Source organism: Carcharodon carcharias, chromosome 1, assembly GCF_017639515.1.
Source record: "Carcharodon carcharias isolate sCarCar2 chromosome 1, sCarCar2.pri, whole genome shotgun sequence".
Classification (NCBI taxonomy): Eukaryota; Metazoa; Chordata; class Chondrichthyes; order Lamniformes; family Lamnidae; genus Carcharodon; species Carcharodon carcharias.
Window position 1 is genome coordinate 4,278,271 of NC_054467.1, and position 72,089 is coordinate 4,350,359.

The 72,089-nt window shown below is 44.4% G+C and overlaps 1 protein-coding gene across 5 annotated transcripts; it reads left to right on the forward strand.

Moving 5' to 3' along the window:
- The first annotated feature begins 16,513 nt into the window (after positions 1-16,513).
- pkd2 (polycystic kidney disease 2) lies at positions 16,514-57,415 on the forward strand. Of its 5 annotated transcripts, XM_041192144.1 has the most exons (16): positions 16,514-17,167; positions 28,715-28,828; positions 36,055-36,188; positions 38,775-39,025; positions 40,087-40,311; positions 41,530-41,758; positions 43,457-43,627; positions 44,454-44,635; positions 46,512-46,632; positions 47,306-47,404; positions 48,849-48,970; positions 49,060-49,177; positions 51,976-52,139; positions 53,683-53,830; positions 55,708-55,921; positions 56,049-57,415. In XM_041192144.1, the coding sequence occupies exons 1-16, from the start codon at positions 16,720-16,722 to the stop codon at positions 56,057-56,059; spliced, it is 2,751 nt and encodes a 916-aa protein (XP_041048078.1). In that variant the 5' UTR covers positions 16,514-16,719; the 3' UTR covers positions 56,060-57,415. The 5 variants fall into 5 exon arrangements, with proteins under 5 accessions (XP_041048078.1, XP_041048068.1, XP_041048088.1 ...); XM_041192134.1 differs by having other exon boundaries at positions 55,708-57,415; XM_041192168.1 differs by having other exon boundaries at positions 16,525-16,650; positions 55,708-57,415.
- The last annotated feature ends 14,674 nt before the right edge of the window (positions 57,416-72,089 follow it).

A 72,089-nucleotide genomic window follows, 5' to 3' on the forward strand; every position in this document is an offset into this window, starting at 1 on the left:
TTAATTTTCCAAAATTCGCTAGATTCTGGAAAGGTTCCATCAGATTGGAAAGTAGCAAATATAACCTCTCTATTCAAGAAGGGAGGGAGGTAGAAAACAGGAAACTATAGGCCAGTTAGCTTGACATCTGTCGTGGGGAAGTTATTAGGATCAATCATTAAGGAGGTTATAGTTGGGCACTTAGAAGAGCTCAAGGCCATCGGAAAGAGTCAGCATGGTTTTGTGAAAGGAAAATCATGTTTAACCAATTTATTGGAGTGTTTTGAAGGAGTAACATACGCAGTGCATAAAGGGCAGCCTGTAGATGTACAGTAATTGGACTTTCAGGAGGCATTTGATAAGGTGCCACATCAAAAGTTATTACGGAAAATAAAAGCACATGGTGTAGGGGGTAACATATTACCATGGATAGAAGATTGGCTGGCTGGCAGAAAGCAGTGAGTGTGCATAAATAGGTCTTTTTCTGATTGGCAGGATGTAATGAGTGGAGTCCCACAGGGGCCTGTACTGGAGCCCCAACTTTTTACAATTTGCATCAATGACTTAGATGAGGGGAGTGAAGACATGGTAGCTAAATTTGCAGATGACACAAAGATAGGTAGGAAAGTATGTTGTGAAGAGGACACGAGGAGTTGCAGATGGATATGGATAGGTTGAGTGAGTGGACAAAGATCTGGCAAATGGAGTTTAATTTGGGAAAATGTGAAGTTGTTCATTTTGGCAGGAAGAACAAAAAAGCAGAGTATTATTTAAATGGAGAACGGCCGCAGAATTCTGAGCTGAAGAGGTGATCTAGGTGTTCTAGTACGTGTTAGTATGCAGGTACAACAAGTTAAGAAGGCTAATGGAATGCTATCCTTTATTACGAGAGGGATTAAACATAAAAGTAAGGATGTTATGCTGTAGTTATACAGGGCACTGGTGAGACCACATCTTGAATACTGTGTGCAGTTTTGGTCTCCTTATTTAAGGAAGGATGTAAATGTGTTGGAGGCGGTTCAGAGGATGTTTACTAGATTGATGCCTGGAATGAGTGGGTTGTCTTATGAGGAAAGGTTGGACAGACTGGGCTTGTCTCCACTGGAGTTTAGAAGAGTGAGGGGTGATCTGATTGAAGTATACAAGATTCTGAACGGCCTTGACAAGGTGAATGTGGAAAGGATGTTTCCTCTTGTGGGAAGTCCAGAACTAGGGGGCACTGTTTTAAAATTAGGGGTCACCCTTTTAGGACAGAGATGAGGAGAGATTTTTTTCTCTCAGAGGATTATGCGATTTTGGAACTCTCTGCCTCAGAAGGCGGTGGAGGAGGGGTCACTGAATATTTTTAAGGCCGAGGTAGATAGATTCTTGTTTGGTAAGGGAACAAAAGTTATGGGGGTTAGACAGGAATGTGGAATGCGAAACATAAGAAGATCAGCCATGATCTTATTCAATGGCGGAGCAGGCACGAGGAACCAAGTGGTCTACTCCTCTTCCTTTTTCTTATGTTCAAGGGAGGAACCAGCAACAAGAAAAGCCTCAACCTCTGGCTCTGACACCCATTGGAGAGCTAAAACCTGAGACCACAGAGCAGATGCTGTAACCTCCAGCCAGGAGGACAGTACCACACATGATGCTGGAACCGAGTAGCAGCCATCCATTGAAGACATCACACCACACAGTCAAACGCAAAGGTGAGTTTACTACCAAGTCACACCCTCATACCAGGAAGAGCCATCTTCCACTCCAGCCAGTCACGGCGAGCTGCATGAAGGAAGAAGAGAAAAAAACATGATAGAGACGAGCTCAGAGTTCATCTGCCCTGTAAAGAACGAGAATAACCAACCGCCACCTATCACTATAATCAGAGAATCAGCAAAGAGCGATTCAATGCCTAAGAATGGAAAGACACCCCAGATGCCAAAATAATCTCTGATTCAACAAAGTTTATCTGTGGTGATAGAGCCCATCACTCCTCCTACAGTCATGAGAACAAGATATGGAAGGGTTATAAGGCCTCCAGACTGCCTGAACCTATGAACTCAGAGACCTGAGGTGGGGTAGATGGGGTAGTAGTAATGATGTAATACATGGGTTAAATTGGGATAACTTGTAAATATATTGGATGAAAACTTGCGGGGGGGGAGGTGTATTATAATGGTCTGGCACAGAAGGGTTTAGGTGGGACTGAGTACAGTACCTCCCACACGGTGATGTAAGTGAACACATGACCCATACCTAGGAGTCAGTGTCGTATTGGACAGAGCCATGTGCACAAGCAAGCATGGAGACAGCTCCTAGTTTGGACATTATATAGTTTCTAGTAGTTAATAAATATTTCCTGTTGAAATAGGGTATGAATACCTTAATAAGACCTACCGAACCACACCCAACACCTTATAAAATGCAGCACTGTCAGAGGTGCAGTGTTGAGGGAGTATGTGCATGCTGCACTGTCAGAGTTGCAGTGTTGAGGGAAGTGTGTGCATGCTGCACTGTCAGAAGTGCAGTGTTGAGGGAGTATGTGCATGCTGCACTGTCAGAGGTGCAGTGTTGAGGAAGTGTGTGCATGCTGCACTGTCAGAGGTGCAGTGTTGAGGGAGTATGTGCATGCTGCACTGTCAGAAGTGCAGTGTTGAGGGAGTATGTGCATGCTGCACTGTCAGAGGTGCAGTGTTGAGGGAGTATGTGCATGCTGCACTGTCAGAAGTGCAGTGTTGAGGGAAGTGCGTGCATGCTGCACTGTCAGAGGTGCAGTGTTGAGGGAAGTGCGTGCATGCTGCACTGTCAGAGGTGCAGTGTTGAGGGAAGTGTGTGCATGCTGCACTGTCAGAAGTGCAGTGTTGAGGGAGTATGTGCATGCTGCACTGTCAGAGGTGCAGTGTTGAGGAAGTGTGTGCATGCTGCACTGTCAGAGGTGCAGTTTTGAGGGAGTATGTGCATGCTGCACTGTCAGAAGTGCAGTGTTGAGGGAGTATGTGCATGCTGCACTGTCAGAGGTGCAGTGTTGAGGGAGTATGTGCATGCTGCACTGTCAGAAGTGCAGTGTTGAGGGAAGTGCGTGCATGCTGCACTGTCAGAGGTGCAGTGTTGAGGGAAGTGCGTGCACGCTGCACTGTCAGAGGTGCAGTGTTGAGGGAAGTGTGTGCATGCTGCACTGTCAGAGGTGCAGTGTTGAGGGAGAATGTGCATGCTGCACTGTCAGAGGTGCAGTGTTGAGGGAGTGTATGCATGCTGCACTGTCAGAGGTGCAGTGTTGAGGGAAGTGTATGCATGCTGCACTGTCAGAGGTGCAGTGTTGAGGGAAGTGTGTGCATGCTGCACTGTCAGAGGTGCAGTGTTGAGGGAAGTGTATGCATGCTGCACTGTCAGAAGTGCAGTGTTGAGGGAAGTGCGTGCATGCTGCACTGTCAGAGGTGCAGTGTTGAGGGAGTATGTGCATGCTGCACTGTCAGAGGTGCAGTGTTGAGGGAAGTGCGTGCATGCTGCACTGTCAGAGGTGCAGTGTTGAGGGAAGTGTGTGCATGCTGCACTGTCAGAAGTGCAGTGTTGAGGGAGTATGTGCATGCTGCACTGTCAGAGGTGCAGTGTTGAGGGAGTATGTGCATGCTGCACTGTCAGAAGTGCAGTGTTGAGGGAGTATGTGCATGCTGCACTGTCAGAGGTGCAGTGTTGAGGGAGTATGTGCATGCTGCACTGTCAGAAGTGCAGTGTTGAGGGAAGTGCGTGCATGCTGCACTGTCAGAGGTGCAGTGTTGAGGGAAGTGCGTGCATGCTGCACTGTCAGAGGTGCAGTGTTGAGGGAAGTGTGTGCATGCTGCACTGTCAGAGGTGCAGTGTTGAGGGAGTATGTGCATGCTGCACTGTCAGAGGTGCAGTGTTGAGGGAAGTGCGTGCATGCTGCACTGTCAGAGGTGCAGTGTTGAGGGAAGTGCATGCATGCTGCACTGTCAGAGGTGCAGTGTTGAGGGAAGTGTGTGCATGCTGCACTGTCAGAAGTGCAGTGTTGAGGGAGTATGTGCATGCTGCACTGTCAGAGGTGCAGTGTTGAGGGAGTATGTGCATGCTGCACTGTCAGAGGTGCAGTGTTGAGGGAAGTGTATGCATGCTGTACTGTCAGAGGTGCAGTGTTGAGGGAAGTGTATGCATGCTGTACTGTCAGAGGTGCAGTGTTGAGGGAAGTGTGTGCATGCTGTACTGTCAGAGGTGCAGTGTTGAGGGAAGTGTGTGCATGCTGTACTGTCAGAGGTGCAGTGTTGAGGAAGTGTGTGCATGCTGCACTGTCAGAGGTGCAGTGTTGAGGGAGTGTATGCATGCTGCATTGTCAGAGGTGCAGTGTTGAGGGAGTGTATGCATGCTGCACTGTCAGAGGTGCAGTGTTGAGGGAGTGTATGCATGCTGCACTGTCAGAGGTGCAGTGTTGAGGGAGCGTATGCATGCTGCACTGTCAGAGGTGCCATCGTTCAGATGAAACATTAAACTGTGAAGTCCCATCTGCCCTCTTGCGTGAATGTAAAAGATTACATGGCACGATTTCGAAGGTAAGCAGGGGAATCCTCCCCGATAACCTGAGATTAATAATTATCCTTCAATCAAGACCACTAAAAACAGATTATCAAATCATTATCACATGTCTGTTGGTGGGATCTTGCTGTGAAAATTAGCTGCTGTGTTTCCTACATGACAACAGTGACTACTCTTCAAAAGTGTGTCATTGACTGTAAAGCACTTTGGAGTATCCTGAGGTCATGACAGGCGCTATAGGAATGCAAGCCTTTCATTTGATAATGTGCCAACCAAAAAAAGCCCGAGCCCAATGTTGTGTTTCTGTTAATAGGAGAACACAATGTCTGTGCAGCTGAAGCAGATACTGACTTGCCAAGTACTGAGTATTCTCTTGTGTTTCTGTGCCATTTGGATTGGGGCTTGTTGAAAGGACTGTTTAATTGCTTGCAGTGAAGTAAAGTGACAGTTCTCAGGCACAAAGTTGAGGTCCTGCTCATTATTACCTCTCAGCTACTTCAAAGATTTTAATACTTGCGGCCTTACACAGCCTCTCATTACTGGTACAAACATGCTCATATGTTAATAACTGAGTGACAGAACAATGGCTGCTTTGTGGATCTAATCAGACTGCGAGACATCAGATGAGAAAATCTATTCACTTCTGCACCATGTCACCACAAGTACTGCAATGCAATTGGAATACGGGTTCCATAAAGAGACTGTAGCGTGTGCAGTTTTCCCATCTGTCTAACTCAAAGATGAATGATCCACACAGATCCGATTCTGTAAGCCTGACAATCTCAGCTGAAATGGTTTCCATCGAACAACACAAGCTAAAGGCAGTTCAAGAGAAACAAAAATGAGAAGGGCTGCAGTGGCTTTAAGTAAAACATGTTTAATATTTCCACCTCAGGTACATGTTACAACTATGCCTCAGTTCATTCATTGCTGAAATTCTCATCCACACCTTTGCTAACTTGACTATTCCAACACTCCCCCATCTTCCATCATCTGTGAATTTAGACAGATTTCTGGTCTATCAGGGAATTAAGGGAGATAGGGAGTAGGCGGGAGAGTGGAGTTGAATCCAAAAGATTAGCCATGATCTTACTGAATGGTGCAGCAGGCTCCAGGGGCTGAATGGCCTACTCCTGCTCCTATTCTTATTACCACGAGCTCATCCAAAGTCTTGCTGCACATATCTTAATCACACCAAATCCCGTTCCCCTGTCACCCCTATGCTCACCGACTTATGTCAGCTCCCAGGCCAACAGTGCCTCAATTTTAAAATTCTCCTCATTTTCAAACCCCTCCATGGTCTCGGCCCCTCCGTCTCTATAATCTCCTCCAGCTCCACAAACTGAGATCTCTGCATTCCTCCAATTCTGGTACCTACACACTCCCCAGTTTTAATCAGTCCACTATTGGTGGCTGTACCTTCAGCTGACTGGGCTCTAAGCTGTGGAATTTACCCCCTAACCTCTCCAACCTCTCTCCTCCTTTAAAACTCTCATTTAAAACCTACCTGATTGACCTGTCCCAATATCCCCTCAGGTTTGGTCTGTCTCAGTGTCAAATTTTGTTTAGTGCTTCTGTAAAGTGATGATTTTTAATTAAATTGAAAGCACTGAATAAATGTAAATTGTTGCTTTTGTTGAAGAAGTAACATGACCGGTCAAATAGATAATGAAATAGGTCGGGTATATAACTGGTGGCTGTCCAACAGACAGGTGTGTGATGGGAAGGTGTGTAACAGGCGAGAGTATAATGGGTGGGTGTTTTAGAGGTGGCTGTGTAAAATACAGGTTTGTAACAGCAGGAGTGTAACAGGGTGTGTGTAATGGGCAGATGTGTAATGGGTGTGTGTGTGTAAGATGTGGGTGTATAAGGAGCATGTGTGTAACAGGTGGATGTATAACGTTATGTGTAATGGACAGGTATGTAACAAGTGGATGTGTAATGGGCAGGTATATAAAACAGGCAGGTGCATAACAGGCAGGTGTGTATCAGATGGGTATGTAACAGGCTGGTGCAGCTTTTACAAAAACTATAATCCTTTTAATGTTTAACTCAGCGTTATTAATATTTATCAGCTGCTCCTGTGTTGAGGCACCTTTGTTACCTCCAGACTTGAGTATTGACGATTCAGGCTGATTCAATTTTGGACTTAACTTCCAATATGTATAAAGCAGTCGTGTTGAGGCACCTTGTTCTATTTAGACTGGACTGTTATTTAGTGATCACGTGAAGGTATCTCAACATCAAATGTAGAACATTATTGCTGTCATATTAAGAGGATGGGGTATTATTCCGATGACTGTAATCAATTGAAGGAAAAGAATTCACTCCTGATTTTTACCAAGTAGTATAGCCATTCCGTTACTATTGCTGCAATTCATCTGTAGCTCAGTGTGAGCAGCCCACTGGCTTCTGAATCTGAAGGTTGCGTGTTCATATCCTGCCCTAAGAGTCTTAAGCACAAAATCTAGGCTGAAGCTCTCAGTACTGAGGGAGTGCTGCACTGTTGGAGATTCTGTCTGTCAGATGAAGCATTAAATCAAGGCTCTATCATTCCCCTCAGGTAGATGTTAAAGATCCAACCATGCTATTTTGATGAAGAGCAGTGGAGGTCTCCCTGGTTCCTGCCAGATGTTTATCCCTCAACCAACATCATATAAAAAAACAGATTAGCTGCAGGGTCACAATCACATTGCTGTTTGTGGGAGCTTTCTGTGTGCAAATTGACTGCCGCATTTCCTAAATTACAGAATGATTACAATTCAACAAGTATTTTATTGGCTGCAAAGCACTTTGGAAGTTTAAAGAAAGGCTTGTATTTATTTAAAGTATTCTGTTTCTTTGCTATACATAACTCCTCTAGTATCAATAGTGCCTGAATGTACTTGTCAAGCAGGCTTTAAAAAACCTGACAAAATGTGACAACTGTTTAGCGTTGACACTGTACAGCAAATCACCTTGACCTTGGGTAAGAATTCAGAGAGTGCAAGACACCTTAAACAAAGATTCTCTGGGTGCTTGCATCAAACTTGTGATCGTCAGGTGAAGGTCAATGAAACGTCTAAAAGATCACTCCTTCTGATATTGAATGGGAATTTACAGAACATAAATATCCAGGTTGGCAGGCAGGGCTGGTGTTTGGAGCTATTGCCTTACTACAGCATACTTCACGTATTTATAGTAACTGCTGGAAGCTGGGGAAACTAATCTCTGTATGAGGAGCAGGCTCGATGGGCCACATGGTCTATTCCTGCTTCTATTTCTTGTGTTCCTTGTGAGTGTGGCGTTTGTTTACTACTTCTACACATCAGAGATATGCAATGATACAGCTGACTTCAGCATGGAAGAAGGATCACAGCACATTGATAAGGACCAGAATAGAGTAGACACACCTCTTGTTTCCATTTTTACAACTGAGGTGGAGGGCATATGAACGATTACGTTTCTCGGCCTGTTTTAATCTTAGCTAATTCTGCAAGTGGCTACCCAAGCTGTAGAAATTGGCATTAAGTGACATTTTAAATTGTGGTAATCATCCAGCTCCTGAAACACTACTTCCAGGAAATAAGCTGAAGCACTGCATATGATTTATTCTAAAACAATATTAGATATTATTTGTGAGAGGGAATTAAGATAGATTAAATTCCTTCTTCTTAGGCAGTCCTTTGGGATCAAGCATGTTCTCAATGAACTGTGGCTCTCAGCATCTGCAAACACTGAGATGGAGCCTGAGGCACAAACATGTTGGTAAATGCTGCAGCCTCCTGGTAAATGTAGGTCATTACTCTTGGGCGCATACACACACATACACACACACACACACACACATATACACACACACATATACATATACACTCACACATACACACACATATACACATACACTCACACATATACACATACACTCACACATACACACATATATATATATACACATACCCACACATATACACTCACACACACATACCCATATACACACACACATACATACACGCACACACACACATAGACACACACAAACACACATCTCTTCTCTCTCACACACACTCTCTCTGTCTCACATACACACACACACCTCTCACACACACACACACACATTCTCCTTCTCTCTCACACACACACTTTTTTGCACACACACACAGCACCTTGGAGTACTGTGCACAGTTTTGGTCCCCATACTTGAGGAAAGATGTAGTTACATTGGAGGCGTTTCAAAGGAGGTTCACTAGATTGATTCCAGAGATGCGGGGCTTGTCTTATGAGGAGCGATTGAGCAGTTTAGGCCTATACTCGCTAGAGTTTAGAAGGATGAGAGGAGATGTAATTGATGCTAAGGGGGATGCAATAAGATGCTAAGGTGGATAGACAAAGTAGATGTGAAGCAGATGTTTCCCCTTGTGCATTCTAGAATGAGAGGCCATAGTTTTAGGCTAAGGGGTGGTAGATTTAAATCAGAGATGAGGAGGAATTACTTTTCTCAAAGGGTCGTGAACCTGTGGAATTCGCTGCCTCAGTGTGCAGTGGATGCTGGGATGCTGAATAAATTTGAGGAGATAGACAGATTTTTAATTAGGTTATGGGGAGAGGGCGGGAAATTGGAATTGAGGCCGAAATGAGCTCAGCCATGATCGTATTAAATGGCGGGGCAGGCTCGAGGGGCTGAATTGCCTACTCCTGCTCCTAATTCTTATGTTTTTATGTTTTTCTCTCTCTCACACAGACACTTTCTCTCAAACACACTGTGGTAAAGTGAGTTACCCTGTCCCTTTAAAAGAATGCAAGTGTACTGATCACGTGACAGCACTGACAAATCACTGTACAGTGCAGGGAACTGGGAACCATAACCTCCTAGTTCTGGAGGTTTCTGAGTGAGCATGTGTGATCTGGTGCTCTGCCCTATGTCTCAATAAACCATCATTATTTATTCTTACATCAGTCTCTCCCCATTATTGATTGCAAGCAGCATTTGAGGAGAACATGGGAAGGTATGCAGTTAAGGAGTTCGGTTGGCCAACGACCTCATTTACCCAAGACGTAAAACACGCAAACCTTCTCTCTCTTTCTTCTTTGTGGAACATCTTTGATCTGTCCACAAGCATTACCCAGACCTCCCTGTCGCTTGCCATTTTAACACTCCATCCTGCTCTCATGCCCACATGTCCATCCTTGGCCTGCTGCAAATGTTTCAGTGAAGCTCAACGCAAACTGGAGGAACAGCACCTCAGCTTCCAATTAGGCACTTTACAGCCTTCTGGACTGAATATTGAGTTCAACAACTTCAGATCATGAGCTCTCCCCTCCATCCCCACCCCCTTTTTTCTAATAATTTATATATTTTTTACATGTATTTTTCTTTTCCCACCTATTTCTAATATTATTTTTAAATGTATTTCCATCCATTGTTTTATCTCCACCTTTTAGCCTATTTCAATCCCTTCCACCCCACCCCACCAGGGCTATCTGCCACTAGCTTGCTTTTTTTTTGCAAAAATATACTTTATTCGTAAATCTTCAAAAACATTTCGAACATTTTAAATCACCATTACAAAAATACAAACAGGTTCAACTTTTACAAACTGAAAACACAAGGTGTATCAGAAAAAAACAATGAAAATTACAATCATTGGCAGACATACATTTTAATCTGTACAGCCTGAGGGGCTCTTTACAGTTCCCAACCCCCCAGTGCACTGTGGCAGAAAAGTCTTAGGCAGCGACCCTTCCCCATTGCGCCTTTGCGGCGGCTGCCCCAAGCTTAACTGTGTCCCTCAGCACGTAGTCCTGGACCTTGGAAAGTGCTAGTCTGCTACACTCGGTCAGGGACAACTCTTTGCGCTGGAAAACCAACAAGTTTCGGACAGACCAAAGAGCGTCTTTCACCGAGTTGATGATCCTCCAGCTGCAGTTGACGTTTGTCTCGGTGTGTGTCCCTGGGAACAGCCCGTAGAGCACAGAGTCCTGTGTCACAGAACTGCTCGGGATGAACCTCGACTGCATCTCTCTCCAGACCTTCTTTGCAAAGACACAATCTACAAGGAGGTGAACAACGGTCTCTTCCCCACCACAGCCACCTTAAGGGCAACGTGCAGAGGGTGTGAGACTCCTGGCGTGTAGCAAGGATCTTACAGGGAGGGCCTTTCTCACCACCAGCCAAGCTACATCTTGGTGTTTGTTGGAAAGTTCTGGCGATGAGGCATTCTGCCAAATTACTTTGTCAGTCTGCTCAGGGAACCATCCCACAGGATCCACCCTCTCCTTTTCCCTCAGGGCCTTTAAGATGTTACGTGCCGACCACTGCCTGACGGACTTGTGGTCGAAGGTGTTTCTCTGCATAAATTTTCCCACGAGGGACAGGTGGTACGGCACGGTCCAACTACTTGGAGCGTTCCGCGGCATCGTGACCAGACCCATCCTTCACAACACCAGGGACAGGTAGAACCTCAGCATGTAGTGACACTTGGTGTTTGCATACTGAGGGTCTACGCACCGCTTGATGCAACCGCACACAAAGGTGGCCATCAGTATGAGGGCGATGTTGGGCACGTTTTTTCCCCCTTTATCTAGAGGCTTGTACATTGTGTCCCTGCGGACACGATCCATTTTCGACCTCCAGATAAAGCGGAAGATGGCTCGGGTGATTGCCACCACACAGGAGTCTGGAATGGGCCAGACCTGCGCCACGTACAGCAACAGCGAGAGTGCCTCACACCTGATGACCAGGTTCTTACCCGCAATGGAGAGGGAGCGTCGCTCCCACATGCCCAGTTTCCGTTTCACCATAGACACTCGCTCCTTCCAGTTTCTAACGCGTGCCCTGGTCCCTCCGAACCATATCCCCAGCACCTTCAGGCCGTCAGCCCTGACAGTGAAGGGGACAAAGGATCTGTCAGCCCAGTTCCCAAAGAACATGGCCTCGCTCTTCCCACGATTTACCTTGGCTCCCGAGGCCAGTTCGAACTGGTCGCAGATGTGGATAAGTCTGTGGACAGCGGATCCGAGCAGAAGACGGCGACATCGTCCATGTACAGGGAGACTTTGATCTGAGTGCCTCCACTACCTGGGATCGTCACTCCTCTTATGCCCGGATCCTTTCTGATGGACTCAGCAAAGGGTTCTATGCAACACACGAAAAGAACAGGCGAGAGAGGGCAGCCCTGCCTGACTCCAGATTTAATAGGAAAGCTATCTGATTCCCACCCATTGATTGAGACTGTACTACTGATGTTAGTGTAGAGCAGTTGGATCCAATTGCGAATTCCCTCCCCAAACCCCATTTTAGAGAGCACATCCACCATGTAGGTGTGTGATATTCTGTCAAAGGCCTTCACCTGATCCAGGCTGATGAGGCAGGTATCCACACCTCTGACCTGTACATAGGCAATCGTATCCCTGAGCAGCACGAGGCTGTCAGAGATCTTCCTGCCCGGCACAGTGCAGGTCTGGTCAGGGTGGATCACCAATTCCAGAGCGGATTTGACCCGATTGGCGATGACCTTGGACAGAATTTTATAGTCCACATTCAACAGTGAAATGGGTCGCCAATTTCTAATTTCCTCCCTTTCCCCCTTGTGCTTGTAGATGAGAGTGATAATGCCTTTCCTCATGGATTCTGACATACTGCCGGCCAGGAGCATACTTTCGTACACTTCTAGCAGGTCTGGGCTGATCCAGTCCCACAGAGCCGAATACAACTCCGCCGGCAAGCCGTCGCTTCCGGGAGTTTTACTCTTCTCGAAGGACTCAAGGGCCTCAGTCAGTTCGTCAGGAGTTAGCGCTTTATCCAGACTCTCCCGTGTACTGTCATCTAAGACCTCCGTGATAGAGGACAGGAAGGACTGGGAGGCTGTGCTGTCTGTGGGCTTTACGTAATACAATCCGGCGTAGAAGGATTTGCTAATCCTCAAAATGTCAGATTGCAATGACTTAACTGAGCCGTCTTCTTCCTTCAGGCTGCTGATCACAGAGCTCTCTCTGTGTACCTTTTGGAAGAAGAAACATGAGCACATCTCATCCTGCTCCATGGAGAGGACTCTGGAACGGAAGATGATCTTGGAGGCCTCCGAGGCAAAGAGTGAGGCTTGTTGGCTCTTCACCTCTTGGAGTTCCTCCTTGATATCGACCCCCATCGACCGCCGCCAGAGCAGATTCTGCATGTTTTTCTGGAGTCGGGACATTTCCCTCTGTTCCTTTCTAGCTTTCTGGGTGCCTTTGAGGACAAAAAACCTCTTGATGTTTCCCTTGATCGCTTCCCACCAGTGTGTCAGGGACTCAAAGTGGGGTTTCATGGTTCTCCAACCTTTGTAATCCCTCTTGAGCTCCTCAACGTTCTCTGGGGTCAGCAGTTGCACGTTTAGCTTCCATACCCCCCTGCCAACCCTCTGGTCCTTCTCTAAGTGGCAGTCAGCCAGTAGGAGGCAGTGGTCAGAGAAGAACACCGGCTTGACGTCGGTGGATCTGACTGCAAATGCGTGGGATACAAACAGGAAATCTATCCTGGAACAGACGGACCCATCAGGCCGCGACCAGGTGTATCTACGCTGCACTCTGTCTGCAGGGTTGCTGAAGACTTCATGCAGCTTGGCATCCTTTACTGATTCCATCAGGGATCTGGATGTAGTGTCCAATCTGCTGTCGGCCCTGCCGGATCGTCCTGCCGCATCGATGATGCAGTTGAAGTCACCGCCCAGAATGACTGGCCTGGAGGTTGCCAGCAGCAGTGGGAGCTGCTGAAAAACCTCCAGCCGCTCAGCCCCTTGTGACGGGGCGTAGTCGTTAATTAACCGGAGTGGAGCATTCTTGTACATTATGTCTGCTACGAGGAGGCGCCCGCCCACCACCTCCTTAACCTGGGAGACGGTGAAGCTGCCTCCCCGCAGCAGAATCCCCAGGCCAGAGGAACAAGAGTAGTTTCCTCCCGACCAGATCAATGGCCCATGGGACCACCATCGTGACCATTGCCTGTAGGAGCTGAGGTGTGGTATCGCACACTCCTGCAGAAACAACAGGTCAGCTTTGACCTTGGCAAGGTAGTCCAAGGTCGCAAAACATCGCGTAGTAGATTTTAATGCTACGCGCATTTATGGATACAATCTTTACACCCATTTTAAAGCAGTTAGTCGCTTACCAAACCTGTTGTCTCTGAGAGTCCCAGACCTTTGGTCTGCTCCTTCATGCCCATGGTGTGCTCAAATTGCTTCACTTTGGATGGGCTGAGGAAAGCGTCCTGAACCTCCCCATTGGAGATGTTCTGCTCGGGTGGCATCTGGGGGTCCGTGCAGAGAGCGGGGTTTGAAATGTCCTCTGTTGGAGAAGCTTCTCCAATCCTCTCCCCCTCTGGGGCGTTGCTGCTCCCGGCTTCCCGGAGCTGGGGTGCGCTGAGCGCCTCACTGCTCCCAGATTGCTGGGGCTGGGGTGCGCTGCCCTCTTTGGGTTGTGGGCCAAGTTGGGGTGCGCAGGTCTCCTCATTGTCTCCAATGTTCTGGAGCTTGGGTGACTCGTCGTCCAACTCCCTAGCGTTTTGCCGCTTCTTCTGTTGGCGCCGCCCTGGTCCTTCTTCGTCCGAAGAGCTGCTGCTCTTGTTATCCGTGTCGGATAGGAGATGCCTCTTGCCTCTTGTCTGGGAAATGGCTTGGTTTCTTTTTAGCCCCTTCTTCCTTTTGGCTCTCTTCACCAGCTGCCACTCCCCCTGCTGCCTCCTCCTGCTCCGTTGATTCGCTCTCCTGAGGAGTGGGAGGTTCAGGGGGCAGTGCTGTTGATTGGCTGTCTGCTGCCTCAATCTTTTCCTCCACCTTGTCTCTCTCTGTGTCCTCCTTTGTCCCGATGTTCTCCCTGGGGGCCTTGGTGGTTGGTGTGACACGAGGCATTTCTTCTGCTTCCCCCTCGTTGGTTTTAGCTGCCTGTGCATAAGTACGGCAACGTTTGGGGCAGGTCTTGTAGAGGTGACTTGCCTCGCCACACAGGTTGCAGCACTTAGCCTGTTTACAATCTTTTGTCTGGTGCCCTTCCTTTTTGCAGTTCTTGCAGAGGACAGCACTGCAATTGGCCGCCACATGACCAGACTTGCCGCATGAGCGACAAAGTTTGGTTTGCCCAGCGTAGACAAGGTAACCACGGCTTCCCCCGAAAGCGAATCTGGAAGGGGGGGTGGAAAACAGCTCCCTTACCGTCGGTCTTGAGCGTTACCTTAACCTGGCGTTTACATGTCCAGATCCCCAAATTATCTTTAACTTCAGTGCAGCTCCCAACCTTATCGAAGTACCTGGTAAGGAAGGTGAGCACGTCAGCGACAGGGACGTGGGGGTTGTACAGATGCACCGTCGCAACCCGTTCACGATGCAACGGTAGAACAAAGAGCGGCTCCGCCGTCAGGATCTTCATTTCTGGCAGGTCTTTCTTTTCCTCAAACACCTTCAGGAGTTTGACACAAGCTGCCACGTGCTTGAAGGTCACATCAAAGAAACCAGCGCTGGGGAAATCCTGGAGGCAGTAGATCTCCGCAGCCTCGAAACCACACAGCTTGAATAGGATCCTCTTGGTGAAGAAGGTCCTATCCATTCCTGTTCCTTGCTCGCTGCGCTTCACCATGACTCGGATGGTGTTAGGTACCCCATGGTAAGGGGTTTGACGGGTTATAGCCATTGCTCTTTCCCTGGCAGAAGCCACTAGCTTGCTAGCATTAATGTCACATATTAGCACATTCCTTAGCTAATATCACCACCTCCAACACCTCTTTGGCCTTTAGTCTGTGACATCTTTTTGGTTAAGTTAACTGGGTCCCTCTCCGCAGATGCTGCCAGACCTGCTGAGTCTTTCCAGGTATTTTTACTTGGATCTCTCTCTCTCTCTCTCTCTCTCACCCCCAGGGGCTCAGAGACCCCAGTGCTAATTGGCTGCACCTGGCATGGGCGCCGCCCACAACCTGCCCATGATTGGCTCGGTCCCCCACCTCCTTTTAAGAGCCAAGCCATGAATGGTTCGGATGGACTGTCAGTCGCCGGCTGGTTGGGCGGATCTTGCCATTCTCCCGCCACCAGCCCCGCCTCCCCCCAAACGGCTCCCAGGAACGGAACGGTGATTGGTCTAAATGACTGTCAGTCACCGGCTGGTTGGGCGGATCTTGCCATTCTCCCGCCCCCCCCACTGGAACGGAACGGTGATTGGTTTAAATGACTGTCAGTCACCGGCTGGTTGGGCGGATCTTGCCATTCTCCCGCCCCCCCCACTGGAACGGAACGGTGATTGGTTTAAATGACTGTCAGTCATCGGCTGGTAGGGCGGATCTTGCCATTCTCCCGCCCCCCCCACTGGAACGGAACGGTGATTGGTTTAAATGACTGTCAGTCACCGGCTGGTTGGGCGGATCTTGCCATTCTCACCCCCCCACCCACCCATCCCTGGAACGGAACGGTGATTGGTTTAAATGCCTGTCCGTCACCGGCTGGTTGGGCGGATCTTGCCATTCTCACCCCCCCCACCCCCTCCCTGGAACGGAACGGTGATTGGTTTAAATGCCTGTCCGTTACCGGCTGGTTGGGCGGATCTTGCCATTCTCACCCCCCCACCCCCTCCCTGGAACGGAACGGTGATTGGTTTAAATGCCTGTCCGTTACCGGCTGGTTGGGCGGATCTTGCCATTCTCACCCCCCCCACCCCCTCCCTGGAACGGAACGGTGATTGGTTTAAATGACTGTCAGTCAGTGGCGGATTGGCAGGATTCCAGATAAAAATCAAAACGGGATGCTGGAAATCTGAAACAAAAACAAAACCAGCTGGAAAAACTCAGCAGGTCTGACGGCCTCTGCGGAGAGGGAGACAGTTAACGTTTCGAGTCTGTAATATAACTCTTGATCAGAACTGACGTGGCAGCCTTGATCCCGCCCACCTCCCCACAGCCGGGTCCTGATTGGTTCAGGCGGCTGTCAGTTACGGGCTGAGCCTGCAGCGGGGCCGTGGCCTGGATTTGACGGGGGTCCCCAGTTTTGTTGTGTTTTCTTTTTTACTTGCCCGGGAATGTGAGGGCGGCCTCCGCCCCGCGGTCTGTCCGTGTGGGGATGGCGGGCGTGGACTGGGAGCCTCTGTGAACGGAAAAGGCAGGCGGGCGAGCGAGCGAGCGAGCGAGAGAGAGAGAGAGAGAGAGAGTGGGAGTAGGTGAAGCCTGCGGCCTGCTCGGTTGCCAAGGTGACGCGCGGCCTGGGACGGTGGGGGGGGGGCCTAACAATGAGCTCCCGGGTGCGGCCTCAGCAGCAGCAACAGCCGGGCCGGTTCACTCCGGCCACCGGGCCCCGGGCCCAGGGAGCCGAGCAGCTGGAGATGAGGCGGATCCGGGTTCCAGGCCGCGGCGGCGGCGGCGGCGGCAGCGGCAGCCCCGCTTCCTCCGCCTCAGCCTCAGCAGCCGCCGCCGCCGCCGCCTCCTCCCGCCAGGCCTGGAGCCGGGAGAACCCGGGGTACGAGGCCGGGGAGGAGGAGGAGGAGGAACTGGACATGGAGCTGGACTGGGCCGGGATCAGCCCCGGATGCCGCTCGGTCTCCAGCAGCGGGGGGGGCGGCGGCGGCGGGGGCGCGGGCGGGGGGAGCCGGGCAAACCCCGGTCTGAGCCCCACTCCCAACCCGGAGAACCAGCAGCTGAGAGCCGGCCTTCCCCGCAGCGTCCTGCAGAAAATCCGAGGTGAGTGTGAGAGCCGCACTGCAAAACATTAAAATAACACAGACCCCGCCAAACAGCCCCCAGCCCCATCCCCCCCTCCCACAGCACAGCCCCCAGCCCCATCCCCCCCCCTCCCACAGCACAGCCCCCAGCCCCATCCCCCCCTCCCACAGCACAGCCCCCAGCCCCATCCCCCCCCCTCCCACAGCCCATCCCCCAGCCCCATCCCCCCCCCTCCCACAGCACAGCCCCCAGCCCCATCCCCCCCCCTCCCACAGCACAGCCCCCTCCCACAGCACAGCCCCCAGCCCCCTCCCCCCCCCTCCCACAGCACAGCCCCCCTCCCACAGCACAGCCCCCAGCCCCCTCCCCCCCCCTCCCACAGCACAGCCCCCTCCCACAGCACAGCCCCCAGCCCCCTCCCCCCCCCCTCCCACAGCACAGCCCCCTCCCACAGCACAGCCCCCAGCCCCCTCCCCCCCCCCTCCCACAGCACAGCCCCCTCCCACAGCACAGCCCCCAGCCCCCTCCCCCCCCCTCCCACAGCACAGCCCCCTCCCACAGCACAGCCCCCAGCCCCATCCCCCCTCCCACAGCACAGCCCCCAGCCCCATCCCCCCTCCCACAGCACAGCCCCCAGCCCCATCCCCCCCCCTCCCACAGCCCATCCCCCAGCCCCATCCCCCCCCCTCCCACAGCACCCCCCCTCCCACAGCACAGCCCCCAGCCCCATCCCCCCCCCTCCCACAGCCCATCCCCCAGCCCCAGCACCCCCCCTCCCACAGCACAGCCCCCTCCCACAGCACCCCCCCTCCCACAGCACAGCCCCCTCCCACAGCACAGCCCCCAGCCCCCTCCCCCCCTCCCACAGCACAGCCCCCTCCCACAGCACAGCCCCCAGCCCCCTCCCCCCCCTCCCACAGCACAGCCCCCTCCCACAGCACAGCCCCCAGCCCCATCCCCCCCCCTCCCACAGCCCATCCCCCAGCCCCATCCCCCCCCCTCCCACAGCACCCCCCCTCCCACAGCACAGCCCCCAGCCCCATCCCCCCCCCTCCCACAGCCCATCCCCCAGCCCCAGCACCCCCCCTCCCACAGCACAGCCCCCTCCCACAGCACCCCCCCTCCCACAGCACAGCCCCCTCCCACAGCACAGCCCCCAGCCCCCTCCCCCCCTCCCACAGCACAGCCCCCTCCCACAGCACAGCCCCCAGCCCCCTCCCCCCCTCCCACAGCACAGCCCCCTCCCACAGCACAGCCCCCAGCCCCATCCCCCCCTCCCACAGCACAGCCCCCAGCCCCATCCCCCCCTCCCACAGCACAGCCCCCAGCCCCCTCCCCACAGCCCAGCCCCAGCGCCCCCCCCCCACAGCCCATCCCCCAGCCACATCCCCCAGCCCCAGCCCCCCCCCACAGCCCATCCCCCAGCCCCCCAGCCCCAGCACATCCCCCAGCCCATCCCCCAGCCCCAGCCCCCCCCCCCCCCCCCACAGCCCATCCCCCAGCCCCCCAGCCCCAGCACATCCCCCAGTCCCAGCCCCCCCCCTCCTCCAGCCCCAGCCCCCCCTTCCCACAGCCCATCCCCCAGCCCATGCCCCTGCCCCAGCCCCCCCCACAGCACATCCCCCTCCCCAAGCCACATCCCCCTCCCACAGCCCAGCCCCAGCCACATCCCCCAGTCCCAGCCCCCCCCCACAGCCCATCCCCCAGCCCCAGCCCCAGCACATCCCCCAGCTCCCCCCTCCCACAGCACATCCCCAAGTCCCAGCCCCCGCCCCTCCCCCTCCCCAGCCCCTCCCCCAGCACAGTGCCCCTCCCCCAGCCACAGCCCCCGCCCCCAGCACAGTCCCCAGCCCATCCCCCAGCCCCCCCCCCCAGCCACAGCCCCAGCCCCAGCAGTAATCCGGCCGGGAGGGGGGAAGGTGTTTTCAATCAGGGTCTGGGATCCGCCTGAGAGGCAAACTCAATCCTACTCTTCAAGAGAGAACTGGGTGATTACTTCCCAAAATTGCAGAGGGGCCGAGCAGACGGAGTTGCATTTACACAGCGCCTTTCACAGTCTCCGGATGGGATGCCCCAAAGGGCTTCCCAGCTAATGAAGTGATTTTTTTTATTTGATGTGTAGTCGCTGTTGCAATGCAGGGGTCGTGACAGACAATTTGTACGCAGCAAGATCCTGCAAACTGTGATGTGATGACCCAGATAATCTTTTTTTTTTGTTGTGTGTGAGAGATTTGTTGAAGGATAAATATTGGTCAGGACACTGGGAAGAACTCCCCTATCCTCCTCCCACAATAGTGCTATAGGATTCTTTTTACATCCACCTGAAAGAGCCCACAGAGCCTTGGTTTAATGTCTCATCTGAAGGATGGTGACTTCGACAGAGCAACGCGCCCTCAGTATCGCACTTGAATTGTGTACTCAAGTGTCTGAAATGGGGCTAAAACCTGCAACTATCTGACTTGGGTGAGAGTTCTACCAGCTGAGCTATGACTGACAGATTAATCGAATAGCCCATTCAAAGAGCTAGCACAGACATGGGCTGAATGGCCTTCTGTGCAGCATGTTTCTATGATTGACATTCTCCAGCCCTTTCCTAGCTGGTCTCCCACCTTCCATTAAATTTCAGCTCATCCAAAACTTTGCTGCCTTTCATGAAGCTGTTGGTGTGTATAATATTATTGGAAAATATTTTTCTTTTAAAATAGAGGCTTAGTCTGTGGGTGTGTCTTAATTGGATGAAAGCCAGCTAGTCTGGGTGCTTTGATGTGCACTAGTTTTGCGATGTAAGAGAGGTAGAGTGTATTTGCATTTTTTGAATAGAGTATTCAAGAAGGCGAGTGAAATCTGGCACCTAGCTAGCAGAGACCAAGCAATATATCTATATTGCTAATAAAATTGGTACTATGAAAGGGGTTTTATTGTTAGAAGAGGCTGGTGATACAATGAAAATTTACATTCAATGAGCTGTGCTAGGTATAAGGATAGTGGTTTGTGTGCGTAGGGCAGAGGCAATGTATGATCAAAGCAGCTGTAAGCCTCCAACTGTCTCCACAGGAACCAAAGTGAAAGGAACCTCATTTTGAATTTATAAGGTGAAAATGCTTTGCCTTTTGTGTGGTTAGGTCTATGGGCTACTGTTGCCTTATAGGAGATTAGTTTGGGAATTTGTTAAAAGTTATGATAGTAATTTGTAGCTATGTGTATGTATTTAACTTGTGTAAGTTAATATAATGTTTCATTTAGTTTCATTTAAAACCTCTCGAGAACTGGTGGTCTGATTCCTGAATTTAGAGTTCCACCTCAAACATACCACTTAAAAATATAGGTTATGACAGTTGTTTAATGTTTCCCTCTGGGATTTTTAAATAACTCAGCTTTACCAAAAGGCTGTCTTATGACAGTGCCCACCTCCACCCTGTCTGTTTTGGGCATTGGCTAAAACGTTCATCAATGTCTTTGGTACTTGATTATTCCAATACCCTGCAGCCCTCCCAAACTCCATAAACTTCAGCTCATTCGGAATTCTGCAGCCCTTTTCCTAACTGAAACCAAATTCCGCTCTCAGTCACCCACTGTGCTGGCTGACCTACATTGGCTCCTGAACTAAAAACTCCTTGGTTTTTAATCTTCTCATCTTTGAATTCAAGTCTACCCACGCCGCTAACCCAAGGCAACCCTCCGATATCTCTGTGCTCCTTCAATTCTAGCCTCTTGTGCATTCCTTCAATGCGCCCTTGTTGGTTTGCCTTCGGCTGTCCTTTTTCCTTCCCTAACCCTCTCCACCTCTATCATCTCCTCTGAGATCCTCCATTGAAACCTGCAGCTTTGATAAAGTTTTTGGTCACCTGCCTTAATATCACCAAAAGTGGCTCAGTCTCTGATTTATATCTGGTAATCCTCCCATAAAGCCCCTTGAGCAATGTTACTGTGTTGTAGGTGCTATATAAATGCAAGTTATTGACATGCATAAAGTCCATCAGCATTTGTAATAGATGTTTGAGTTTTCGGCTATACACCTTATATTAATGAAGCATAGAAATACTTGTATTTGTATAGTGCCTTTCATGACCACTGGACATCTCAAAATGCTTTGGTTTATTGTCTCATCACTTCTTCAGCCCTTCACTGGAGTGTCAGTCTGGATTTTTGTGCTGGAGTCTTGGAGTGGGGTTTGAACTCAGAAACAACTCTGAGCATTTACTTCATGTGCTAACTATCCACTTTGCACATACAACAGTGACTGATGGTAAAAGAACCCCTGGTCCTGGTCCAACCAGTTTGTCGCACATAACTATGAAGACATGTTCATCATAATATAGACGTGGCTTTCAGTTGGCGTGCCAAGTATAAGTTCTCAAGTGAGGTAGAAAAACTTAAAGCCCAGGCCAATTATGGAACAGTCCCTTTAGGCGATGGAAGCTATTCCAGGTAACCACTCTGGCCCTGATTAACAGTAGCAAGGTACCTGCTTTTTATACAAAGTGTTCCTCATGCCAGCAAGAAACAGCTCCAGCTCTTGTCAATATCCACTTCTGGGAGGAAGACCACCTCCTAAAACTTAATCTCGTTCTCGCCTTGCTTAAGTTGATTTAGTTGTAACAAACTCTACACAAACACAATCTGTACCCTTCATTTTATAAACATAATTCAAATCTCCTTTCGTCCACATTTCCCTGAAGTGCAGAACCCCAGATCTTTGAGTCTGTCTTGGTAGATGCTGAGGGACCCACTGTTTGTTTTCAGCTCCTCCCATTAAGTGAATTAGGCACAGATAAGGTTAGAAAGTGTTATATTAATGGGTCGACTTTGCCCTTGTATTTCCCCAAAGCAGAATGAAATCATTTCAGAAACAGCGTGGTTTAATTTGGGAGATTTCAGGATCTTTCTGGATGGATGAAATAAGTTGGCTGATCTGTAAATATCTTGTGATCAATCCTTTGTTCTCAAGATGTCCGCAAGCAGTGTACTGAGACTTTCCAGATGGGATAAAATCCTCTGGCTATTATGTTTTTGACAACATAAACACGTTAAAAATGGGTTTATAATTCCTCTGCACCTAACACTTGGTGGAAATCTCTCCTGGTGTCATTGGGAATTATGACAGTCTGCTTTATAACAGAGCACCTGAATCAAACTGTCCATGTCATGCAGACTGTGAGTTAGAATGGATGTTAGAATGGAACTGAAAGGCAGAATTACCACACTTTGAATTCATGGCCATCCTTTGGTAGCTATCCACATGTGCTTCCTCCATGCTGATACTGAAATGGAAATGAGAATGAGTTGAAGGGACCGTTGACAGGGGAAGCTGACAGCATATTAGCAATGTGGGAGGCAAGGCCACGCCTGAAGGCTTGTTTTCACTTAGTGCATTGGATTGAGTGTACATTAAATATCTAATGATAATGCTAAGAATGAGAAATCCATACACATTTGGGACAAAAGGAAAGCCTGAACTGGGGGGCTGATTTTTTGATCATTTATCCTGAAGCCATCACTTTGACCAAGTCTTACGCAATTGCTGATGAATAGGAAAAGCTTGTAAAATAGTCTGCATCTTTCATTCTCCACCCCCCACCCTCACAACAAAATTCTCAAATAAATTGGTGTGATTAGTGCTGTATTGCAGTGACAGTAAAAGGATTCCAACAGCCTTGAGTGCTGGACAAGCCTCTTATACACGGGGATTACTTGGTAATCTTTTGGCTTTCATGCAATACTGGACATCTTTTATTAAAAGTTTCTTTTAAAGGAAACCATTGCTCATCCAAATTATTCTTATGCATTAGATGGATCAATTTCAGGTCTGGCCTTTTTTAAGCTTTTTAGCTGGTATTAGGCCATGGAAGGAATCAGACGTAACCAAACTCAGACCCAGGAAGGAGGAGGATGCTGGGAAATGCAGCCAATTCTGGCACCAGCATTGCAGAATAAACAGTTCTTGTTGCTCTACCCAACAATGCATCTCAACCGCAACATCAGTGGAATGCACATTAGGTCATTGTGGCCTTTCTTCATTTCATATCCAGTTATTGGTGTGGCCTCAAGTTGCTGAGTTAGTCTATTTTTATGCAGTAGCCCCATGATCATTAGGGAGTTGAGTAGAGGGCACTTGACCTCATGTTACACACAGCCATTGTAGGCAATAAACAGAAGAGCCTGAATTTGTATCAAGAATTTGTGTAATAATGAAGGTAATTTTAACTGTCGGTGATGGTGTAAAATGGTTGATATTGGGTCAGTCATTTGTTATAAGCCACAGAGCACTTTCCTTGGCATTGAAGTCAATAGTTACTCCAAACTATAGATGCTCTAAAGAAGGGTCATATTGACTTGAAACGTTAACTCTATTTCTCGCTCCACAGATGCTGCTAGACCTGAGTTTTTGCAGCATTTTCTGTTTTTGTTTCAGATACTCCCTTTGTTCAAATTCCAATCTTTCATGTGAACCTACATACAGATAGTGAGTGTTAGTGGGCTGTACTGCTGATCCGCTTCTGCTCAGCCCACAAGTCAACCTTACCCAACCCAGGGTCTGATTATAGAATCATAGTGGATATGGCACAAGAGGAGACTATTCAGCCCAGCGCTGCTAGACCTTTGAAGGAGCAATTCATCTAGTCCCACTCCCCTGCCTTTTCCTCTTAGCCCAATTTCTTTTTGAACGCCTTGATTGAATTTGCCTCCACCACACTCTCTGGCAGTGCATTCCAGGTCCTAACCACTTGCTAGGTGAAAACTTGTTTCTTCATAAAACCATAGAAAAGTTATGGCACAGAAAGAGGCCGTTCAGCCCATTGTGTCTGTGCCAGACCTGCTGAGTTTTTCCAGGTAATTCTGTTTTTATACCTAACACTGATGTTTGGGGGAACCCCACTATAAACCTTCCTCCAATCCAAAAAAAACTGTTCACCACTATTCTGTTTCCTGTCACTTGGCCAATTTCGTTTCCATGTTGCTGCTGTGCTTCTATTCCATGAGCTCTAACTTTGCTCACAAGTCAGTTGTGTGGCACTGTACCAAACTTTTTGGAAACCTAAGTTCACCACATCAGCATTATTCTCATCTACCCTCTCTGATACCTCGTCAAAAAACTCAAACCAGTTAAACATGATTTATCCATAACAAATCCCTTGCTGGGTTTCCTTAATTTGCATTTACCCAAGTGACTATTAATTTGGCCCTCAATTACCTAAAAGCTTCCCTACCCCCAAGGTTAAACTGACTGGCCTATAGTTGCTGGGCTTATCGTTACACCCATTTTTGAGTAAGGGTGTAACATTTGCAATTCACCAGTCCTCTGGCACTTGCCCTGATTCTAAGAAAGCTTGGAAAATTGTGGTCTGTGCCTCCACTCTCTCTTCCCTCAGATGGATCTCATCTGGTCCTGGTTTCTTATTAACTTGAAGTACAGACAGCCTAACCGATACTTCCTTGCCAATTTTAAACCCTTCAAGTGTCTAAACAACTACCTCTTTGACTATGACCTGAGGAGGAACTTCTTCCTCAGTAAAGAGAGATGGAAATTATTCATTTAATAATCTCAGCCTGGCCCCAAGTATAAATCAATTTTTTAGCCCCTACACCCCACTACTCCTTTTAACCACTCCTCTACTATTTATATGTACCCTTTTCACTACCCTAGCTAACTCAGCCACATCAGCATTTGAACTTGGGATTTTCCTATTTTCTATCACTCAGTTCCACACTAGGCATTGAAATTCCCAATTGAGTCATTGGTCTGCCTCTTAATGTGAGTGTTTTGTTGAAGTACTTGATTGGAATTAAAACTAGTTATGTAAATTTGTTCAGCAAAATTTTGACTTTTAAACCAAATTGTAATCAAGAGTACTACATTAAAATTCTTCCCTTTATACTTTAGATTTTAGCATATGCACTACTTGTGCAAGAATGCTTCCCCACCCTTCCACATCTTTGAACAAGAACCCAGTTTTGGACCTGAGGGATTTTAAAACGTGGCCAAAGGTGTAATTTGCATAGCATTTTCCCTATTGAATTTGCTTTTTATATAATTGGTCAAACCTGTTGATTAACACAGTACATAAATGTGATCTTAAGTATAAATACATATTAGTACTTTTCAAAATTAAATTGAATGTTGATGTGTTGCATCAATTGGGTTTTAATCTAGAATCAAAATTCACTGTTTGCAGTGTTAACTGTGAAGATTTCCACAAGCATGCACAATAACCTTGTTAAACTTAGAAAATCAAGAAGTGGTTGAAAATCTTATTGTGAATTGGTTTTTGAAAGCTGTGCTGCAGGTTTATGGGATAAAATTCTCCAGTACGTTAAAAGTTCCAAGCAAAGAATCTGGAAATGTGATCATTGTGCCTGGTCATTAATTAAAGGAAGAGTTTTCATGGTTATATTACCTTTTTATGTTTCAGAATGTCCCAAGGAACTTTGTTTACAATGAATTACTTTAACTGCAATCACTCTTTGTTATGTAGCAGAATTTCATAAACAGAAGCAAGACTAATGACCAGTTAATCCATTTTATGTGGTGACTGTTGAGGAAAGAATGTTGGCCAACACACTGGGAAAGCCTGAATGGACAGGCTGGACCTCAGTTTAACTTCGAAATCCAAAGGGCGGCACTTCCTCTGTTACAGGAGATAATGTGTATTCTGAGCAGTCAAAGAGAATGCCCCATGTGTGGATTTGTTAGTAGCCTGGTTTAGGAACTCTTCTGCACAGCGACAGGGTTCTGCACATGTCAGGTGCCTGGATGTTGAATTAGAGATTTTGGTGTTTGGATTAAAAGTTATAGCTTTGAGCTCCCATAATCTGATTACATAATGTAGGCTGCTCCAGTGTAGAGAAGAAAGATTGCTCCATTGTTGAACAAGACCTTGAAGTAGGTACCCACCTGCTTATTCATTGAATTTAGACAGTTAAAGGGTGATTTGATATTAAGGGGAGCAGCTAGAGTAGAGAGAGAGAGAGAAACTGTTTCTGCTATTGGGGTGTCTAGGACTAGCGGTATAGTCTAAGGACAAATGATGGTGAAACAGAAAGAAGAGCTAGGAAACACCTACATCTACTTGGAGCAATGATTTGTTTTACTATCATATACAGAAATGAAAGTACAAACCTCCAAAGCATAATTAAATGTGCCAAGTAGAGGTGAATGTGAGAAACCCATTAATAATTTGCACTTCATGTATGCTCACATTGGTCATGTACAACAGTGCCATCTGTGTTCAGAAATCGTTCAAAATTCTAGCTGCCATTTGTTTCAAAGATTAATGTTCTACATAACATCATAAGAATTATTCTGATTAACTATCAAAGAGACATATACATGGTTATCCAGGCTGACTCTGAGATGACTTGGCAAGTGTTCTGTTGTTCCACAATCTGTTCTTCCAACTCAAGACTCTAATGTTACTTGACCTATGGCAGCAGATGCTGGTTTTGAAACCTGGTTTACAAATTGATTCCAGCCTTTAGTTCTTGAATGTGTTGGTCTTTGCTTGATGAACAATGGGGCACTATTGTAACGTTTGTGTAGGTAGCACTTTTGTTAAAGATGTAGAGATATACTCACCATGATCTGACATCAGTTTATCTATATATGACAAATCATGATGTAATATGGCATTCTGATTCAGCATTGTAAGGATTCTTTTCACTAGTGGTACCTTCTGCAGAAAGTGAGAAAAGCTACACTTGTTCCATTAATTTTTGAGCCAGAAAATCTTACATTCTACCCAAGGAATGATCCTTACAGCTGAACGTTTCAAATATTAGTGCAACAGTGATTTCTGCTGATTTGTTTTCTGGTGTTTACAGTGAGAATAGTTCAAACTTTCACTTGATGTGAATTTCAAGCTTTTGCAATATATTTTCATGAGAGCTGGATGCCTAACTTCTGGAGAAAAGCTTCAGATGCTGAGAGTTATAAAAATGCAATGCAGCAGAAAGAATAACATGGAAAGTGAGGGCCACGAAATGTAGGAAAAAGCATAAATGTGTTCAAAAGGCCAGGCTTAATGCTGGGACAGTCATCTACTGGCCTGACTGCATTTATATGGTAAATGTTGAGACAAGTATTGCAGACAGTTGGATTTTTTGAATGATAATTTATTAAAATTTGAACTAAAACTTCTAACAATCATTGTTAAACTGTTAGGTCGTCAACATGTATTAGAAATGCATTTGGTTCCACAGGAAAGAGTTTATTCTGTCTAGCTGGTGGGATTGAGATCTCTTAATGTAAACTTGTGCTTAAAATTTGTGACGTTGCTTTGTTGCTAAGTCCCTGTCACAGCTGTGTAACTGTACAATTAGATTGGATCTTCATTTTCCCCCTAAATAAAACATGGAACTCTCCCAAAAAGTATCTTCAGTTTGTAACAATGAACTCATTTAAATTTTTAAAAAATCCTCTTGAAAAGCAGTGATTGAGGTGGTTGGCGCATGTCCTGATCCCTTTCTCAGGCCATTTGGTTGGGTTACAAGAGTGGGTCAGGGCTCTTTGTCTGTCAGTTTTATTCCCCTTGTTTTATTATACGGAAGTATGTGGCCTGTGCTCCAAGTGCCCTGCAATCTCCTTCTTGCCTACCCACAAGGTGATGTAAATCCAAATTAGGAATTTGGCTCATACAAATTACAGATGCAACTTAATAGGAATATCAGAACTGCAAAGCTTAATAGTTTTCGTTTTAAACATCTAGCGGTGAATTTCTGTGCCCTGCTGCAATAATCCTAATACTGCTGTATCACTTCCTTGGCCATACAAATTGTGGAATTTTATAAGGGCTTACGCTAATTCAATAAAGTTCCAATTCATTTTTTGGAATATCTTATGAACAACTTGCCTGCACATACATCTATAAATATGCGTGTATATATGTGACAAAGATTATTTTGGCTAACATCGCTGCATTTATGCAGAACTGGTGATTTTTCATTCTGAGGCCTTTTCTGCCAATCCGACCATAGGGCCAGGTTGGGAGATGTGGTCTTCGTATCGTTGTCGTCTGTTTGTAGTGCAATGTAAACTGCAGCTGATGGAACATTGATAGCTATGTGACGCCTTTGAATGGTCTTGCAGTTTCTTGCAATTCTCAAAACAAGAGCAAGTTTGATAGCATTATGTCATGCATTATTTATTTAGTGTTTGAATAGTCACAGAGCCATTCAATAGCCTTGTCAGTGGTTAGATGGAGTTCTTTAAGCCCACTTTCAAACTTAGTCAGCAAACCCTCCTCGACAATGTGATTATTGTTTGGACTGCACCACAGCTGCAGCCTGGATGGTCTTGGTGACCTCACTGATGTTGGGTGGCTACACAGAGGCCCTGGCCAGTCTGGAAACAGTTTAAAAGGCTCAACGCATCGTGCATTGATTGGTTTGGTGCGAAAATTGCTTCTGTAATGATATATGTCAATTAATGGTAGTTGTAGAATTATTTTAAATCTCATGAAATTTGATTTGTAAACTCTATTGGTCTATGAAGCCTATAAATGTTTGATTTTTACTGTTTGATGTTGTTTCAAAAGTCCATGTCATTACCCTCTTTTATTCTTTCTTAAGCTTTATGGGGGACACGTCTGACTGTGGATCAAGCTATTAGTAGAGAAAGATACCTGAAGAACATGCTGCGAGAGTTGGTGACATACATCATTTTCATGGTGATTCTGTGTATCTGTAAGTGCGATCTCCAGCTTCTTAACTAGACCAAGGGAATAGTGGTGTTTATTTTATAACAGGTGCTGTTCTACACAATTTATTAAAATGCAAGTAAGGTGGACCTGCTTTAAAGAGGAGAATGCTCATTGTATTGCATTAATGTGTAATAGATGGGATGATTAATATTTCAAATACAGTATAGTCTTTATCACAATTAGACAGAAGACTGATAGGCTCCTCATACAAGTGACCAAATCACACTGTGTGCAATAACATCACTCCAAGAGTCAGATGTGTTAACTGCTGTTACAAAACATACAGAACTGGATAGTACATTCTTGACTTTGGTCATCTACTTGATTCTCTCAAATCTGTTATGAAGCTTTGCTCAGTCAGTGTCGCCTGCTCGTTATTTGGCCAAGTTGGCTATGGATTGAAGCTATTAGTAAGTTTGTGAATGAAGTAGCAACAATATCGAGCAGCCATTTTAAAATCTTTTTACTATTCAACGGTAATTGTGATTCTTGAGCATGTTCCTCACTTTGCAGAATGCAGTTGTGCTGTTGAAGACAGATGGTAGTTGGTGTATTTGTGAAAAGACTAGTTCTACTAACATTAGCAATGGGGAATCCAATAGAGTTCATATCAGCTGAGATAATTCATCTCAGGCTATGTAAACAGCTCATCAGGTCTTTGCTAGCTCTCAAAGAGTTATCCAATCAGCCCCACTCCCCTGCTTTTTCCCCATAGCCCTGTATTTTTTTGCTTTTAACACTGACATCCAAATTCCTTTTGAAAGTTTTTCTATTGGATCTGCTTCCATCACCCTTTAAGGCAGTGCATTCAAGATCGCAATAACTAGGTGTGTTTTTGAAGAGGAAAAAAATCTTATTTCCTTTCTGGCTTTTTTGTTAGCTATTTTAAATCTGACACCTATGATTACTAACCTACTGCCCACGAAAAGTTTGTACCATCGACTCTATCCAAACCCGCATAATTTTGAACACCTTTATTTGATCTCTCCTTGATTTTTCCCTACTCTAAAGAGAACAATCTTAGCTTCTGCAGTCTCTCCAAATCAACTGAAGTCCCTCATCCTTAGCATTCGATAGCTTTCCTCTGTACCGTCTCCAAGGCCACGACCTTATTAATGTGTAGTGCCCAGAATTGGACACAGTGCTCTGGCTGAGGCCTAACTGCTGACTTTGTAAAAGTTTAGCATACTTTCCTTGCTTTTGTATTCCATTCCTCTATTTATAAAGCCCAGGGTCCCATATGCTTTTTTAATAGACTTCTTAACATGCACTGCCACTTTCAACAATTTGTGTATGTTCACCCCAGGCGTCTGTGCCTTTGCATCCCTTTAAAAGTGTACAGTTTAGTTTATACTGCCTGTTCTGGGCACCACATTATAGGAAGGATGTGAACACATGGACAGAGTGCAGAAGAGGTTTACAAGAATGGTTCCAGAGAAGAGAAGCTTCAGCTATGGGGATAGATTGGAGAGGTTGGACTGTTCTCCTTGAAGAGAAGATGCTAAGAGGAGATTTGATAGAGATGTTCAAAATCATGAGGGAGCTGGACAGAGTAGAGAGGGAGAAGCTGTTCCCACTCATAAAAGGATCAAGAACGAGAGGGCACAGGTTTAAAACGATTTGCAAAAGAAGCAAATGTGATGTGAGAAAAAACTTTCACACGAGTGGTTTGGATCTGGAATGCACTGCTTGGAAGTGTGGTGGAGGCATGTTCAATCGAGGCATTCAAGAGGGCATTAGATGATTGTTTCCATTCAGATAATGTGCAGGGGTATGGGGAAAAGGCGGGCCAATGGCACTAGGTCATAATGCTTATTTGGCGAGCTGGTGCAGACATAATGACCTGAGTGGTCTCCTTCTGTGCCATTAAAATTCTGTGATTCCTCAATCTTCAGACCAGAATGAATTACTTCACACTTCTCTAAATTTCATCTGCCATGTGTCTGCTCATTTCACCAGTCATCCTGAGGTCTTCCTCATTCTTTACCACTTTTTTTTTGGATGTTGATTTCGTTATTTTTGGATTGTCGAAATCTTTTACTGGGGATGAAACTGATGGCTGGCTGTAAATTTTGGTTATATTTCCTGTGGCATTACTCACATTAACTCTGAGGTTTCTGTAAGAAACAGGGGCTGTTATGCCAGTTAACATGAGCAGGGAAACTGACATAACTGGGGGGAGGCCTTTGGGCCAGTGCAAGCACTTGAAAGGGCCCCTGGGTCTGTCGATACTAGGCTTGAGGCCTTGGAATCAGGAGCATAGAAAATGGTAAATGTATCTTTGTGCTCTGCTGGTGAATTTGTTGAGTTTATGTTTACTAATGATTGTATAAATTTCCATAAATTACATGGTGAAACACACAAGGTCATTGTATGTGCAGTTTTCTAAGTTCATATATAAAATTTCCTCAAGCCTGAAAGAGTTCAGGGGAGATTTTTAACTTGACATAAAACCAATATCGAGGTGAATGACCAAAAAATAATAATTCTCAGTCAACAATCTATCTTTCTTCCTATTAATAAAGAAGCCAATGTGACTGCTGTCTGTCTGAACAGTTTATAATAGAAAATAATATTTAGCACTAACTGTAATTCCTTGCTTGAAATAACATTTTGGAATTCAATCCCAAGTTTGTTTATTTTGGAAAGAGCTAAAAAAATTCTTGAATTCTCACAGGGTGCTCATAATTCCTGTTGATACAGACTGCATGCTGCAAACCACACATGCTCTTACAATGGCCAAATATGTCTGAAAGTGCTCTTAACTGTCAAGGTAAAAATAGCTATTTGTCATCTAGGCTTTTGAAATAGGCTTGAAGTTAAAAAAAATAGAAATTAAAGACCATTGAATGGGTAAATTGAATTCTAATATCTAACTCTTTGCATTTTTAATTTTATTTTAAATTTTGTTTGGAATTATAAATTTCAGTTGTTGAGGGAATAAATGCTGAACGAAAATCTTGTGAAAAGCATTGAGTGGTTTAATTGCTTTATCCACAAACCAGAATAATGAAAGTTACAATAGTCGTTTGATAGCGCAGAGCAAGTATTGCTGAAAAAAGAGACATGCTGTTGAAGCTTTTTGGCTTGCACTCATCAGGTCAGATGCAAAGGGAGCAACAGTGTATACTGCATGAGAAGATGGAGCTGATTGGTTGGCAAGTTGACCCTGGTTGCGGGCATGCTGTGGAGAACACACCAGTGAATTATTGTCCCCCAAGCTTTTGCTTAATGTAAAAAAAAAAGGTGCAGTGCAAGATACTAAGGGCAGAAGGGATTTGGGCTTCCAGGAAGGAGGAGAGGTGAATATTAATGATATATATTAATGATCTAGATCTTGGTGTGCTGGGGACAATTTCAAAGTTTGCGGATGTTACGAAGCTTGGGACTGTTGTAAACTGAGGAGAACGGTGTAGAACTTCAAAAGGACATAGACAAGTTGGTGGAGTGGGAAGATAGGTGGCAGATGAAGTTCAATGTGGAGAAGTGCAAAGTGTTGCATTTTGGTAGGAAGAACATAAACAATATAAAATAAGGGGTAAAATTTTGAAGGGGGTACAGGAGCATAAAGACCTGAGCGTACGTGTGCACAGATCATTGAAAGTGACAGGACCATTGGAGAGAGCAGTTAATACAGCATATAGTATCCTGAGCTTCATTAATAGGGGCATACAGTCCAAGAGCAAGGAGGTTATGCTAAATTTATATAAGACGTTCGTTAGACTTCAGCTGGAGTATTGTGTACAGTTCTGGGCGCTACATTATAGGAAGGATGTGAACACATTGGAGCAAGTGAAGAAGAGGTTTACAAGATGTCTACTGCATTCGTTGCTCCCAATGCGGTTTCCTCTACATTGGAGAGACCAAACGCAGGCTGGGTGACCGCTTTGCAGAACACCTTCGGTCTGTCCGCAAGCATGACCCAAACCTCCCTGTCGCTTGCCATTTCAACACTCGACCCTGCTCTCATGCCCACATGTCTGACTTGGCCTGCTGCATTATTCCAGTGAAGCTCAACGCAAACTGGAGGAACAGCACCTCATCTTCTGACTAGGCACTTTATAGCCTTCCGGACTGAATATTGATTCAACAATTTTAGATCATGAACTATCTCCTCCATCCCCACCCCCTTTTTTTTCCAATAATTTATATATATGTTTCTTTTCCTATCTATTTCCATTATTTTTAAATGTATTTCCATCCATTGTTTTATCTCTACCTTTTAGCCTATTTCGATCCCTTCCCTTCACCTCATCCCACCCCCACTAGGGCTATCTGTACCTTGCTTGTCCTGCTTTCTACCCTTAATTAGCACATTCCTTAGATAATCTTTTCTACTTTTACTTAGTTCTGTTGAAGAGTCATGAGGACTCGAAACGTTAACTGTATTCCTCTCTGCAGATGCTGTCAGACCTGCTGAGTTTTTCCAGGTACTTTTATTTTTGTTGGAGGTTTACAAGAATGGTTATAGGGATGAGAAACTTCAATGAGGTTGATTGGAGAGGTTGAGACTGTTCTCCTTGGAGAGAAGGCAGCTGAGAGGAGATTTGAGAGAGATGTTCAAAATCATGAGGGGGCTGGACAGAGTAGATAAGGAGAAGCTGTTCCCACTCGTACAATGATCAAGAACAAGAGGGCACAGATTTAAAATGATATACAAAAGAAGCAATTGTGACGTGAGGAAAAACTTTTTCACACTACGAGTGGTTCGGGTCTGGAATGCGCTGCCTGGAAGTGTGGAGGAGGCAGGTTCAATCGAGGCATTCAAAAGGGCATTAGATGATTATTTGAATAGAAATAATGTGCAGGGGTACGGGGAAAGGGCAATGGCATTAGGTCATGATGCCCATCAGGAGAGCTGGTGTAGCCATGATGGGTGGAATGGCCTCCTGTGCCATTAAAATTCTGTGAATCTGTGAAAATTGGTGGCAAAAGAGGCAGGGAAAAGGAGTGTTTTTACAGAGCTCTCTTCTACATGTGACTCACGTGGCTAATCTGGATTCAAAGTGAAACTAATTATTTTTGAAGCTGTGTTCAAGTCATTGTCAGGGATTCAGTCATCCACAACGGATTAATAATTAACATATTGTGCATCTTTTGCCCTATCCACAGTGCTCCATGATAACCAAACATTGTGGTAGAAATTGAGGTATACAAAGTAGAAACAAGAAGCCATCTCGTACAAGCACCCTGGCAGAATCTGCATTAGAGAGGGTGCAGAAAAGGTTCATGAGAATAGTTCCAGGGATGAGTAACTTAAGTTAAATAGATTGGCCATTCCTTCATTGTTCATGGTTCAAAATCCTGGAACTCCCTCCCTAACACCACATGGACTACAGCGGTTCAAGGTAGCTCACCACCACCTTGCCAAGGGCAACTAGAGATGGGCAATACATGCTGGTCTAGACTGTAATAAAAACAAAAAAACTGCAGCTGCTGGAAATCCAAAACAAAAACAGAATTACCTGGAAAAACTCAGCAGGTCTGGCAGCATCGGCGGAGAAGAAAAGAGTTGACATTTCGAGTCCTCATGACCCTTCAGCAGAACTAGGTGAATCCAAGGAGAGGGGTGAAATATAAGCTGGTTTAAGGTGTCTGTGTGTGTGTCTGTGTGTTTTATCTCTGTCTTTAATTGACTGCCACTGCTCTTCAAGAAATGCCTACCTTGAAGTTCTGTTTGTCTGCGACAAGATTTCCGTATCTATACCTTGAGTGCCCTACCATCCATTCTTAATTAGCACATTCGTTTAGATAATATCACCAACTTCAACACCTCTGTGTTCTTTTGTCTGTGACATCTTTTGATGATCTGCTCCTATCACTGCTTGCTTGTCCCTACAACCACACCATCCCCCTCCACTTCTCTTCTCTCTCTCTCTTTCCCCCCCCCCCCCCCCACGCACACACCTTAACACCTTAAACCAGCTTATATTTCACCCCTCTCCTTGGATTCATCTACTTCTGTTGAAGGGTCAAGAGGACTCGAAACGTCAACTCTTCTCCGCCGATGCTGCCAGACCTGCTGAGTTTTTCCAGGTAATTCTGTTTTTGTTCTGGTCTAGCCTGTGATGCCCCCACACCCTAAATGAATATAAAAATTGGCGAATTTGGGATTATTTTCCTTGGAGAAGAGAAGGGTGAGAGCAGGTTTGATAGAGGTGTTCAAAATCATGACTGGCCTAGACAGAGTAAATAGGGAGAAACTGTTCCCATTGGTGGAAATATTGAAAACAGAAGGCACAGGTTTAAGGCATTTGGCAAAAGTAATGGTGACATGAGGAAAAACCTTTTCATGCCGTGAGTGGTTAGGATCTGGAGCGCACTCCCGGAATGTAGTGAAGGCAGCTTCAATCGAGGCATTCAAGAGGATATTGCATTATTATCTGAAAATGAAGAATGTGCAGTGTTACAGGGTGAAGGTGGAGAAATGGCACTAAGTGAATTGGTTCTTCAGAGAGCTAGCACAGACATGACAGGCTGAATGGCCACCTCCTATCTTGCAACCATTCTGTGATTTTGTGTCTGGCTTGGGATAATTGGTTGAAGTGACACTGGAGTTTGGTGACAGCTGTACAATATTACAGCACCACCTCACGCAGACACAAGGCTGAACTTTGGTCTTGTTGATAGGACAGATGAGACATAGTATGGAAGTCACAAACTCATTATGTTAAGGAAAATATTAGAAAGAGAGGGTTTGAAACTCTGGCCTTTGATTAGATGTTTATATTTCTACTCAGCAGCAAATCCATTTTGAGTGCCTTTAATTTATACAGCGATCCCCTTTCTTCTGCATGCTGAAAGAATGATTGATAGAGGAAATTGAGGAGTTGTCCCCTTGCGCACACCCCCCCCCCCCCCCCCCCCCCCCCGTTCTAGCTGGGACTTGTGATGTAACTGTAGGCAGCTTTTAAATTAGGCCAGGGCCTCTGTAAAACTCCAACCTGGAGTCCAATCAATGAGATCAGCCATGATCTTGATTGGCAGAGCTGGCTTGAGGGAGTGCAAGGTTTAAACCGCATTTATTCTTATGTCCTGATGTTGAGCCTCTAAAATACTACAGTTCAACAGACCTAGTCACTTAACCTTGCTTTCACCTGCAATGTCCGGAGGATCCCACACACTGGTTGAAAATGTCTCATCTAGTTTAAAAACCCAGAATGAGCATTAAAACAAAGTTTCTATTCACTACTTTTATTTCTGTTACAGTGACCTATGGGATGGTCAGCTCCAACATGTACTATTACACCAAAGTCATGGCCAATCTGTTCCTAGATACTCCTTTCTCTGAAAACGAGAAAACCAACTTCAGAAGCGTGTCCAACATGGATGATTTCTGGAAGGTACAGTTGCAGATTAAATACTTTAAAATTAATGAGTAAAATGTAACCACAAAAGGGCAGTGGGCTATATAAATTATTAATCCATATCCTCGTGTGTGTTTATTTATTTAGTACTTATCCTGTGCCCTTAGTTGGATGCATCAAAATCTTCATTTATTGCAAGAAGACTAGCAATAGACACGTTTCGAAGTGCAGTTGTCGATAACCAGGAGAGTTTTTGTTCTTGTAGGAAGTGGGTTTGGAGCAGGTTAGGGAATGTTTGAGGAGAAACATGTAGAGCAGATTTAAAGAATTCAAATAGCAAAGCCCATGGCTATTTGGAGAATAATTTTTATGCAGTATGGGCTAAGGAATTGGGAGATGTAAAACTGAGACACTACAGTGCTGCCACTGCTGGGAGGGTATAGTTGCCTTGTGGCAAATATCAGTTACAAATGTAAACAACATGGAATTTATATTGGAAAATGTTGACACAAATGCTTGATAAATATGACATTAGGAAGACTTGAGTGTGTATTAGGATGTATGGTTTTCATTTTAAATAGAAGGCTTTAATAGAGTCCACGACAGATTAGATTGTACAAGGTCTGTGGAAGGAGTAGACTCTAAGCCAAATGGATCCCATCTCCAGTCTGTGGCTAAAGAAGCAGCTCTCAAATCTGTTCCTGGGTATATTGTCTCATTCAAGGGGGAGAGGGAGAAGAACAAACCCAGTGACTATTGCCCAACCCAATGGGATAGAATGGATAAAAACCTTGTTTAAATTTGTTGGGGGAAGATAGTTCATTTAAAAAGAAACACTCATACAGCTTGCAGAAGGTTGTTTAGATGTTGGCATAAAGGCAGAATACTGTGGATGCTGGAAATCTGAAACAAAAACAAAAAAATGCTGGAAAAACTCAGCAGGTCTGTGGAGAGAAAGACAGTTAACGTTTCGAGTCTGTATGACTCCTTCAGGGCTAAAGAAGTAGAAATATGGTGAAATATATACTGTTTAGGGAGGGCAGAACAGGTAAAGCTGGATAGAAGGCCAGCGATAGGTGGAGGCAAAGGAGAAATTGCGAAAGATATAAACAAAAGGTCAAAGGGTTGTTAATAGTGGTAGTACTGGCTAAAGGAGGTGCTAATGGAGACATTGAGTGGAAAGCAGAATGTGATAATGGCAGATGGCTCTAGTGGGGGTGGAGATGGGGTGAGGGGACGGTGTGGGGAAAAAAGATCGAAAAGGTTAAAAGCTGGGGATAAAACAATGAATAAAAATGGAAATCAATTTTTAAAATAATGAAAATAAGTGGGGAAAAAATTAAATAAAAATTAAGAAAATAAAAATGATTAAGAAAAAAGGGATTAAAAAGGATTGGGGATGGAGGAGAGAGTTCATGGTCTGAAGTTATTGAACTCAGTGTTAAGTCGGGAAGGCTGTAAAGTCCTAGTCAGAAGATGAGGTTCTGTTCTTCCACTTTGCGTTGAGCTTCACTGGAACATTGCAGCAGGCCAAGGACAGACATGTGGGCATGAGAGCAGGGTGGAGTGTTGAAATGGCAAGCGACAGGGAGGTCTGGGTCATGCTTGCGGACAGACCGAAGGTGTTCCACAAAGCGGTCACCCACTCTGCGTTTGGCCTCTCCAATGTAGAGGAGACCACATTGGGAGCAACGAATGCAGTAGACCAAATTGAAAGAGGTGCATGTAAAGTGCTGCTTCATCTGAAAGGAGTGCTTGGGCCCTTGGGTGGTGAGGAGGAGGGAAGTAAAGGGGCAGATGTTGCACCTTCTGCGATTGCATGGGAAGGTGCCGTGGGAGGGGGTTGAGGTATTGGGGGTGATGGAGGAGTGGACCAGGGTATCCCGGAGGGAACGATCCCGGCGGAATGCTGACAGGGATGAAGGGAAGATGTGTTAGGTGGTGACATTATGCTGGAGTTGGCGGAAATGGCGGAGGATGATCCTTTGAATGCGGAGCCTGGTGGGGTGAAAAGTGAGGACAAGGGGGACCCTATCATGGTTCTGGGAGGAGGAGGAAGGTGTGAGGGCAGAGGCGCAGGAGATGGGTCGGACACGGTTGAGGGTCCTATCAACCACCGTGGGCGGAAAACCTCAGTTAAGGAAGAAGGGAGACATGTCAGAAGCACTGTTTTGGAAAGTGGCATCATCGGAACAGATGTGACAGAAGCGAAGGAATTGAGAGAATGGGATGGAGTCCTTACAGGAAGCGGGGTGTGAGGAGCTGTAGTCGAGGTAGCTTTGGGAATCGGTAGGCTTGTAATGGATATTGGTGGACAGTCTTTCACCAGAAATTGAGACAGAGAGGTCAAGAAAGGGAAGGGAGGTGTAGGAGATGGACCATGTGAAAGTGATGGAGGGGTCGAAATTGGAAGCAAAATTGTTAAATTTTTCCAGGTCCAGACAAGAGCATGAAGCGGCACTGAAACAGTCATTGATGTACCAGAGAAAAGAGTTGTGGGAGGGAGACTGAGTAGGACTGGAACAAGGAATGTTCCATATATTCGTTTAGATGTTGGTAGATTTTATGGACAATTGGGAATAACCCATTGTGCTTTTGTTCACTAAATGTCTTCCCTCCTAGTTCACAGAAGGCCCTTTGTTAGATGGGCTTTATTGGGATCTGTGGTACAATAATGAAACACTGGCTGAGAACAAAAGTTTCATTTACTATGAAAATCTGCTTTTGGGAGTGCCTCGTGTTAGGCAGCTAAAAGTGAAGAATGAATCTTGTAAAATACATGAAGATCTAAAAGATGAAATCAAGGAATGCTATGATGTGTATTCAGTTGCAAATGAAGATACGGCACCATTTGGCCTTATGTCTAAAACCGCGTATGTATCATTTTACTTTTACTTCTGCTATAGTTCTATGAAAATAATTTATAATGAGTGATCATGTTCTGCACAATGGAAAATAAATTCTTAAAATTATATTGATAGTCTGTGCCAGGCAGCAGAAATGGGGTTGTTTGGATCTTGATTTTTTTTTCCTTAATGGAACATTTGCCCATTGCATTATGGTACCACTGTGATTGTTTGCTCCTTTGTCATTCTCCTGCATGTGAATTTTTGGATTAAGGCTATGAATTTAGTTTTGTGCTTTGACTGCATTTATAACAAAATGGGTTGGCATTGACCATTGAGATCTTGCTTCTCACCCTGAAAGACTTCGAGAAGGAAATACAGGGTAATTCTGTAATCCATGTTCATGAGGTGCATGAGTCAGAGAATTGGGTTTACTGTGTTGTAGCCCCTATCTTTGATCCACCTCTCTAATAGTGTAGCTTCTGGTAGGAGCAGTGATTCCAATTTCAGCTTCCTGTGTGGATCTAAACCTGGGCTGCACTGGTAATTAGGTTCCATTCTACTGTTGCCTATCAATTCTAGTTGTTGCTCAATTCTAGTTGATCACATAAGATAATTCGTTGTATCATTATCAAATGATTCTCAACTCCTTTGATAATCAGAGTTGGTTGCCACACTGAAGTGTCGTTCTAAGCAAAACAGACTCGGGCTACCAGTTTTGATTCCTGCTCTATGCTGAGTTAGCTGCCCTCAGCCAGGCTGTGAGTTGAGGTGCTGTAAGTTGCCATAGTGATGATGCTAAAAGTGGTTAGAGGACCTAAAATAATCAACCAATATTGCTGCTCTTGATTGGTATTTAGTGACTGTAGGAATGAGTGCATATGTGACAATTAGTTGAAGATAGCATTAGGCTCAATTGTGATGTTATCTGTAGCCAAATAGCCTGGAACATTCATTCTCCTCGGTCACTTAGGAAAAATGACTGCTCGCACTAACTCTGAACCATACTCTAGAGATTTGCATCTTCAGCCATGGGCAGAAACATTTTCTGAGATGATTATTTTTCTTCTCTTTTCAAATTAAACCAGCTGGATTTATACAAGCGAGAAAGATTTGAAAGAGACCAGCTACTGGGGATTAGTCGCTACATACAGTGGAGCTGGATATTACCTGGACCTGGCAAGGCATAGAGATGAGACAGCAGCAAAGTTAAAAGTATTGAAGGAGAACCTCTGGCTTGATCGAGGCACCAGGGTTGTGTTTGTTGATTTCTCTGTCTACAACGCCAACATTAACTTGTTTTGTGTGATCAGGTACGGCCAGTTTTAAATGCTTCTTTGTTCGTCACTGTGTTTGAAACCTCAAACTCACTGGCTTTTCTTTTTTTAAAAAAAAACACTGGCTTTCCATGTTTGTGACAGCCTGCAGTGGCTTGGGATAGGAAGATGTGATTGTACCTGTAGGTAAGGTACTGCCATAAAACAGCAGTTAGCAGTTCTGTTTTATTTTGCTTGAAAAACATTGGGATTATTTACTATTAGGAATTTTAATCCAACACAGGAGACCAGTTTTGCACAATTTGAATTATAATTGAGTGATGAGGGATATACATCATTGTTAACTTTCTGATGGTAGGGAGGGGACAATTCAGAAGTTGGACCTTTCTTTTAAAACGAGACAATTCTAAACTATAATGAAATTTGCCACCTGTTTGTAAAGGGATTAAAATTGGTCTAAGCACAGAATAGTTATGGGACCTGATGTAAGTACTAAAGACAATGTATGAGTAATCAGAAAGCGACAGGTGTGTAGATGAATCCAGGTCTAAGGAACATGGAGCATCGGTAAAGAAACCCAAAGAAGTGAATGTACGTGAAGCACCCAAACAGCTGGGATCCAGGCTGGAATCTCGACGTGACTAAAAATGTTGACGAAGCTGTGTTGCGTGTTTCTTGGGTGCTTCGTAGATGGAAGGATTGTCTGCTTCTGTCAAATTATTGAGGATGGACAAATGAGGCTGTGGCTCCTACAAAACAACATGACCTAGAATTTCTGCAGGAGTTTCCTGATTTTCTACAGCTTCTGTAGAACCTCTTGGAGAAGTGACTGGAAATGACTTGGGGTGCCATTTTTCTGGAATTGCTGTAATCTCTCATTGAAAGTACAGCACAGATTGTGACATACCCCCCCTTTTTTTTCCACTCCCCCAACCTCCAAACAACAGTTCTTCAGGCATGTCTCTCTTAAACTGAAACCAGCGAACGATATTCATGGGAAATGCTTTGGATTTCATGTGGACAATGAACCTAATCACAGATGACCACATTGAAGTTAGAGAATGTCTTCTTTCAATTAAGCTTATGTAATTATTCGCCCTTCATCACACACTGTGTGGTGTATCATGATGTATCTTGACCATGTAATATTTGTATATATTTTATGTTTTAGTGGATTCTTTGTTAATTCAGGAATTGGCTCACGTTATTCCTATATTTTGGTCATTTTTGTTTATTTTTGTCCCGATTGGACAGGTTGGTGGTCGAGTTCCCAGCAACAGGAGGTGCTCTTTCATCCTGGCAGTTTCAGACAGTGAAACTTATTCGCTATGTATCCTCATTTGACTATTTCCTGGCAGCCTGTGAAATTGCATTCTGTATTTTCATATTTTACTACATCATTGAGGAGATTCTGGAGATCCATATTCACAAACTGTATTACTTCAAGAGTGTGTGGAACTGTTTGGATATTGTGATCATTGTGGTAAGTGTCTAACGGTGAGGTGGATGCAATTATTTTGTTACATTATTTTTGGAGGTTTAACCTACCATCAGAAAGGAAGTTTCTGCAAATACAGACTGATTTTAGCATTCAGTGGAAGAACTCGAAGATGCAGCATCTTTTATATAAAAGATAAACAAATGGGCATTTCTAGAACACCTTTCATGACCTCAGGAGGCCCTGAAGCACTTTACATCCAGTGAAGTACTTTTGAAGTGCAGTCACTTTTAATGTAGGAAATTTTGGGCAGTGTTAGTTTTCCAGGCCTTTATCTCTGGGGCTTGGAGAAGTGTATTTGGTAGTCTTGTGCATCTTCTCTTCGCCCTTACTCAGTACTGCAGCTTAAATCCATTAGCTCCTCCTCTCACTTCAGCAACTTTCCCAACTAGTGATTCTGTAGGCTTGTGCTTCTGGTTGGTGGACTTAGTGGGCATTCCTGCAAGTTCTGATTCTGGGCTGTGGTACTCTCCTCCTAACCCCAACTAAACACTGTTATGACCAAGTCCAGAAGAATGAATAAACTCCTCTCTTTTCTACCCCTGAGATTGGCAGTAATAGAGTTTGAATTTTTTAAAATTATCTTTTTTTCAATTCAGGCTGCACTTGACCATATGTAAAGCGATATGAAGAAATAAACCAGCCAGGTCTCTTGAGTTAACAAATAAGCAGTTAGTTTTATTGTGTAAAAGTCCACCCAGGTAAAAATGTAAGACTTATTAAAAAGGTAAAAACACATCCCGAAACCCGCAACATACACACACAACACGTTATTGGGTGTAGGGGATGGAATTAATGAGTTAAAGTCTGTGAGAGAGAGAGAGAGAGAGAGGAAATACATGCTCTGATGTTCTTTTGGGTGTCTTGAAATTGCAGGTGTTGTAGCCGATGTAAGTTGGTTATTTTGCTGGAAGCAATCCCTTTTAAATTGTAATTCGTCTTCCTCCAAAGTGGATTTTATGGTACTTAGAAGTTTCTTTCGATTTAAATTCTCCATCTCTGTTTCTGTGATGTATTCCAGATGTAACAGATGTAGGGTCCTGAATTTGGAAATTGAAGGTAGAGAGAGATGATGTTACTGGTCCATTCTGCAGACTCCTTATTTTCTGTTTCTAGCAACTTGTGCTGCCCTTTCCACACTTGGCAGTAAAGATGTCTGCTGTCATGCTGGCGTTCAAATTGCACTGTCGTTGGTTCCCACTGGTAGTGGGATTCTCTTTCCTGTGTTAGAAGTCTTTCAGATCAACAGTGGCCTCCTACAGGTCAGACAGTTTTTTTTGTGTATCCTGTCAGTCATTGTGGTAGCCAGAGGTGATTGAATATTAATGTCTCAGCTACTAACTCCTTGAATGGTCCATTCCCTCTTGATAATGTGGAAAAGGGCTTTTACACCTCCAAGGGAACGCCATTGTCTCTCTGAGGGTTCCACAGAGTTGTTGACTCCATGATGAGGAATGTGGCTTTCACAACTGTAAATTAGCAACCGTTTTAACTCGGTGTCTTTTCTTTGCAAAAGTCCTTTTAAAGACATTCAATATATCTCTGACCAGCCAATGAAATTAAAGAATAGCACTCCAATTTGCACATGATACATCGTTATGACAACATTGCTCAACCCAATAGCACAACTTTGTGATGTTGATTCAATGGAAGTAGTAATTGTTTTTCTTTCTTGTTTTCCAGCTTTCCTTGGTAGCAATTTGCATCAATGTGTATCGTACATCAATAGTCACTGAATTACTCGGAGAGTTACTTGAGAACCAGAATTCATACCCCAACCTCGAGTCTCTGGCATATTGGCAGATTCAGTTTAACAACATGACTGCAGTGGTTGTGTTTTTTGCATGGATTAAGGTATGTTTATAATTAAACTATATAACTTGAACATTCAGATTAAGTTCCTTGTTTAAGCCTTCAAACTCCAAACTTTTGCTGAATCCATTTTTTTTGGATTAAGCCACAATAAGGCTTAAAGTTTATATGCATATAGTGAACAGCATGACAGGGTAGGAATAAGGTCGTAATACGCAAACAGCTACAAACTCTGGCCCACACATTCAGGCACTACTCTCAATGCTTGAAAAGACCCGTTCTGCCACTCATGTCAGTAGGCTGTTAGTCCAGTGCTTGGCTATGCCTTCATTAGTGCAGGAGTCACTGCTACTGAAAGAGTAGCTCATGACGTAGGAGGAATATTATATAGACGAATAAGGGGTGATGTAATTGAGCTGTTTAAGATGATTAAATTATTTGATAGGGTAGCTAGAGAGTAGTTGAGTCCAGAACAATGGGGCTCAACCTTGGGTTTAATTTTAAGGATGAAGCCAGGAAGCCCTGCTTCACACAGGTTAGTGGAAGTATGGAACTCTCTCCCAAAAGTGTTGAGGCTGTGGGTCAATTATAATTTTCAAAACTGAGACTGATAGGTTTTTGTTGGGTAAGCGCATTAAGAGTTTCAGAATGAAGGTGGTTAGATGGAGTTAGGATACAGATCAGGCGTGATCTGATTAAATAATGGAACAGGCTGGTGGGACTGAATGGCTTCCTCCTGTTCCTCCTGTGAAATGCCCTGCCAGGACCCGCAGTTAATAATGCGGAGGTGCCATTTAAGAATTGAGATGCACTTTAGTTAAATTAGGAAGTAAAGTTGATTTATGACATGAAACTTTTATTTTCACAGATCTTCAAATTTATTAGTTTCAACAAGACCATGACCCAGTTGTCTTCTACCATGTCTCGTTGTGCCAAAGACATCATAGGCTTTGCCATCATGTTTTTTATTGTTTTCTTGGCTTACGCTCAGCTGGCATACCTTGTCTTTGGCACTCAGGTTGATGACTTCAGCACTTTCCACACCTGCATGTAAGTGTCTTTTTGGTGGGGATGGGAATTTGAGCCTCACTTGGTTGGAGTGCTTCAGAATTATTATTCTTTATTTTGTCCATATTATGCTTTTTGTCTCTGCGCGTAGTCACATCCAGAAATGCAGTATAGTAACCTTGGGTTTATATGTATCTTTTTCCTCATGTGTGCACACCAGATCTCTGTTTTATTTGTCATTTGTTCGCTTTGCACTGGTCTTCATGCACTCTCACCGGTATCAAGTAATGCCTTTATTCCCCTGTTGTTTAATTCATTTTTTTATGTTGGTATGTAGCTCTCCTTAGTTCCTTTAGGCAATGCATTTAGTGCTTACACTGACTCAGAGTGCCAATTGGCCCAGAGGAAAGTGCTTGATGACATTTTATTCCACTGTTTTGTTTCTTGGGTCCTTCAGGTTTTCACCCTTTCCCACCTGGAACTAGCTATTTGTTTCTGTCCATAAATCTCTGCTGTGAGAGGCAGAAAATGAAAATGAAACTCTTGCCTGCTCCTTCTGAATCATTTGAAAGAAGGGTGGGTGTTTGAGATAGCTGCGACTTGCTGTAGCATTCCCTGGCACTTCAAGAGTTGGGTTAGACAGAAGCACTGCACGTGGGATGTTCCTGTGGCTGGAAGCCTGTTTCCTGTGGGGTTCTGCAGGGCTCGGTGCTGGGGCCTTTGCTGTTTGTGGTGTACATAAATGATTTGGACTTAAATGTAGGGGGGATGATCAAGAAGTTCGCGGATGCCACAAAAATTGCTAGGGTGGTAAATAGTGAGGAGGATAGCAATAAACTGCAGGAGGATATCAATGGACTGGTCAGGTGGGCAGAGCAGTGGCAAATGGAATTCAACCCAGATTCAACTTGGGATTACACCATATTTGGTAGAACCCTGGGAAGGACTGAAGATCACAGGGATCTTGGTGTGCATATCCACAGATTCCTGAAGGCAGCAGGGCAGGTAGATAAGGTGGTTAAAAAGGCATATGAGGTACGTGCCTTTATTGGCCGAGGCATAGAACACAAGGTTATGCTGGAACTGTATAAAACGCTGGTTAGGCCACAACTGGAGTACTGCGTGCAGTTCTGGTCACCACACTATAGGAAGGATGTGATTGCAGAGGAGATTTACCAGGATGCTTCCTGGGCTGGAGGGCCTGAGCTGTGAGGAAAGATTGAATGGGCTGGGGTTGTTTTCCTTGGGGCAGCGAGGGTTGAGAAGGGACCTGATAGAGGTTAAGAGGGGTGTAGATAGGGTGGATAAGAAGGCACTTTTTCCATTAGTAGAGGGGTCAATAACTAGAGGGCATAGATTTAAGGTAAGAGGTAGAATGCTAAGAGGGGAGTTGAAGAGAAATTTTTTCATCGGAGGGTGGTGGGAGTCTGGAACTCACTGCCTGAAAGGGTGGCTGAGTCAGAAACTCTCATTACATTTAAGAAGTATTTAGATATTCACTTGCGTTGCCATAGCCTCCAGGGCTATGGGTCAAGCACTGGAAAATGGGCTTAAGTGTAGTCAGATCTTTGTTACCTAGCGCAGACACTATGGGATGAATAGCTGCCTCCTGTGCTGTAAACATCTGAGTCTACATGCTTATGCAGCCTACATGGATGTATAGATTGGAATGTTTGTCACAATGCCCATTTTCAACTCTGCATTAATCCGTTCTTAATTTTGAGTGCTTATTAGCTAAAACTCATTGTACAAGCAAACTACAACCAATGGAGATATTGTCTCCCTTATTAAGAAGATATTCTCTCTCACTTATGGATTAAACTCTATTATATTCCTCATTAATAACAAATTTGGATAGAGGTGGCAGATTGTTAACAAGTACAAGTGGCCTTACTTTTCCTCTCTTTCCTTCTTGTAGCTTTACTCAATTTCGCATAATTCTGGGAGATTTTGACTTCACCAAAATTGAAGAAGCTGACCGGATTCTGGGACCAATTTATTTTGTCACTTTTGTGTTCTTCATTTTCTTCATTCTCCTGGTGAGTAATGAATGCAGTCATCTCTGCAGGAGAAGTTTTAAAAATCCATGCACATAAAAATACTTGCAGCGTAGTTGATTCCCCCATTCCCGGTTACTGCCACTATTTTCTGTTGCTATGAGACTCAGCATTTCAAGTGTGTCTTTGAGTGTTTAGTCCACTGACGTTGGCTGAAAGAGTGCCAGTGTGTGGCTCTTGGCTGCTGATTAGGTGATGTTTCAGTCGACAAAATTCAGTTGTGGTCAAGTGCATGGTAACCATAGTTCCATCCGGATTAACACTTATTCCAAATCCAGGGGAATCGAGTGTAATTCTATCAGCAGCTTGAATTGTACCTGGTCTTAAGCTTGAAACTCCAAAACAGGAAAGTCCTGTCTTAATACCTCTAATTTTGTAAACCAGCCTGGTCCCAAGGTTGACCTCTTAGTCAGGACTGTGTTTCTGCTGTTTGAAAGGGAATGGGTAGCAGTTTTATGTTCAGAAATGTTCAGACCCGCAGGGGAGCACTGTTTAGAACACCCCTATCTTATAAAAATAACTAATCCTCTAACTCTCCATGACCAATACCACAGATCTGCTAATGTTTTGCAAAACAATTATTTCCTCGTAAAATCCTGCTTATTTCCACTTGAGATTTGTTTTTCTTTCCAATGATTTCTGCTTATTTTACCAGAACATGTTTTTGGCCATCATTAATGACACCTACTCTGAAGTGAAATCCGATATGGCCCAGCAGAAAAGTGAGATGGAACTCGCTGACCTTATTAAGAAGGTATTGATTTGATTTTTTTATCATAAATTGGTTTTGCTTTTGTAGAAAGCATTGCTGATTGCTTTGCAGATGCATGAAATATTTTTGATGGGTAGGGTTGTGGTTCAGTTTATGGTTGCAATTAAGTGTCATTTTACCATTTCTTATCTTGCTGCCCATGATACGTACCGGTTTATAATCCTAGCAATTTATCAAATCCTTTACTGCAATCATGCTTTGCATTTCTGGCTAATAGCTATTAGTCAGATTTGGTGGCAAATGCCTCAGACAAAATGTTTAATTGCCATGGATGATGATTATTCTCAGTTAAGTATTTCACGTGGATGGAAGGTCCATAGCTGGCAATTTGGCACTGACACGAACAGCTCCAAAACTGCATTCTTGATTCAGCTGCTGAATGTTCACTCTTAGATCAGTGCCATTGATAGTTGTCATGTTGCATTCCTTGTTTCTGATCTTTAGTGCTGTGACACACTGACACAATTCCATACCATTGCTGTTCCACATTCCTAATTTGAAGCTTGTTTGGATTTATCTCCAAAGATTTGTGTTTTGTTATTTGGTTATTATTTTGCCATTTTAGGTCAATTCAAAACCCTTACTTGTTTGTGTAGTCGGTGACTACGGATACCTGAAATAAAGGTGCTCACCACTTAACTCACCCACAACTATTTACAGCTTTGTATCGAACAAGAATGCATTACCTGGCCCAGAGTACTGATGTGTTAGAGTAGTCTTGTCTTGAATCTGTTCTAAACACAGTGGCTAACTCAGCCATGAATAGAAACACTTGCTAATTTCATTAATGGCTCTCTCTGTTCCAGAGCTCTTGGAATTGTTCCCACATCCCTCTGTTTTCTCAAGCCATTACACTTTTTTTAGCTTTTTTTTTTTGACAGTGAAGATCCACATGCATGCATTTCCCCTTCCTATCCCCACAGACACCTGCTTTGCATTCTATCTCTGCACAATTAGCAATGTTTCCACAAGCTCAGCACAATTCAGAATGCTAGTGCCACCACAACCAAAGCGCATCCTGAATTCAGTGAGTGACTTAGCATGACCTAATTACAAATGTTGGGCCTGTGATAATGAAGAGTTTTAGTTCAGATGTTTTCAGGCCTCCATCTTGAGCAGGCATGCCTAACAGCACAGAGTTCCTGCTAAGCTGCAGATGTGTACAGCTGTGCAGGAGACTGGAAAACACAGTGCATCCTAGTTCCATGATAAGTATCACTCATGCATACAAAATTTAAGTTTACAACATGTGGGGAAAAAACTGGCCCCACACAACGAAATTTTATGGAAACTTTGAGTATAACACTTGTCTGATTACCGAAGTATCAGCTGCTTATAAAGATTTTTCAATATGATTGCTTTCCTGCTAGTTAACTTGCCTTAGCCGATAACAGCTCATCCTAGCTACCACGTTTTCTTTAACTAGGGGTGCAGCAAGGCCATGGTGAAACTCCGGCTGAGGAAGACAACAGTAGATGACATCACAGAGAATCTGCGTCAAGCTGGAGGAAGACTAAATTTTGATGAGTTACGACAGGATCTGAAGGGGTACAGTGAAATTATGTTGAAGTATTTTTTTTTCATGTCGGTATAAGTTAATTTAAAAAAAAAACCAATACACGTTGCTCACTCTGTAGGAAGGGTCATACTGATGCGGAGATAGAAGCAATCTTTGCCAAATATGATCAGGATGGAGATCAGGAACTAACAGAACATGAACGTCAGCAGATGAGGGATGACTTGGAGAAAGAGCGGGTGAGTTAGTGATCAGATTGGTTTTGTTTATGTAAGTTGCGGAGTGCTTTGTACAATTCATTAATTTGTTAATCGGTCTACGGTGCTAATAAATGTAAGTTCTTTGTAAATGTGTGTGGTTGGTTGAATCTCATCCAGATGATGGATTAATGAAGTATCACATAGTATTGGTAGTATAAACACAGTCTCCATTGACTAATTTTTATTTTGAATGTTAACCAATATCATGGAAATGAAATCTTCTGGTAGTTTTCTTAATGCTGCTGTAAGTGGAGGCTTGGAATCTAATTAATCAGTCACAATTAAAGAATTTATATCCTATCTTGTTGTACCCCTAAATGCTCATTCAGTGAATTGTTTTTCCAGTTATGGCTAGTTAGGTAACAGAATGAGGTTAGCATAAGAAATACTGATTAAGCAATGTAAAGATGGTGGCAAAATGGAACTTTGTACTGAATTTTTGAGCAGATATTATGTACATAAGTAATATCACATCAACAGAAAGTGTATCTATTCAACAGGTGAGCTGTCTAGGAAATAACCCCTTCAGCTATAAGTTTGTTTTGACCTGCACAATGATGGCCTGAGGTGTTTGGTTAATTGTTATTTACAGTCCCAAACATTTTGTCCTATTATCAAAGATTGCCCACATTGTTCTTGGTGCTGCCAGATGCTGTTTGCCATATTCCATTCATTTTCCCTCCTGTGGTACATGGACAAATTATGAAATTTCCCTAGTCACACATTGTAAGGTCATAATTAAAGGATAAGCTTCAGCAGGATCCTTGAATTATTAGAGCCCTGTGCAGTTAACAACTCGGTGGACAGAGCCTCCATCTTGAAGGATCCTTTTGGCATTCAACAGGCAGTCTTCAGTCATGACATTCAATGATTGAAACTCGAACCACCAGCTGAAAGGCTGGAGGCAACTTAGCCAGGAGAACCAAAGAATGACACAGGCCAACAAGAAGTCATTTGTCCCATTGTTCCTGTGGCAAATTTAAGCTAGTGAAAGCTTACAATATGCGTACACCTGTGTTTAAAATCTGTTTAGAGAGAAAGCATAAAGACCATAAGATAGGAGCAGAAGTAGGCCATTCGACCCATCAACTCTGCTCCGCCATTCAATGAGACCATGGCTGATCTGATAATCCTCAACTTTTCCCCATAAACCTTGTTTCCCTTACTGACCAAAAATCTGCCTATCTTCGCCTTGAATATACCCAACGAACTAGCCGTCTACGATAGTTTTGCTTTATATGTCAAGGAGTGTAGGGAAATTTATTTTTTCTTTCATGGAATGTAAGCATCACTGGCAAGGCCAGCAATTGTTGCCCATCCCTAATTGCCCTTGAACTTCAACCACATTGCAGTGGGTCTGGAGTCGCATGTAGGCCAGACCAGGTAAGGATGGCAGATTTCCTTCCCTAAAGGACATTAGTGACCCAGATGGGTTTTTAAGGCAACCGATTGTTTAATGATCACCATTACTGGTTTTCAACTCCAAGTTTATTAACTGAATTTAAATTCCACTAGTTGCCGTTGTGGGATTTGAACCCATGTCCCCAGGACATTAGCTGGTCCACGAGTCCAGTGACATTACCACTATACCATCATCTGCTGTAGCTCACTATGTTAAACTTTATATTAATCATTTTCATCTATCTTGTGTAAAGGGGAATTCATTTGACAAATTCTAGTAGACAGTGTATCGAATAAGGGTTCTCTAGCAATCCCTGGGTTATGCTGTCATTTACCTGGACATCAGGTAGGAAATACTGAACCCCAGATCCTGAAGAGAATGAGGTCCACTTGTGAGAGTGACTAGTGATGTTGAAGCTGAGAAAGTATCTCGTGAAATAACACAGCAATGTGATGTTTTTAAAGTAATCTATTGAAATGTGAAATGGTCACTTATTTACATGTGTAAGTTGAGTGCTGCACTACATCAACTTACAAACTAGTGTAAAATTCAAGAAAGTAATGAAGTTTATGCTCCATGGGCAGCATTTGCCCTTGTCCAGGGTGCTCGGCGGGGTCGGGTTGGGAAGCTGACCGCCACCCACAATCGACTCCGCACCGCAATTTCACACAGGTGGCCAGTTAAGGCCTGGCCAGCGTGGAGTGCAAGCAGCAGTGCTCGGGGTGGGGGGGTGAGTGGGCCTAGTGTGATCTTCGCGCATGCGTGCGAAAGAGTGCTTCAATCTCCCTGAGGTACGGAGCTGCCTCGGAGATGAAGCGCTGTTTTAAAAAAATAATAAAGGAAATAAAATTGTTATAAAACATGTTCCCTCTGACTCTGTAACATGAGCTGGGATGTGTTTTTAATTCAAAAATAAAACTTTTATTTGATGTTTATTTGCTTTAGGAAACCTCTTCCTACCCATGGATGAGGTTTCCTAAAAGAAATGTAAAGGCCACTTGGCCTTTTTGCCTGTCCACCAATTGTTTGTTTGGACGGGTAGCGTAAATTTGAATTTAATTAGCTCTTAAAAGCCTTAATAGGCTCCTTAATTGTGAGTGCACAGCTGACTCCGGCACGTGTTAGCCCCACAAAATATCGCAAGACTGCACAATGACGTTAGGATGCTTGCCTGACATCGCGCGTCATTTTACGCTCAGGCATATCGGGCACATGCCCGCATACCAAGCGCAATATTCTGTCACTTGTTTTGTTAAGCGTGTGTGTGTGTAAAGTTTATACGTTTGTATGATTCCAGTTCCATATGATTCCAGTTCCGTCGGAGTAGGAGTGATCAATGCGAATTCATCCCCTAAATAAGGATTTTGTTTTAAAGGATGATTTGGACTTGGATAGGAGCTCATTACCTCGGTCAACTAGTGGCCGAAGCTTCCCACGGAGTATGGATGATTCTGAGGAGGAAGATGAAGAAGACAGTGGTCACAGTTCAAGGAGGAGAGGCAGCAGCTCCAGTGGGGTATCCTATGAGGAGTTTCAAGTGTAAGTATTTAGATTAGAGCTTCATTTCATTCACTCCCGAGAAGGTAACGACTCACATCCAGAGGATAATGTCCAAGTTTACAGATGATATAAAACTTTGAAATGTAGTAAACGTTGAGGTGAATAATAACAAGATTTCAGGAGGTCACAGACTGATGGAATGACTAGATGAAAGCTCATGCAGCGGAGTGATGCAATCTGATTGGGAGAATGAGGAGAGGCAGTAACTAAATAGTACAATTTAAAGGGGATTCAGGTTGGTTAAACCTAATTTGGAGTAAAGTGCTCAATTCTAGGCAGTACATTTTGGGTAGGATGTCAAGACCTCGAAGAGGGTGCAGAGAAGATTCATTGAATGGTACCAGGAGATGAAGGACATTAGTTATGTGGAGAGACTGGAGAAGCTGGGATTGTTCTTGGGGCAGAGAAGTTAATAGAAGATCTGATAGAGGTGCTCAAAATCACGAATGCCTTTGATAGAATAAATAGGAAACCCCTTCCAGTGGCAGAAGGGACAGTGACCAGAAGATACTGATTTAGTGATTGTCAAAAAAAAACCAGAGATGACATGAGGAAATTTTTACACAAGTTATGATCGGGAATCCACTGTCTAAAAGCACAGTGGAGGCAGATCCAATAATACCTTTCAAAAGAGAATTGGATAAATACTTGAAGAAAATTTTGCAGGGCCATGGGCAAAGAGTAGGGAAGTGGAATTAATTTGATAGCTCATTGAAAGAGCCAGCATAGGCATGATGGGCAAATGGCCTCCTCCTCTGCTCTGTGATTCTATGATTTCTGCTGGGCACAGTTTCACATGTGTCAGCTTCCTTCAGTACCTCACCTAAGTAGGTATTCTTTGTATGTGATCGTGGACAGTGAGTGCTCTAAGCCTGCTGACTGGGAGGTGTCGGAGCCCAGCATGGTGATGTTCTCACCCATTATCCTCAGCCTGCGGAGTTACTGCCAGGGTTAGTAGTTGCTAATTAGGAGTGGGGGCCTTGGCTGATGTGTATGTGCCTCCTTTGTCTGAAAACAGATGCCAGTTTGTGATTACAGCATGGATCAGCTGGTTCAACAAAGGCAGGTTTCTAACCTTACACGCTCACCTATGGAGCAGCCAGGGTGTTAAAGAGTTTCCATTTGGTGAGAGACCACGCTCAATTTTAGAAGAAATTCAGTAAAAACATTGTAGAAATTGCTGTTTAAATCCTAAAATGTGTTCTTAAGTTAAATGTTTTAAAATCCATGTCCAGAATGTTTAATCTAGTTATTTAATCAGTTTGGGAATAATAAATGTATTTAATGGGAAAGAATACAAGGCAGAAAGGATTAGAAGGAAATGCTGGTGGGGACATGAAGTGGGGGTGGGAAGAGGTTCATGTGGAGCATTAATAATGGCTGTTAGGTTAAAAGGCTGTTTCTGTGCTGTAGATTCTTCTGTTTGATAAAGAGGCTATGTCAAGCACCTGGTATGATAAATAAACTGGCCATTGGATAGAAATCTGGTTTAAAACTAATGATTTGATTCTTTGATGCTCAGGCTGGTGAGGCGTGTGGATCGTATGGAGCATTCCATTGGGAGCATAGTGTCAAAAATCGATGCAGTCATTGTTAAACTGGAGGCCATGGAGAGAGCCAAGCTGAAAAGAAGAGATGTGCTGGGCAGATTGCTGGAAGGTGTCACGGAGGTCAGCCTATCTAATTATTGGGTGGATAAGGAGATTTCTTTACTGTTAACAGTTTAGTTTTGAAGTCACTTTTTTTTTATTCATTCATGGGATGTGGGCGTCGCTGCCTGGGTCAGCATTTATTGCCCATCCCTAATTGCCCTTGAGAAGGTGGTGGTGAGCTGCCTCCTTGAACCGCTGCAGTCCCTGTGGTGTAGGTGCACCCACAGTGCTGTTAGGGAGGGAGTTGCAGGATTTAGACCCAGCGACAGTGACAGTAACAGGATTTTTCAATTCACTAAGCCAGCCCCAAAATAAACAATTTTAAGTATTTAAAATTGAACAATGCAAATGTGAGCGTGGATGTTTTTTTTAACATTTTGGGGTATATTGTATTATTCTGTAAAGAATGGGGGTGTGTGGTTTAATGAAGCTGGGCAAGAGTTTGCTAGGAGTCAGGTTGTCTGGGGCTTTGGAAACATGAAAAGGGTAGAGGTATTAAGTTGAGGCACAGTTTAAGGTTGGATCTAACAATTGCATTTTTACATAAGATGAGAGGTTGTTAGAATTTCAAGGGGGAGTCAGAGTTACCAAGGAGAATGTTTGCATCTTGCAGGAAACCATAGGTAAATAAATAGCTGTGGGGATATTATATTTTTATTGCCCAAAAGTAAGGGCAAGATAGAAACATGAAAGATCTTATATTTGGAAGGATTTGAGTTTCAAAGGGATGTGAGAACAATGGGAATGAGATGAAAGGGGGAAAAGGTATGTGGATAGCCGATTTTTAGCTGTTGAGAAGCCTTGGGCTGCAGCAAGCAGTTTTATTCTGAAGTGGATTCCACTGCAAAGGGGAAGAGGGTAAAGGTCATGTGGTACACCTTTATTAAAGCAGTTGGCTTGTGTAATGTTACTGGATTTTTCATATTTAAACATCTATAAGGGAGTGAGTGTTGCCTGGAAGGTGTTTACTTGCGGGTTTGACAAAGCAGAGTTTTGGGGGGGAATGTTTTGTAAGACTAACCTTCATTGTGTAACTGTAATCTTGTGTGCTTAGTAGTTTATTTTTGTTAATAAGATTTTTAATTTTTAAAGACCCTAAAGTGTTACTGGACCTTTTTGCTGCTGAGATCTGTGCATCATCTTCTCGTTATCAGAATACAAAGAGGGTATGGTCCGTAAGCCAAGTTTCCCTGTGGAATTTGGTTTGTGCAGCTGTGGTCAGAGTGTAAATGGCCTAGTGAATGCTTTGTTTTTGTTGGCAGTTGATTTGTTTTTTGGAATTTTTATTGAATGGTTTGATGTTTCAACAAAGAGTGTTTTGATAGAGTAGATAAAAGAAAAAAAATCTCCTCTGCTGGAGGAGTCCAGAAGAAGGAGGTGTAACCTTAAAGTTAGATAAAGGCTGTTCAGCGGTGCACTTCACACAAACACTCGTGGAAATCTGAGACTCTCTTCCCTAAAAAGCTGTTGTGGTAGGAGGTCAGTTGAAAATTCCAGAACGGGGATAGATTTTTGTTCGACAAGGGTTATGGAACCAAGGTGGTTAGACACAGAAGAGCCACAATCAAACAGACATGAGGGACTGAATGGTCTCCTTCTGTTCCAATGTGCCTATGTTCAGAAAATGTCATTTAAAAAGTTTAAAAAAAAGATAATGTAAAGGAGTTGAATTAATACAATCAACTCTAAACAGTCTACTTACACCTGGTGAGTGGATCACCAAATTACAGTTTTCACACCTAAATAATGTGTCTAGCAAACACAGGAGGTAAGAAATGGAACCTAGATAACAATGTTGATTTTTTTTTTTTACCTGCTGGGGTGCTGACACTAAGAACGTCTGTTCTGTAACAAGACGCTATATGAAAATAAGGAAATATCCACTTTTCCCACAGGATGAGCGACTGGGTCGTGACAATGACATTCACCGAGAGCAAATGGAGCGTTTGGTGCGAGAGGAGCTGGAACGCTGGGAGTCCGATGAGACGGTGTCACAGCTCAGTCAGCACCTCGGAACGCCTCTGGGAATAAATGGCAGATCTCGGTCCCGCAGCTCCCGCCCATCCTCGTCTCAGTCTACTGATGGCCTGGAAGCTGGGGGGCTAGGAGGTAGTCACGTTTAGTCTATTAATGCCATAGGCAGTAGATCCTTCACATATATCCATAAATGTCCGTTGTCATGGCGGCTTGACAGCTCATCAGCATTTTTACTTTATTTCAAATCTTTTTCACCCAGATGTGCCTTGATCCGCAGAGCTTGAATGATTGCGCACACTTTGGGATGAATTACAAAACATGCAAACGTGCATTTTAGTAAACTCTCTTATTTGTATGGAATGAAGGAATTGACTGTTTAATGCACATTTCACCAAGGAATTCAAAGAATGTTTCAGCTTTGGAAGCATCAGAGTATTTTAATAAGGCCTCTCTTAACAATGTTTCTGGCAAAACTTAAATTGGAAACTGTAATTTGCCTGTAACTAAAAGATTAATTGGCCAAAACTATTTCGTACAAACTTGTGAACTTACAACTTTCATACAAGATTGAATCACCAAGGAAAAGTTTTAAAACTGTTCATATTGAGCCTAGGTTGTAAACAAGTCTCTGAGGGACTTTCTTTTTAGTGCCTTTATCACATCTCAAATGTACAATAAGATCCTTCATCTCCCAGTTTCTTGGATGGCAGGAATTGTATGTAAGCAGTCCAAGTAAACATGTTACATGAGTGAATGCTTAAAAAAAATTATTTGGAAACTTTTTTTGGAATATCCATTGAACACAAATGTTTACTTCATCAGATTAAGAGCAAAGAATTTCCAAGTAGCCTGTGCAGAGAACCAAACGCATCTAACTCTGTTTTTCAAAAAAAATAAATTGTATTTAAATGGTTACATTTTCAAATAGGGAAGGAAAGTGCATTTGCCAAATGAAAATCTTGTAAGAATATCTTTTTACCTATTGTATACGTTTTCCTGAATAGCCTAGGTTTTTGACATTACATGATGTTGAACCAGAATTTACTTGTAGATAAAAACAAAAAACTGCGGATGCTGGAAATCCAAAACAAAAACAGAATTACCTGGAAAAACTCAGCAGGTCTGGCAGCATCAGTGGAGAAGAAAAGAGTTGACGTTTCGAGTCCTCATGACCCTTCCACAGAACTTCCAGACCTGCTGAGTTTTTCCAGGTAATTCTGTTTTTGTTAAGAATTTACTTGTACCTATTAATGCATCACACAATTTTCATGAACCAAGTAAAGCCTATAATATGTGATGTGTAGGAACTTTTAACAAACTTCATTTTGAAGTGCATAATTTCATGGGGTATCCATGTTGTGTCTTGACGCTGTGCGTGCCAATGCATAAAGTGTGTAGTTTTGTAGAAATTGGGTTTTTATATTTCCTATGTTTTATAATCTCATCAAATATTCAGCTTCAATTTAATTATCTCTTCATGTGTAATGAAACTACTCATTTAGCTTTTAGAACTGTGGTAGAGGCACAACTTTTGATAGATTGCAAGTCTTCCTTTGTGTGGATCTTAAAGGTCACAGGCCTGTTGTATTCAAGCACTTTACTTAATAAAGAATATCATTTTCTGCAGAATTAATGGTTTTTCTGTGTTTTTCTCACAACCAATTTAAAGAGGGTATGAAGCAGGAATAAATTTTCTGAAGTATTATAGCCAAAGAATGTCATGTACCAATGAAACTGTTTCCTGAGGTTGCCCTTATTTTAAATAAAATCTGTAATGATGTTCTTACCGGCACAAATTTTCAGTTTTTTTGCTTTGAGGCAGCAACTCAGTAGCCATTTGTTTGTTTAGATCTTAAGTAAGTTGGTGCTTTGGAAATTTTTCTAACCATCTGCTGGTTTGTGATTGAAAGATTCCAACCTGTCCATTTCTGAGCCAATGTTTAACCAGCTAAATGTATTGGATATTTTGCTGATGTGACATACTAAGTATGACATTTAACATGTTGGTGCTAAATTAGGACACATGATGTAGGTTTTCTCTTGAGCTACAGGCTGGGTGTTCTCAGAAATCCAAGCGCCTGGTGTGTGTTGCAGGTAAATTTCTAAATGTTAAAAGACAGTCATTTAGACATAAGACATTTAGTGTTGCCGGGTAAATTTCTATTGGTAGCATATATTGCCTCCTTGTAATTAATGACTTTTAATGATTTATAGCCATGTAGATTAGCAAATTCAGCTTAAATATTTCATCTATTGTTTCCTTATGTAGACTCAATGAGAACTTGCCATGTTTATTTTTGTTTAAAATCCCGGCAGGCAGTGGCTGAGAGATGGTCTTCAATCCCTTGGTTATGGCTGGTTGTGTTTTATCTCTCTGCCTCTCTCTTTGCCTGAGGCCCATATCATCTACTCTAGTCTGGTTAATGATTGGCTAGCTAACAGGAAGCAGAGAGTCGGCATAAATGAGTGGTGTGCCCCAGGGATCAGTGCTGGGGCCTCAACTTTTTACAATTTATATAAATGACTTGGATGAAGGGACCGGGGGTATGGTTGCTAAATTTGCTGATGACACAAAGATGGGTAGAAAAGTAAATTGTGAAGACATAAGGAGGCTGCAAAGGGACATAGATGGCAAATGGAGTATAACATGTGAAATTGTCTATTTTGGCAGAAAGATTAAAAAATAAGCATATTATCTAAATGGTGAGAGATTGCAGAGTTAAGATTCAGGGACCTGGGTGTTTTAGTGCATGAATCACAGAAGGTTAGTATATAGGTACAGCAAGTAATTAGGGAAGTTAGAACCTTTGTTTATAAAGGTGGCTCTCGTCAAAACCGCACAAAGTTATGGCCAAAATAAACGTATTTATTAATGTACAAGTAAATCATTTTAAGATGATGAAGCAAATTTCTGTTTGCCACTCCTGTGGAATTTTGATAGCTTGAATGAATACGTACACAGCCTTTTAGACTATCTCAGAGAAACCTTTCAAAGAAACCCAGCATTGAGCCCCTGATTTTAATTCCTCTCCCTCCCCTGCCCCACCTCCAAACATCATCAAGTGGATCATGTCTGTCACACTGTTGAACTATAGAAGGAAAGGTAGTTTTCAACATACAGCTCATGAAAGCTTCTTCATACAGAAGAGTTTCAAGTATGCAGTGCTTAGGAAGAAAATAGAACACTTAGTCCCAGATGATTCTGCCACAGATCCCATGGGATTGTGCCAATGCCCATGTCCTCAAGGTGCTGAACTCCTGTACATCTGTAATGAAAAAAGAAAAGAATCAAAGGGCATTAAACAAAAGAATTTTACATCTAGCAGCATTTACAGCACAAATTGGCCTATTGGCATATGGGCTGTTTCTACTCTTCACAAGCCTCACTCCACCCCTCTATCTCATCCTATCAGCATATCCTATTGCTTACTCCCTTGTGTTTATCCAGCTTCCCCTTAAATGTATCTGTACTATTCAACTCCCTGTGGTTGCAAGTTCCACATTCTGACCACACTCTGGGTGAAGATATTTCTCTTGAATTCCCACTGGATTTGTTGATGCCTATCTTATTTCTGGCCCGAGTTCTGAAACATTTGCCTATCTTATTGAATCCTCTTTGTATTCCGAATGACGTCTATCGTTAATATTAGATTCAGTGCTGGTCACACAGACAATTAAGTCAAATAGTGTCAATAACATGATATGCATCAGGATTAAATTCTCGAGATATTGTTCAGGGCCTTCTCTTCCCCTGAGGGAACGAGGCCAGCCTGTTCAATCTTCCTGGACACAATAAATGTCTCAGTCCTGGTATCATTCTAGTAAACCTTTCTTTTGCACCTTCCCTGTTCTTCTCCATCCTTTTTATAAAATGCAGTTCAGAGCTGTGGCTAGCACTGATCAATTATAATTAATACTTACAAGATCTTAATTGGGATAGGATTTGAGCAGTGACAGCCTTTCCCTGTATTTGACACGTTATAAGAAAAGTTCAGGCCGACAAATTCATTAACCATGAGATCCTGTTAAATCAAACCAATGATTACAAGTTACAGTAGGAGCCAGGACTAGGATTCACAGCACAGAATGACATTACTTTATTCATTGCAAACAGCCACTGAATACTGGAAATGATAGCATCATGGTTATGTTACTGGGCTCATAAACCAGGGGCCTGGATTTAGGAGCTGGGAAGATAAATTCAAATCCCACCCTGCCTTTTGGGGGATTTTTAATTTGGTTAATGAAATCCGGAATAAGAAGGTAGTGTCAGTAATGGTGACCGTGTAACTATTAGATTGTTGTAAAAACCCATCTGGTTCACCATTGTCCTTTAGGGAAGGAAATCTGCCAGCCTTGTCCGGTCTGGCCTGTATGTGACTCCGGATGCACAGTAATGTGGTGAACTCTTAACTGCCCCCTGAAATGGCCTAAAACTGGTCAAGAAGGTAGCTCACCAAAACCTCGGACAATTGGAGATGGGCAGTAAAAGCTGGCATTGCAGGCAACACCCATATCCCATGCTGAATAAACAAAACTACAGTGCCTTGTCACTCAGCACACAGTCTTTATTTATATTCGTTCACAGGATGTGGGCTTTGCTGGCTGGGCCAGCATTTATTGCCTATCCTTAGTTGCCCTTGAGAAGGTGGTGGTGGTGAGCTACCTTCCTGAACTTCTGCAGTCCCTGTGGTGTAGGTACACCCACAGTGCTGTTAAAGGAGGGAGTTCCCGGATTTTGACCCAGCGACAGTGAAGGAACGGCGATATATTTCCAAGTCAGGATGTTGAGTGGCTTGGAGGGGAATTTCCACGTGGTGGTGTTCCCATGTGCCTGCTGCCCTTGTCCTTCTAGATGGTAGTGCCTATGGGTTTAGAAGGTGCTAAGGAGCCTTGGTGAGTTCTTGCAGTGCATCTGCAGCATACAGTCTGCTTTAGCTATGCCAGTGGGATTTTAATATTCAATGCACTAACTTTTCAATGCACTAACTTCCAGCAAGTGCTTACTTTATTCAGCTTCTAAATGTCATGAATGTATTACAGGAGAGATTGATATGGCAATTAAGTTTTCTTATGATGTCATACATCAATAATGTTCCCACAATAACTTAAGTGCCTAAGGACAAAGTGGATATCAACTAATAAAAGACATTTTATATTTGATTGTGTTGGCCACACAGACAACTAAGTTGAATGGGATGTGGGATGTTATCTTATGAGGAGAGGTTGGACAGGTTGGGCCTGTATCCATTAGAGTTTAGAAGAATGAGGTGTGACCTTATTGAAACACAAGATCCTGAGGGGACTTGACAGGGTGGATACTGAGAGGATGTTTCCCCTTGTGGGAGAGACGAGAACTAGGGGACACGGTTTAAAAGTAAGGGATTTCCCATTAGGATGGCGATGAGAAGTAATTTTTTTCTGAGGGTAATGAATCGTTGGAACACTCTTTCCCAGAGAGCAGTAGAGGCAGGGTCATTGAATATTTTTAAGTTGGAGGTAGATAGATGGATAACCTTCAACTCCCTTGTTAGTTAAGAACTTATCGAGGGTGGACGGGAATGTGGAGTTGAGGCCACAACCAGATTAGACTCCTGGCTAAAGATGGTTGCAAATGCATCAGCCTCATCCTTTGTACTGGTGTGCAGGACCCCCCCCCCCCCCCCCCCACCCCATCATTGAGGATATGGAATTTTGTGGAGTTTCTTCCACCAGTTAGTTGTTTAATTATCCATCACCATTTACGACTGCATATGGCAGGACTGCAGAGCTTAGTTACCATTGACCAGACACAGAACTGGCCAAGTCATATAAATACTGGGGTTACGAGAACGGGTCAGAGGCTAGGAATTCTGTGGTGAGTAACTCACCCACTGACTCCCCAAAGCCTGTCCACCATCTACAAGGCACATGTCAGGAGTGTGATGGTATACTCCACATGCCTGGATGAGTGCAGCTCCAATAACACTCAAGAAGCTTGACACCATCCAGGACAAAACAATTTGATTGGCACCCCATCCACAAACATTCACTCCCTCCACCACTGATGCACAGTAGCAGCAGTGTGTACCACCTACAAGATGCACTGCAGGAACTCACCAAGGCTCCTTAGGCAGCACCTTCCAAACCCACGACCACTACCATCTAGAAGGAAAAGGGCAGCAGATACATGGGAACACCACCACCTGGATGTTCCCCTCCAAGTCACTCACCATTCTGACTTGGAAATGTATTGCCATTCCTTCACTGTTGCTGGATCAACATCCTGGAACTCCCTCCCTAACAGCACTGTGGGTGTACCTACACCATATGGACTCCGGCAGTTCAAGAAGGCCGCTCACCCCCACCTTCTCAAGGGCAACTGGGGATGGGCAATAAATGCTGACCCAGCCAGCAAAGCCCACATCCCATAAATGAATTTTTAAAAAATATGATCTGGTTGTGGAATTGCGTAGCTCCATCTATCACTTGCTTCTTACGCTGTTTGGTATGCAAATAGTCCTGTGTTGTAGCTTCACCAGGTTGACACTTCATTTTTACGTATAGCTGATGCTGCTTCTGGCATCCCCTCCTGCACTCTCCATTGAACCAGAGTTAATCCCCTGGCTTGTTGGCAGTGGTTGAGTGGGGGTTATGCTGGGCCATGAGGTTACAGATTGTGGTTGTATATAATTCTGCTGCTGATGGCCCACAGCACCTCATGGATTCATGGTCTCAAGTTGCTGGATCGGTTCGAAATCTATCCCATTTAGCACATGGTGGTAGTGCCACACAACACAATGGAGGGTATCCTCAACGTTATGACGGGTCTTCATCTTCATAAGCACTGTGCAGTGGTCATTCCTACCGATACTGTTATGGACAGATGCATCGCGGCAGGCAGGTTGGTGAGGATGAGGTCCAGTATGTTTTTCCCTCTTGTTGGTTCCCTCACCACCTGCCACAGACCCAGTCTAGCAGCTATTCTTTTAGGGCTCGGTCGGTAATGATGCTACCGAGCCACTCTTGGTGATGGACATTGAAGTCTCCCACCCAGAGTACATTTGTACCCTCGCCTCCCCCCTCGGTGCTTCCTCCAAGTGGTGTTCAACATTGAGGAGCACTGATTCATCAGAAAGAGAACCCCAGCAGGTAGCATTGAAAATGCTTGGGACAGTGAGATGAGTGTGATGGAGGAAGGCTCTGCGTGTGTGTGGGGAGAGTGCTTGCACGAGGCTCTGAAAGGCCCTGCCACACACACACTTCTCCTTCCAGAATTCCTCATGGTCTGGCTGCATGCAGTGGGGGTGAGATGGGGGTGGGGGTGGGGGATGCAGTGGGAGAACCTGCAAAACCTGTCAATGAAGTTGAAAGACAACATTACACATTATTCAGTAAAAGTGAATATATTTTCAGATTATAAAGTGACAAAATGTGTTCACCCGTGCAACCACTTGTGATCAGAATTTCTTAACTTTTCTAGGCCGATCACTTCTAGGTGCTGCCCTGACATCCGCAGCAGGGGTGGAGACGGCCTGTGCAGTGATTGGCCCTGTTGCCTCTGATGACTTCAGTAAGCATCCTCCGGAAAGCTGAGGCCTTGAGGGTCCTGGCTTGCTTTGGCTGCCTTCCTGTGAGCCAGCTGCTCCCTCTGTGGTGACAGAGGACGAGGTTGAAGCAGGCCATAAGCAAAGGGGACTCAGAGGGAGAGACCAGCCTCTGAGTGGATGTCCCAGGGGTGTGCAGCTTCCACTCCTCATCCCTTCGGGTGCCCAGGGACCTCGGCCTGACTCTTTGAGGGGAAGGAGCACCTGAAGGGACATCGAGGTGCCCTGTTTCCCTCATGTGTTGCCGCAGCAGGAACTCACCCATGGCTCCCGCGATGGAGTGTGAGTCTGCACACACCTCCATGTTCTGCTAGACCAGGGTCTCCATGGCATCCGCCATCCTCCCCATGGAGACCTCCATACACCACTTCATCAGAGAGCAGGCGGACACAATCCTCTACCTCACGTGCCACTCTATTGAGGGCTTCCAACAGCTCTGCGTGATGTTCTCTCACCTTCTGCTGACTCTCCACGATGAGTTGGAAGGCCGAATCCAGAGGCTCGTCATCTGACTCAGGCCTGACAGATGCCTCTTCCCCAGCAGCCCTCCGAGTGCCAGGGAGCTCGGCTAAACCTGCCTCCTCCTGCTGCGGACACCAGATTGTGAATCCACCAAGCCTGATCTAGGTCCCACTGAGGTGTGTGTCTCTGCGCTGGTGCAGGGTGTGGGTAAGCGCTGTGATGGGTCTTCCAGGCTGCTTATTTCCAGCTCTCCAATGGAGGAGGTGTCCTCTTTGCTGGAAGTGAGGACCTGGATGGAGCTGAGTGACTGGCTGGCTGAGGGTGTCAGTCACTTCAGAGCTTCCTGTGAAACAAAGTAGAGTTATTGAGGGCATGGCAGCAGAGTCAAAAGCAGGAGAGAGAGAGAGAGCACTCACAGTTGTGTTGAGAGAGGGATGATGTGGTGCAGGATCCTCACGTGAGTGTTCACTGCCGACCTCACCATCCCCACAGGCACACTCCACACCCTCACCAGTCAGAGCGATGGCACACTGCTCAAAGTGAGTGAGGGGTCTCATGTGGGCCAGTCCACCCCCTGGTCTGGGACCTCTCCCTGCTGTCGTGAGGCAGCTTCTCCTGCATGAAAACAGATGGAGAGAGTGTGAGCAGGACACATGGCACTGAGGGGAATGTTTGTGTGGTGAGTGGAGACATGGACAGGATGAGGACACGAGCTCTTTAGGATATGAGCCTGATGGAGAAGTGAGGGTGTGTGTGAGAGTTAGTGATGTTGTCCCTTGAGGTGTGAGATCCGTGTGGGTGTGTGATGGGTTTGTGAGTGTGTGAGTTGAGAGTGATGAGGTGGTTGACTTACCCTGATGGAACAGATGAGATCATTCATCCTCTTCCTGCTCTGGACGGCTGACCTCCTCTGTCTCCGGTGGCACTGACAGCTGCTGTCACCGCCTCCCAGGCCGGATTGGTGACTCTGGTGGAGCTCCTGCGGCCAGAGTGGGGGTGGAGGACATTGTGAGGGCCTTCCACTGTGTCCAGCAGGCACCCCAGAGCCGTGTCACTAAATTTGGGACCATGTGTCGCCTGGAGCAGTCCTGGTCTGTAGACAGGAAGCTCTGGCGTATATTTAAATATGGGGCCCGGAGTGAGGGAACACTGAGATCACGGCGTGGCAGGAAAATCTGAGCCTGCCCGCCAGCGATCCGGAGTGTTTCCCGTGAACGCATTATTAAAAAGGTGGGACCTGCCGGAAATGGGATGGTACCGTCCTGTGTCTTGATGGGGAGAGGGTGGTGGGGGAGCTTTGTCAAGGAATGATTTAGGAAGCTGAAGAGAGAGCTGCTAACGTGGGGCGTGGGGACAGGGAATAAACAGGACACCACAGTCAGAGGAAGCGGAAAGGATTTAAATACCAGGATGGGAATTTGGAATTTGGAATCTAGGAGCAGGAACCAATGTAGGTCAATGGATTTAGGGATGATGGGTGAAAAATGGGAGTGTCCTAAGGAAAAGTAAAATGAATGTTATGTGAATCCAACATCCCAACCAGTGAAAACAGGTCAGGTCAGAATTTGGATTCCATAGTCCTGGATCTTTGATCTGAGTTTCCTCAGGGTACAGTTCCCACTGGCAGAGCAGGAGAGGGGGGTTACTCAACATCCAAAATCCCAGAACATCTGTAAAAGCTTTCCCGCTTTTTTAATTCTGTCCAAATAACTCGGAAAGTTTCTGGTCTCTTTTTGTAAAGACAAACTAGGTCGTTGTGATATACTCACATTCATCAGGACAAAGACGAGCGACAGGATGATAGTTGCAACGTCCACTACATTCCCTCCAGCAGCTACAGCCAAGGCCAAAGCGCAGGACGTGTAGGAGACCATCATTAAGGTGAGGACTGATACGGAAATTGCAGGTACAGGTCCGCTTCAAACCTATAAAAAATAGTAATGCAGAATGGTAAACTCACAATTGAGTCATTTCTCATGGCCGGAGTTGTCCTAAACCCATGTTGCCTGGTTGGTGTGTTCCACAGCCTTGTTCACAAACATGGCAGCCAATACACTGGATGCCTTGGATGCTGATTTTTAGGTTGCCAATTACAAGTTAGTGACTGCCAGGGTAGGGTCTGCAGTGGCTGTGCCCAGTGGGCACCATAATAAAATCGGGAATTTAAAAAAATCATTTGGAAGATCCACGAGGCTATGAATTTCTGTCTGTTAATCATAGCAAACAGAGAATGCACCCACCAACTCGCAGTCAACCCTCCTGGTAAACAAGGCGACAAATGGATGACACACAAGTAAAAGTCAGCAATATTGGGAGAATCTCAGATGTCTCAGATCGTTATTTACTCAGCTTCCATATACAACAGAAACACAAGAAAATCTGAGGGAATTCAACACATCAATGTACATCCCTTCTCTAATTCTACCTTTAAAGCATTTAGCTGCATTTTCAATATTTAATGCTTTTGTCTCTATTATCCCACCTGTCAGATTTTTCCAAACATCCATCAGACCTCAGTTCGGTGTTGACCTTTCAAAATCAAAGAGAATTAATATGTATGCCCCACAGCGTAGCTCACTTAGTGGACAGCAATCTTCACTCAAGGTCAAAATGTGATTAGTTTAAGTCCTACTACAGGTACTGGAGTGCAAAATCTAGGCTGCTATGTAAGCAGTACTGAGGGAGTGCTGCGCTGTCAGAGGGTCAGTACTGAGGGAGTGCTGCACTGTCAGAGGGTCAGTACTGAGGGAGTGCTGCACTGTCAAAGGATCAGTACTGAGGGAGTGCTGCACTGTCAGAGGGTCAGTACTGAGGGAGTGCTGCACTGTCAAAGGATCAGTACTGAGGGAGTGCTGCACTGTCAAAGGATCAGTACTGAGGGAGTGCTGCACTGTCAGAGGGTCAGTACTGAGGGTGTGCTGCACTGTCAGAGGGTCAGTACTGAGGGAGTGCTGCATTGTCGGAGGGTCAGTACTGAGGGAGTGCTGCATTGCCCCTGCCCCACACCTGCACCCAGCCCCTTCCCCGCTGAAACCTCCTGACATGGGTGGAATTCTGCCCTTGGTTTTTTCTTGGAACTAAAAAGTACTCCTTGATGTTTTTAAGAAGCCTGATGTGGTTTTATTAATGTAGCTGGATTATCAGCGAAACTTAATAAACAGTGTTCAGTCCTCCAGCTGTGAGCAACCCAATTTTGAACCACTAGAATTAACATACCAGAAACGTTGGGGAACACGGGGTTTAGTGAGAGGGAGGAACTGAAAGAAATCAGTATTAGTCAGGAAATGGTGTTGGGGAAATGGTGTTGGAGAAATTGATGGGATTGAAGGCCGATAAATCCCCAGGGCCTGATGATTTACATCCCAGAGTACTTAAGGAAGTGGCCCTAGTGGATATATTGGTGGTCATCTTCCGAGATCATATAGACTCTGGGACAGTTCCTACAGTTTGGGGGGTAGCTAATGTAACCCCACTATTTAAAAAGGGGGGTAGAGAGAAAACGGAATTATAGACCAATCAGCCTGAGATCGGTAGTGGGGAAAATTCTAGAGTCCATTATAAAAGATTTAATAGCTGAGCATTTGGAAAACAGTGGCAGAATCGGACAGAGTCAGCATGATTTACGAAGGGGAAATGATGCTTGACAAATCTACTGGAATTTTTTGAGGATGTAACTAGTAGAGTTGATGAGGGGGAGCCGGTGGATGTGGTTTATTTGGACTTTCAGAAGGCTTTCGACAAAATCCCACATAAGAGATTAGCGTGTAAAATTAAAGCGCATGGGATTGGGGATAGTGTATTGAGATGGATAGAAAACTGGTTGGCAGTCAGGAAACAAAGTGTAGGAATAAACGGGTCTTTTTCCAAATGGCAGGCAGTAATTAGTGGGGTACCGCAGGGATCGGTGCTGGGACCCCAGTTATTCACAATATATATTAATGATTTAGATGAGGGAACTAAATGTAATGTCTCCAAATTTACAGATGACACAAAGCTGGGTGGGTGGGTGAGCTGTGAGGAGGATGCAGAGATGCTTCAGTGTGATTTGGACAAGCTGAGTAAGTGGGCAAATGCTTGGGAGCTGCAATGTAATGTGGATAAATGTGAGATTATCCACTTTTGTAGCAAAACAGGAAGGCAGATTATTATCTGAATGGCTATAAATTGAGAGAGGGGAATGTGCAACGAGACCTGGGTGTCCTTGTACACCAGTCGCTGAAGGTAAGCATGCAGGTGCAGCAGGCGGTAAAGGCAAATGGTATGTTGGCTTTCATAGCCAGAGGATTCGAGTACAGGAACAGGGATGTCTTGCTGCAATTGTACAGGGCCTTGGTGAGACCACACTTGGAATATTGTGTGCAGTTTTGGTCTCCTTATCTGAGGAAGAATGTACTTGCTATAGAGGGAGTACAGCAAAGGTTTACCAGACTGATTCCTGGGATGGCGGGACTGACATATGAGGAGAGATTGAGTTGGTTAGGATTATATGTGCGGGAGTTCAGAAGAATGAGGGGAGATCTCATAGAAACCTATAAAATTCTAACAGGACCAGACAGGGTAGATGCAGGAAGGATGTTCCCGATGGTTGGGGGAGTCCAGAACCAGAGGTCACAGTCTGAGGATACGAGTTAGACCATTTAGGACTGAGATGAGGAGAAATTTCTTCACCCAGAGAGTGGTGAGCCTATGGAATTCACTACCACAGAAAGTAGCTGAGGCCAAAACATTGTATGCTTTCAAGAAGGAGTTAGATATAGCTCTTGGGATGAAAGGGATCACAGGATATGGGGAGAAAGCAGGAGCAGGTTATTGAGTTGGATGATCAGCCATGATCATATTGAATGGTAGAGCAGACTGGAAGGGCTGAATGGCCTACTCCTGCTCCTAGTTTCTATGTTTCTGTGACTTAAAGGAATGCTATACTGAAATCATTATTAATCTTTTCATTTACGACAGCCAAGAAATATTTCTGTAGTATGCAAGACCTTTAAAAATGTGCTGACTATTGCTAGTGTGTCTAAGAAAATGAGCTCAGCTTCCTTGAAGGGAATCAATAGAAACTCTCCATTCTCAATAATTTGATCAAGCGTTGTCAGGTTTTTTCTCTTTATTCTTTCATGGGATGTGGGTGTCGCTGGAAAGGCCGGCATTTATTGCCCATCCCTAATTGCCCTTGAACTGAGTGGCTTGCTTGGCCATTTCAGAGGGCAGTTAAGAGTCAACCACATTGTTGTGGGTCTGGAACCACGTGTAGGCCAGACCAGGTAAGGACAGCGGATTTCCTTCCCTAAAGGACATTAATGAACCAGATGGGTTTTTACAACAATCAGTGATAGTTTCATGATCACCATTACTGGGACTAGCTTTCATCTCCAGCTTTATTAACTGAATTTCAATTCCACCAGCTGCTGTAGTGGGATTTGAACCTCGCTGATAGTCAATTCCATGGAATACATCCTAAGACTGTATAATCTCTCCTTGTAATATTAGCTCTTGGAGTACAGACCATTCTGATAAATCTGAGCTCCACTCCCTCTAAAGCCAATATATCCTTCTTGTGTGTGATCCAGGATTACTCACAGTTCTCCAGGTGCAGTTTAGCCAGAACTCTGTACAGTAAGGGAACTTGCAGGTGGTGGTGGTTTAGGAATGAAATTAGGAAACCCTTCACCACACAAATGGTGTTAGAAGTTTGGAACTCTCTTCTACAAACAGCAATTGATGCTAAATCAATTGTTAATTTTAAACCTGAGATTGATAGATTTTTGTTAACCAAAGGTATTAACAGATATGGGGCAAAAGTGGGTTTAAAGAATTAGGTCACAGATCAGCCATGATCTCATTGAATGGTGGAACAGGCTCAAAGGGCTGAATGGCCTCTTTTTTTACATATTCATTCACAGGATGTGGGTGTCGCTGGCTGTGCCATCACTTTTTCCCCAACCCTAATTGCCCTTGAGAAGGTGGTGGTGAGCTGCCTTCTTGAACCGCTGCAGCCCATGTGGTGTAGGTACACCCACAGTGCTGTTAGGGAGGGAGTTCCAGGATCTTGACCCAGCGACAGTGAAGGAACAGTGATATATTTCCAAGTTAGGATGGTGAATGACTTGGAGGGGAACTTCCAGGTGGTGGTGTTCCCATCTATCTGCTGCCCTTGTCCTTCTAGATGGTAGAGGTTGTGGGTTTGGAAGGCATTGTCTAAGGAGGCTTGGTGAGCTCCTGCCCAACAGGCTTGAGGGGCTAAATGGTCTCCTCCTCTTCCTGTATAATATGCTTGAGGGGCAGAATGGCCTTCTCCTGTTCATGTATAACAGGTTTGAGGGGCAGAATGGCCACACACCATATTGATTTGGAAATAAATCATGATTCCTTTCATGATTGTTGGGTCAAAATCCTGGAACTGGAGATAAGACACACATCTACCCGTCTGTATCCTGCTCCTTTATTCCATTAGCCTTTCTGATTATTTTTTTATACCTGCCTATGACATTTGAGTTATTAATTTATATTTATATATATATAAATATATGGAATCGTACTGACCTGTTGTGAGTCCCAATATGATTGGTTCTCATTAAGAAAAACACACACCCCAAAATCAGGCACAGGATCATTCCGATTGTCACCTAAAGCCAAACAAGAGGAATCAGTTCACACGGATCTTTCAAGACAACCTAAATAAATAATAACAATCCCCAAATCTATATCCAATTATTATTAAAACCCCCTTTTCGGGTGAGATGTCAGACGGAGGACCTGTCTGCTCTCCTCAGGTGGATGGAAAAGACCCCATGGTCACTATTTGAAGACGTGTAGGGAGGAGTTCTCCCTGGTCCAGGACAATATTTATCCCACCAACCAACCCAGATTAGAAACAGGTTACCTGGTCATCATCATATAACTGTGGGAGCTTGCTGTGTGCCAATTGGTTGCTGCATTTCCTGCATTATAACAGCGACGACACTTCAAAAGTATTTCCTTGGCTGTAAAGTGCTTTGGGACATCCTGAAGTCACGAAAGGTGCTAATAAAATGCAAGCCTTTCTTTACATTTTTTGTGTACTGCTGTCCCTCCTTCGAAAGTCCTAAACCAGCAATGTTATTTCAATGTTAATTCTTTCCAAATCTGGTGCTGCTGGCTCATGCGTTCACTGGGATGAACACATTAATGTGGGGCTAGAATACTTTAAGAACTCTCTTTGGTTCCCTTGCAGTTCCACACCCTAGTCACTGGTTGACACTGTGGAGCAGTAGAACCCTCACTGGTTTCCAGCTGTGTGAGAGCAAACTACGCATCTGAAAGTACTAGTTTAGTTGAATTGTAACTTGTTAATTATTTTTTACTATAAATATCAAATTAACTATTGCCATTCACCACTAATTAGGAACTGGAGTCTAAAAAGTTTTTGAACTAAACTAATGCTAAGGAATCTTTTGGAAACAGCATGAATTACAAGTTGAGGCACAGGAGAGTTTCCACCAATTTCCATCGCTCTGCCATTGGCAGCTGTGCCTTCAGTTGCTGAGGTCATTAGTTCTAGCCCTTAGTTCTAAATTCTCCAAATCTCTACGCCTCTATTTCTCCCCCCCACCCCACCCCCACCCCCTCTCTTTCCAAGATGCTCTTTAAATCCTACATCTTGAACCAAGCTTTTGGTCACCTTTCCTTAAATCTCTTTTTCTGTCTTGGTGTCAAATTTTGTCTGATTACTCCCCTAAAGTGTCTTGGGATGTTTTACTATGTTAGAAGGCGCTCCATAAAGTTACTGTTGTGGCCCGGGACCCTGCCTCTGAAAGGCAACTATCCAACGCCTAGTGGTCAGGCAAGATCCTGACATACCTTTGGGGAGCAGAGTGTCTAATGTAAATAGATCTAATGCAAGTGAGTCCCCAGCATACACAAGAGAATTGTTGGGTTGTTGGGCAAAGAGAGAGTCAACAAAAATATTCTTTCATGCCCAGTTTCAAGGGCTTTGGCTCAGAGATCATGCAGAGGGAATAAGGCAGAAATCCGCTAGTGTGTAAAGTATAGTCAAGAAATTATTATTTGCTTTGTTAATGTACTTAGAAAAGATTAACGTGTTTCAATGACAGGCATCTAATATTTCAATGTTTGTTAATCTGTTTAAAACAATTTAGGTTAATGGATCAGTTAGAATAGCAAAGCATGGGAGGAAAAATATGAAGTATTCACGTATGACTCATGTAAATATTAATTTGCAGCTCATAATACCTTTTCCTTAAGTTTAAAAA

Excerpts from the sequence above, each read along its gene's own strand:
- pkd2 (XM_041192134.1), top strand. The coding sequence starts at position 16,720 with ATGAGCTCCCGGGTGCGGCCTCAGCAGCAGCAACAGCCGGGCCGGTTC. Across the intron at positions 39,026-40,086 it reads GGCCTTATGTCTAAAACCGC|CTGGATTTATACAAGCGAGA; the intron begins GTATGTATCATT and ends AAATTAAACCAG. Across the intron at positions 47,405-48,848 it reads TCGCTGACCTTATTAAGAAG|GGGTGCAGCAAGGCCATGGT; the intron begins GTATTGATTTGA and ends TTCTTTAACTAG.